Source organism: Triticum aestivum, chromosome 1A (genome assembly GCF_018294505.1).
Source record: "Triticum aestivum cultivar Chinese Spring chromosome 1A, IWGSC CS RefSeq v2.1, whole genome shotgun sequence".
Taxonomy (NCBI): domain Eukaryota; kingdom Viridiplantae; phylum Streptophyta; class Magnoliopsida; order Poales; family Poaceae; genus Triticum; species Triticum aestivum.
Window position 1 is genome coordinate 571838592 of NC_057794.1, and position 72089 is coordinate 571910680.

At 43.2% G+C, this 72089-nt stretch overlaps 4 protein-coding genes and 1 non-coding gene across 5 annotated transcripts; 4 read left to right on the forward strand and 1 right to left on the reverse strand.

Annotated features, from left to right (window-relative positions):
• The first annotated feature begins 10689 nt into the window (after positions 1–10689).
• Positions 10690–11834, forward strand: LOC123181790 (protein RADIALIS-like 3). Its single transcript, XM_044594131.1, has 2 exons — positions 10690–11059; positions 11539–11834. Exons 1-2 carry the CDS (start codon positions 10791–10793, stop codon positions 11621–11623), a joined length of 354 nt encoding a protein of 117 aa, XP_044450066.1. The 5' UTR covers positions 10690–10790; the 3' UTR covers positions 11624–11834.
• A 3924-nt stretch (positions 11835–15758) lies between these two features.
• LOC123181796 (protein RADIALIS-like 3) lies at positions 15759–16333 on the forward strand. Its single transcript, XM_044594146.1, has one exon. The coding sequence runs from the start codon at positions 15946–15948 to the stop codon at positions 16210–16212; it is 267 nt and encodes an 88-aa protein (XP_044450081.1). The 5' UTR covers positions 15759–15945; the 3' UTR covers positions 16213–16333.
• Positions 16334–23616: 7283 nt separating this feature from the next.
• On the reverse strand, positions 23617–28342 carry LOC123068777 (alkylbase DNA glycosidase-like protein mag2). Its single transcript, XM_044491433.1, has 2 exons — positions 25583–28342; positions 23617–24799 (listed from the first exon to the last, which is right to left on the reverse strand). Exon 1 carries the CDS (start codon positions 28278–28280, stop codon positions 27432–27434), a length of 849 nt encoding a protein of 282 aa, XP_044347368.1. The 5' UTR covers positions 28281–28342; the 3' UTR covers positions 23617–24799; positions 25583–27431.
• An 11345-nt stretch (positions 28343–39687) lies between these two features.
• Positions 39688–44039, forward strand: LOC123068784 (sugar transporter ERD6-like 4). The gene is made up of 17 exons (XM_044491445.1): positions 39688–40124; positions 40223–40312; positions 40572–40631; positions 40714–40779; positions 41021–41086; positions 41165–41240; positions 41394–41458; positions 41544–41636; positions 41806–41886; positions 41977–42061; positions 42518–42564; positions 42654–42716; positions 42819–42878; positions 43038–43103; positions 43191–43250; positions 43413–43527; positions 43648–44039. Exons 1-17 carry the CDS (start codon positions 39840–39842, stop codon positions 43758–43760), a joined length of 1491 nt encoding a protein of 496 aa, XP_044347380.1. The 5' UTR covers positions 39688–39839; the 3' UTR covers positions 43761–44039.
• Positions 44040–44251: 212 nt separating this feature from the next.
• On the forward strand, positions 44252–44448 carry LOC123072091 (U2 spliceosomal RNA). Its single transcript, XR_006434834.1, has one exon. It is a non-coding gene; the product is annotated as a U2 spliceosomal RNA (small nuclear RNA).
• The last annotated feature ends 27641 nt before the right edge of the window (positions 44449–72089 follow it).

Genomic DNA, 72089 nt, shown 5'->3' on the forward strand with positions numbered 1-72089 from the left:
ATGCAGGCTTTACATATTTACAACAACAAGAGCAAACAGAGTTTGTAAAAGTTTTTCTTTATCACTTTTAGTTTGTCAACTGAATTGCTTGAGGACAAGCAAAGGTTTAACCTTGGGGGAGTTGATACGTCTCCGTCGTATCTACTTTTCCAAACACTTTTGCCCTTGTTTTGGACTCTAACTTACATGATTTGAATGGAACTAATCCGGACTGACGATGTTTCAGCAGAATTGCCATGATGTTATTTATGTGCAGAAACAAAAGTTCTCGGATTGACCTGAAACTCCATGGAGCGTATTTTGGAAATAATAAAAAGTCCAGGTAAAAGATCAAGACCGGGGGGGCCACACCCTAGTCACGAGGGTGGGGGCGTGCCTGCCCCCCTGGGCGCGCCCCCCTACCTCGTGGGCCCCCTGGAGCTCCACCGACCTCAACCTTGACTCCATATATTTGCGTTCGGGGAGAAAAAAAAAGAAAAAAGGATTCATCGAGTTTTACGATATGGAGTCGCCGCCAAGCCCTAAAACCTCTCGGGAGGGCTGATCTGGAGTTCGTTCGGGGCTCCGGAGAGGGGAATCCATCGCCATCGTCATTATCAACCATCCTCCATCACCAATTTCATGATGCTCACCGTCGTGCGTGAGTAATTCCATCGTAGGCTTGCTAGACGCTGATGGGTTGAATGAGATTTATCATGTAATCGAGTTAGTTTTGTTAGGGTTTGATCCCTAGTATCCACTATGTTCTGAGATTGATGTTGCTATGACTTTGCTATGCTTAATGCTTGTCACTAGGGCCCGAGTGCCATGATTTGAGATTTGAACCTATTATGTTTTCATGAATATATGTGAGTGTTGGAAATATGCCCTAGAGGCAATAATAAATTAGTTATTATTATATTTCCTTGTTCATGATAATCGTTTATTATCCATGCTAGAATTGTATTGATAGGAAACTCAAATACATGTGTGGATACATAGACAACACCATGTCCCTAGTAAGCCTCTAGTTGACTAGCTCATTGATCAATAGATGGTTACGGTTTCCTAACCATGGACATTGGATATCATTGATAACGGGATCACATCATTAGGAGAATGATGTGATGGACAAAGACCCAATCCTAAGCCTAGCCCAAGATCATGTAGTTCGTATGCTAAAGCTTTTCTAATGTCAAGTATCATTTCCTTAGACCATGAGATTGTGCAACTCCCGGATACCAAGCGCTGCGCCCCCCCCCCCTCTCTTGGCCCTATATATAGTGGGGGGAAGGGAGGGCAGCCTAACCCAAGCCCTGGCGCCTCCCTCTCCCTCCCATGACACATCTCCCTCCTCCCGCAGCGCTTGGCGAAGCCCTGTTGGAATCCCGCTACTTCCACCACCACGCCGTCGTGCTGCTGGATCTCCATCAACCTATCCTCCCCCCTTGCTGGATCAAGAAGGAGGAGACGTCGCTGCTCCGTACGTGTGTTGAACGCGGAGGTGCCGTCCGTTCGGCGCTAAGATCATCAGTGATTTGGATCACGACGAGTACGACTCCATCAACCCCATTCCCTTGAACGCTTCCGCGCGCGATCTACAAGGGTATGTAGATCCACTCCTCCCTCATTGCTAGATGACTCCATAGATTGATCTTGGTGACACGTAGGAAAATTTTGAATTATTGCTACGTTCCCATCAGTGAGTTCTTGATCCTATCTTGCAAGTCTATAGTCACCTACTACGTGTTATGATCCAGCAACCCTGAAATGACAATAATCGGGACCACTCCCGGTGATGATCGTAGTTTGAGGAGTTCATGTATTCACTATGTGTTAATGCTTTTGTCCGGTACTCTATTAAAAGGAGGCCTTAATATCCCTTAGTTTCCACTAGGACCCCGCTGCCATGGGAGGGCAGGACAAAAGATGTCATGCAAGTTCTTTTCCATAAGCATGTATGACTATATTCGGAATACATGCCTACATTACATTGATAAATTGGAGCTAGTTCTGTGTCACCCTAGGTTATGATTGTTACATGATGAACCACATCCAGCATAATTCTCCATCACCGATCCATTGCCTACGAGCTTTCCATATATTGTTCTTCGCTTATTTACTTTTTCGTTATTATTGTTACAATCACTACAAAATACCAAAAACATTACTTTTGTTATCATTACCTTTTGCTACCGTTACCACTACTATCATATTACTTTGCTACTAAACACTTTGCTGCAGATATTAAATTTCCAGGTGTGGTTGAATTGAGAACTCAGCTGCTAATACTTGAGAATATTCTTTGGCTCCCCTTGTGTCGAATCAATAAATTTGGGTTGAATACTCTACCCAAGAAAACTGTTGCGATCCCCTATATTTGTGGGTTATCAGTCACACATCCTCTCACTACTCCAGCCTGAGCACGCTTAAATTCTGGATTCTATTCCCCCCTCGTTTTCAAGTCTGCACTCGTTGTTTCCCTGACTATAGTAAGATGTCAATCCTATTAACCCTCAGGAGTTTAGCTTGAGAATGAAGTCATACATTCCATTGTTTGAGTTTGAAACTATTATTCTAAAAAACATTAATTATTTAGTAACACTAATATTTCTTGAGTAAGTAGTTTGACCATAGTTTGACCAGATTTGACCAAAATTCAAAAAAAATTGAAATAATTATTTAGTAACACTAATATTCTTGAATAATTATGTAGTAACACTAATATTCTTGAATAATTATGTAGTAACACTAATACTTCTTGAATAAGTAGTTTGACCATAGTTTGACCAGATTTAACCAAAATTCAAAAAAACTGAAATTTGAGCATATCTTTTTTTTCCTTTTGGAATTTGAGGATTCCAAAAATTTGCAAACAGGCCGTAGGCCGTCAAAATCGGATGCAGATTTTTGTGCTGAACATTTTGATATATTATACGTTTTTTTCCGACATCGTATGCAAAAGTTATAGCTGTTTTACTTTTTCATGACATTTTTTTGCAAAACATGTCCAAATTTAAGTTTTTAAATTTTCCTAACTAGTAGATGTAGCAATATAACTACATCTCGAAGGATTTTATTTTTTGAAGCTTTTACCATTTTATTTTGTTTTTTTAACTGAATGGCGATACAGGGGGTAGAGTTTGAGAAATCCTTTAGTTCCGGTTTGAGACACGAACCGGGACAAAAGGGCATTGCACCCTTTAGTCCCGGTTCGTGTCTCAAACTGGGACTAAAGATTAGACCTTTAGTCCCGGTTTGAGATATGAACCGGGACTAACCCTTTAGTCCCGGTTCATATCTCAAACCGGGACTAAAGGTCTAATCTTTAGTCCCAGTTTGAGACACGAACCGGGACTAAAGGGTGCAATGCCCTTTTGTCCCGGTTCGTGTCTCAAACCGGAACTAAAGGGCCCATTTGAACCGGGACCAATGCCTTTAGCCGCTCGAATGCAACCGGGACTAATGTGTATATTGCGCTGTGACCAAAACCCTGTTTTCTACTAGTGACCATGTAGAAATTGTAGGATGGCTAGAATATTGCGTTGTTGTAGGCTATATTGATCTGACCCTCGTATGAGGTATATATAGAAGTACAACGTAGGAAGATGATTGAAGTACAAGGCAAGTCATTGTTGGTTTAAACCAAATCTATCTCTATCTCTTCTAATTCCTAACTAACATGTTTGTACTTCTAACAGTGGCCAGGTATATGTACTCGAAATCTGAATAGCAAGTAAAAAAGAATGGCGATCGATGAACTAAAATGCGTGAACCTCACAAGGAATTTAACTACGAAACAAACAAAGCTGCCTGCTGCCATCATGCTCATGTCATGGTGCCCAAGATAGAAGTTGGACACTGCAATCGTGGTGAGAGCTAGCCATGTGATCAATGTGACTTTGCTGTCAGTAACTTGCACACAGAAAAAAACATTTCTAAAAAGAAGAGCTTATTTCCTTTTGAGATGAAGCCTAGCCAGTGACTTGCATCAAACCAAATGACTAATTCAGATTCAGATACGACGGTTTCGAGAGTTAATTTGGATTTCAGGTGATGCTTGTATAATGTTGAAAACATCTCTGGACAACGTCATAAGTTGGGGGCACCGATACCCTCAAAAAAAAAGTTGGGGGCACCGGCAAATGGACCCAAAAGGCCTAATTACTCAAACGGGCTGTCATCTAAAATTTTGTCACAAACACCACACGCTTCCCATGTCTGATCCCTAGCTCGAAAAACCTGCGAGAACCTTGTTGTCCTCTCCTCACTCCTCAGCCACCTTTTAACCTACAGACAGAGACATGACACACCCCCATCGCCTATAAATAGCAGCCCCCGCAGCAAGAGAGACACCAACCAAACCCCCAGAGCCTCCCCAAGAGCAGCAAGAGAGACACCCCAGCACACCAGGCACACAAAGGCTAGCATTAGTACGAGTAGAACATCACATCTCACCTGAAGATGTCTTCCGGGTCGTCGTCTCGGAGCACCTCCCCAAGATCCGACTCGGAGTGAACCAAGAAAGAGAACAAGATGTTCGAGGAGGCGCTCGCCTACTATGGTGTGAGCGCCCCCAACCTCTGGGACAAGGTGGCCAGCGCCATGGGGGGCACCAAGTCTGCCCAGCAGGTGCGCCGCCACTTCCAGATCCTCCTCGACGACGTTGAAAGCATCGAGCACGGCCGCATCCCCTTCCCCAAGTACAAGACCCAGGGTTTTTGGACCTAAAAGGTATAACTCTCAACTAAAAACTGTACAGACATAGGATGCTCTGGTGTTAACAAGTTTTCAGTTGAACATAATTAAGCATAACAGTTGCTGCTGTATTTGTCTGCTTGCTGGGAAAAGTAGATGTTCAATGTCAAAGGCACAGCATGCAGGGGAATTTATGTATTTTTCTTTTTCTTTAGAGGTCACTTACCATCATGCATGCATGACGACTGACACCATTAACTCTCTATGAGCCCAATTGCTTAACTGCAGCCACCCTGGCCCAATTTATGGGTGGTTTAATCTTAGCACTACCAGACAATTTCCCTACTTCCAAAACAAAAAGCTAGGATGGAACTTGCAGTGTTACAAGGCTACTTCTTTTATAAATCTTTGGTAGATTTTGTGCAGATAGGCTTACAATCTCATGCCTACATACAACAGAAAGAAAGAAAGAAAGAAAGAACAAGATTCTTGTATTTGAGTATGAGAATTCAGATAGGCTTACAATTCAAGTGTTTTCTCAACTTTTCAGGATGAAGCAATGTAAGCTCCAGTGGACAGTGAGCAAAGTTGTACAAACTAGGTCTCTAAGAATGAGCTGATGTTCTAAGAGGAAGCAAAGCAATCATGAATTGGTTAGAATAACAGGAAAGAAAGTGGTATTGTCGATTGTGTGTACAAAGTATTATTAGGTTATGTCCAAGGTTAAGTCTGTCTCTATGTTGTCGTAGATTCTCGTCTACATTCATGAACTGCATGTAGTTCATTATCCGCTTGAACCAAGTCGTCAAATAAAATGTCATGTAAACTCATGTGTTTGTGTTATTCCTTATTTGTAAGAAGTTGTACCTGTAGCATATTGTCGTCTCCAATATCTGGTTTAGCTGGCCACCATGTTTAATTTGGACTCCACAGGTTCAGAAAGCACACAGAATCCTTGTCACCACTACCTTCCTCCTTCCTAAAAGAGAAGTCACTAAACTTTATTCAAGAACCACAGGAGGAACCTAATGCCAGAATAATCTACAGTGGTATTACGGTAGAATCAAGAACAGTCCTTCAGATTGCCTAAGATATGATCATGACTCCATCAAAAAGAAGTTGCAAGTATTATTTCAAACACTGCAAAGTACAGTATAATCAAGTAGAACAGGCTGTATATATCAAGTCAAAGCTGAACAATTATAGAAGATCATGGAGCACAGGCATGGACATATGACGATTCCATATTGTTTCCAGCCATAAAAATTACACTCTTCTCTACAAGTAACATGACAGGATGAAACTAAACTTCATTGATAACAAGGCAGGACAAGTACATCAAGATAAAACCATATTAGCAACCATAGTGGGCACATAGACAGAGATTTGGATTTCGGCCGGAATTTTCGATTTTCCGGCGAAATTCGGCCATTTCGTTCAGGCCCGGTATAAATACAAGCCGGCCAAAAAAATCGGCCCTTTTTGAATTTCTGGCCCGGCCCATGGTCGAACAGAGCTCACAGATATCCCCCGTTGGTATAAAATGCCCTACCGAAGCCTCCCAACCCTAGTTTTGACCTTGCTAGCAGAGTCGACATAGGGGCCACTTTGGTATAAAAATGCCACTTTCTAGCAGATATCCCCCGTTGGTATAAAAATGCCACTTTCTAGCAGAGTCGACATAGGGGCAAAAAATCAGAAAAGTTCTACTGAACTTGTGATAAAGTCCATAAATTGCCTTCATAAAGTTTTGTACTATTTTCATAACCTTCAAATTCACATGTACATAAAGTTATTCAAGGATTCATACAAACTGCCAGCTAGTTAAACATAAAGTTCTATTAACATCAATATGGCAAGAAAAAGCATTCTCTTTTACATACAACAATAAAGTTCTTCAGCAATTTATACAAAGAGACCGCTTTGTAGAAACAAAGTTCTTTGTAAAAAGATAAAGTCCTTCATCAATTTTCAGCAAAGGACGATCCGGACATCCAAAAAGTTCTTGTACAAATCTGCCCAAAAAAATTCAATCTATGCTGAGAACTTGGAAATAAAGCATGTCTATACAAAGGGATTTCACCTGTCAGTGCAAACAAAATAAACTGCAGCTTATTTTATCAGAGAGCTGAAAGGTAGCCTTAACGCAGACAAAACTTTGTCCAGCTTGTAGTCAAATCCCAACAAACAATCAGAGGGCCTAAATTGTGCTAGCCTTTTTGTGGACACAAATCGATCAAGGTAGCCCATGCAAGTTCATCACAGAGAACACAACACCAAGATTAAACGTGGTGGATCCATGTGCTACTAGATCCATCATGCAACAATCAATATTACACTGCTGCAAATAAATCCTAATCACCTTGAACTACAAATCCATTGGCAAACAAGAAGAGGAAATCCCAGCTCGTGAGCTTGAGGAGGAGGCACAAGACAGCCTGTTCGTCGCCGGATCTGGTGCCAGGAGACGTCGGGAGGCTTGGTGAGTGCGGACTTCCCAGATCCGCAGCGAGCTGGGTGACGGCGAGCGAGCCGGGACACCGCGAGGCACGCCGTGGTATGGAGGAGCTGATCTGGCCGGACGCCTCCAGATCGGGAGGGCCGCCGGCTGTGGGGGAGGGGACGGGAGGAGGACCGGCTGGATTCTCAGAGATAATGGGGGAGAGAGAGAGAGAATGGAGGCGTCGGGCAGTAGCCTAGGTATCTATTTGATTTGTATACCGACCGGTGAAGGAGGAATATACTTTCCAGGCCTGGGTCCAGTGGGCCAGCCAGCTCGGATCCGCATGTAGCTTGTGCGGTCGCGATTGGCGTTGCGCGCGCAAAGGATTAGGAATCACCTTATTCGCGATATAGGGAGGGATCAGTCATTCAAGCAGCTGGCAAACAAGATACCATATACCCACTAATGATGGCTCACACCCCAAAAGCATTCCCACTTTGCTCTACTTACCTTAGCTTAATATACTTTCTAAAAATGATGATGTTTGTAGTAGTAGCCAAGGATCTAGTTATGGAGAGAGGCAAGTTGACCATTTGCATAAATTCAGGCTGGCTATTCCCAAGCCTCAACATCACATGAATGAATTTTCTCCAAGAATAAAAAGCTAATTCTTCTGTGCAAGATAATGTATTCTGCACATCATCAGATGCCCCTCTCTTTTCATCATGAGATGTCGAGGAACACAACACTCTGTGTTCAAACTATACCAGTCCGCCAGGGAGCAACACATACGTTCCATAGAAACATGTTGGCTCCATCTGTATGACTAGCAGATATCCCTAAATTGGTTGCTTGATGATTTGTTAATCAGGTACTACAGCAATACTCGAATTATAACAGCGGTTATATCAGATACTATCATGTTTACAAATATAGGAATATATATGTCGTATATGTATATATGCATATATACTGCGATGCCGTTATTTGGAAATTAACCCGTGCATGAACGTGTCACTATAATGAACTGACAAAAACTGTCCCATACGAGAACAGAAATCTAAAGGAAAAATGAGTCTAGTTTACATGAACCCCAGCATCTTCCTGAAAAGCTTTGCTCCGATTGTTCGAAATATGAGGGGGGAATCATGCATCTTTGCTATGGCTTTTAGGCAGATATGATTCCTGGGGAGAGATCTCCGGTGGATGGATGGACCGGTCCACACGTCCAAAGAATCAATCGCAAGTTGCGCCCGCCGCCCCCCGGTTCAGTGCATCCGATGCAACCACCAGGACTACGTGAGCATGCAGCAAGCAAGGGGCTGCAGGATGGCATTCTGTCAATTCCCTATCCAAGACCATTGGAGATAGAAAGATAGATATATTCCTTAAGTCCCTGGAGCCGGGGGGTGTTCATCGTGTCTTTGGGATCTGTTCGTCAACCGGGTGGTGGAGATTGCGTGGCATTCAAGGAATGGAGGTTCTTAGCCCACATCCCTGCATCTTTTCTCTCCCAAATGGATGGTGTCCCTAAACTAATGCATGGACAAGCAAAATTTGTTTTTGAACGAGGACAACACCCTGGACTTCTATCTCTCTGAATTTTGGGACCCTTTCCCGAACAATGCAAAAATATTTCTTTGCACGATTTCTCCATCATAAATATCCCATACAAAAGAGTCAAAAGGCTGTTTTGAGGAAAAACTTCTTAGGTACTCTAATGTAACAAAATATTCAGAGATACAGTTGGTAGCGCCATACTTAATCCATGGTTTCACAGCATTCCGGACATGGCAGTACCGCTGTTTTTAGATGAAATGGTGATCAGCTCAGATAGGCAATGAGGGTGCATGCATGTTGCATGATATGCTTGGCAGCATTGGATCAGAGGGGTTTCAGAAAACTGATGGAAAATGAGCATCGAGATCAGAGGTTTTTGGGTATGCGCACCTGTGCAGCTCTGTCGTTCTGAACAGGAGTATCACGTACCCTTCCCCCTGTGGGAGCCTTGAAGCCTATTGGCCGACCCATCATCCATGTCAGCATCACACGGCCGAGACATCGCCATGCATGGAGAGATGGATGCTCATGCTTCCGTTTGTGATGTGAGTAGAGCACGCAGCCTGTACGGCTGTATCCATTAACTGCGAAGACAGCTAGAAATGTGTGGTGTCAAAACGTTCAATTTGGAACCATGTGGAAGATGTGGCCAGGTATATGTATTTGAGAACTGAATAGCAAGTAAAAAGAATGGCGATCGATGTACTAAAATGCGTGAACTTCACAAGGAATTTTTTTTTGAGACCAACTTCACAAGGAATTTAACTACGAAGCAAACAAAGCTGCCTGCCATCATGCTCATGCCATGGTGCCCAAGTTAGAAGTTGGACAGTACGGCAATCGTGGTGAGTTCTAGCCATGTGATCAATGTGACTTTGCTTTCTACTTGAGAGGAGACGCACGCATGATGTGCAAAGCGCCGAAAGCTTACCAGGTTTCTACTTGGAGCAAGGCCAGCTAGGTGTAATAGCTTAGCAGGGAGCCTGGGACCAATGGCCTGAGAGGGTGCATGCACTGAGCACCCGCCATCCTTTTACAAGTTTAATTTCGAAGCAGTAGTAGCTGTTGCGTACTGATGAACAGTTGTCAAATGCATGCAAGCTAGCTAGGACACATTGCAGAGATGACACCACCATTGCCATTTGTAAGTGGCCATGCATGCATGGGGTGCCCAGCCCAGCCCAGGTCACCTCCATCTACCTGAGAATATCTCGTGGAAACCGGTGAAAACCATGTGAAAACTATGTTTCTGGAGTTTTGCAAAATTCTCAAAAAACTACTACCTCCGTCCGGGATTACAAGACCGGAGAGCCACCGCAGCTGGACCAAGGCACTTGCCCGATCCTTCGATCTTCTCACAAAAAGCTGCATCGGGAGTCTCCTCTACATGCATGCATCCAATGAATAGTCTGCATGCAGCACAGTACTTTTAATCCCCTGCCTGCATGCAGCGCCTTGGCCAATAACCAGCAGCGCTAATAATGCAAGCCGGCCTTTTAATCCCGTACAACCAACATTGGCTAGCTGGACCTATAATCCCGGACGAAGGTAGTGTACATGCTAATTTTCTATATGTAGGCATGTCAAATTTCAAGTTCAAGCACCGATTCATTTACTTCCCCAAAAAAACACAGCTTCATTTACGAGGAATAAAAATACGAATTCAGTAATGACTAATTCAGTTTCAGATACGACGGATTTGAGAGTTAATTTGGATTTTAGGTGATGCTTGTATAATTTTGAAAACATCTCTGGACTACGTGATGAGTTGGGGGCAACGGCAAATGGACCCAAAAACCTAATTATTCAAACAGGCTGTCACCTAAAATTTTCATCGCAAACACCACACGCTTCGATCCCCATGTCTGATCCCTAGCCTCGAAAAACCTGCGAGAACCTTGCTATCCTCTCCTCAGCCACCTTTTAACCTACAGACAGAGACATGACACACCCCCATGGCCTATAAATAGCAGCCCTCACAGCAAGAGAGACACCAACCAAACCACCAGAGCCTTCCCAAGAGCAAACAACTTCCAGGAGCCCACACCCAGCACACCAGGCACACCAAAGCTAGTGTTAGTTCGAGTAGAACATCACATCTCACCTGAAGATGTCTTCCGGGTTGTTGTCGCGGAGCACCTCCCCGAGCTCGGACTCGGAGTGGAGCAAGAAGGAGAACAAGATGTTCGAGGAGGCGCTCGCCTACTACGGCAAGAGCGCCCCCAACCTCTGGGAGAAGGTGGCCAGCGCCATGGGGGGCACCAAGTCCGCCGAGGAGGTGCGCCGCCACTTCCAGATCCTTGTCGACGACGTCAACAGCATCGAGCACGGCCGCATCCCCTTCCCAAGTACAAGACCCAGGGCTTCTGGACCTAAAAGGTATAACTCTCAAGTAAAAACTGTACAAACATAGGATGGTCTGATGTTAACAAGTTTTCAATGTCAAAGGCACAGCATGCAGGAGCATTTATGTATTTTTTTTATTTTTCTTTAGAGTTTACTTACCACCATGCATGCATGACGACTGGCACCATTAACTCTCTATGAGCCAAACTGCTTAACTGCAGCCACCCTGGCCCAATTTATCAGTGGTTTAATCTTACCACTATCAGACAATTTCCCCGCTTCCAAAACAAAAGCTTAGATGGATCTTGCAGTCTTACTAGGCTACTTTTTTTTTTGTAGATTTATGGTATATTTTGTGCAGACCCACAATCTACACACCCATTCTCCTAACCTCATGCCTACATAGAACAAAAGAAAAGAAAGAAAGAACAAGTTTCTTTTATTTGAGTATCTGTATCTGTGTTCAGAGTTCAGATAAGCTTACAGTGCAAGTGTTTTTCTCAACTTTTCAGGATGAAGCAGTGTAAGCTCCAGTGGACAGTGAACAAAGATGTACAAAGTAGATCCCTAAGAAGCAAGAATGGACTGTTGTTCTAGAAGGAAGTAAGGGAATCCAGCATTGGTAGAATAACAGGAAGGAAAGGAGCATTGTCTATTTGTGTGTACAAAAAGTATTGTTAGGTCATGTCCAAGATTAAGTCTGCCTCAATGTCGTTGTAGATTCTCGTCTACATTCATGAACTGTGTGTTTGTTCATTATCAGTAAACTGTCATGTAAACTCATGTATATGTGTTATTTCTAAGAAGTCGTACCTGTAGCATTTTGTTGCCTCCAATATCTGGTTTAGCTGGCCACCATGTTCAGTTTGGACTCCACAGGTTTAGAAAGCACACAGAATCATCGTCACCACTACCTTCCTACAAGAGAAGTCACTTTGTTCAAGAACCACAGGAAGAACCTAATGCCAGAATAATCTACATCTGAGCCCACCAATATTCTCTGTTAAGCATCATTGAATCGAGGTTGATATTACGGTAGAATCAAGAAAGTCCTGCAGATTGGCTAAGATACGATCATGATTCTGTCAAAAAAGGCTGTGTATATCAGTCAAGGCGGAACAATGATAGAAGATCATGGTGCACAGACATGGACATACAGCGATTCCATATATTTCCATTCAAAGAAATTTCCCTCTTTCTTTACAAGTATTAGGAGTTCAGGACATGATGAAACTAAATTTTATTGATAACAAGGCGGGACAAGTACATCAAGATACAATCATATTAGCAACCCTAATGTGCACATAGACACACACGTCACAACAATAAAAGCTTGAATAAAAGCTTGAATACAACAATACATACTAGCATCACCATCACACATTGATGACATGTACCTAGCTATGAGCTCGTGTTGTCCTTCACTTTCTTTGTCGCAGCGCCCTTGCTCTCCAGGAGGCACCACATGTACTTTGTGAAGAGAATAAAGCCGGGCGGTCACTATTTCCTTTTCAGGGGAAAAGAAAGCTCGCTTTGAATCCCCAGCATTGTGACGCCCGCCAGAGAGATAGATCGCCCTGGACTGGATTCCGATTCCCAATCTTCTTCCGCAACTTGACCGGGGGAGAGAATCCGGATCCCAGAGCTTTTGGGCTCAATGATTTAGAAGCTGGCCAGCCGATGATGCAGCAGCGGCTACAGGGCAGAATCCAATCCAGGCTACTTGGCATCGATATATAGGGATCAGTCATTCAAAAAGCTGGCAAACAAGATACCATATACCGATTAACGATGGCTCAGACAGAGCCCAAAAGCATTCCCACTTTGCTCTGCTTACTTTAGCAATATACTTTGTGAAAGAAATGATGTTTATAGTACTAGCCAAGGTCCAAGGATCTACTTATGGAGAGAGGCAAGCTTCAACATCACATGAATGAATTTTCTCCAAGAATAAAAACATGTACATGTAGATAGAAAGTTTGTTCTTGTGTGCAAGATAATGTATTCTGCACAACATGAGATGCCCCCTCTCCTTTCATCCACCAATATGCCTTTTCAGTCGAGGGAGACAACACGGTGTGGTCAAACTAGCCTAGCCCGGCAGGGAGCAACACGCACGTTCCAAACAAACATGTTGGCTCCATCCGTACGACTAGGCATCCCTACATTTATTGCTTGATGATTTATTAATCAAATAATACAGCAATGCTCAAATTGTAACAGTTAAATATAGGGATATGTTGTCTATGTACACTGGCGGAGCTATGTGTTGTGATGCAGGGGCCATGGCCCCCAGGCCCCAGCCCATGGATATTTTGTGAAGATACACTGTTTAGGATGGACAAATTAAGAGAAATAGAGTATTTGGCCTCTTCAGAAAATTATATTTGGCTATTTGCCCCCTCAGCAATCCCTCGTTAGCTCTGCCACTGTATATATGCATACATACTGTGATCCCGTTATTTGGAAGTTAACCCGGGCATGAACGTGTCACAATACTCAACTGACAAAACCTGTCCCATACGAGAATGGAAATCGAAAGGAAAATGCTCACAGAAATGCATGAAAGGAGTCTAGTTTACATCAGCTAGCATCTTCCTGAAATGCTTTGCTCCAGTTGTTTGAAATATGACGGGGAATCCTGCATCTTTGCTATGGCTTTTTAGACAGATATGATTCTGGGGGAGAGATCTCCGGTGGATGGATGGACCGGTGCACACGCCCCAAGAATCAAACGCAAGTTGCGCCAGCCCCCCCCCCCCCCCCCCCCCTGGCTCAGTGAATCCGATGCAAATCCCAGGACTATGTGAGCATGCAGCAGCAGGATGGCATTCTGTCAATTCCCTTTCCAAGGCCATTAGAGATGGAAAGATAGATATATTCCTTCGGACCCCAGAGCCCGAGGGTGCTCATCGTCTCTTTGGGATCTGTTTGTCGACGGGGTGGCGGAGATCGCGCGACATGTAAAGAATGGAGGTTCTTAGCCCACATCCCTAAACTATTGCATGGACAAGCAAAATTCGTTTTTGAGCCCGGGCAACCCCCCGGACTTGTGTATCATCGATGGAGACGGACTGAAAGATTCAGAGGCATGCATAATTTGTTTTCTGAGACAATTGCACTATGCTTTGTGCTTTGGAAGTCTTTTTTTTTGTGATTGAAAATGACTTTTGCGATTGAACATGAGGAAATTAAATATTACAATCTTCAGAGAGGAGATGCAAAACCGCAGTCGCCTGAGATATGTATAGTACTATTTTTTTAGATGAATTGGTAAGTGGTAACTCGCTCGGATAGGCTACGAGGGTGCATGATTGGTACTTAGAATTGGATTAGAGGGGTTTCAGAAAAATGATGGAAATGAGCACCGAGATCAGAAGTTTTTGGGTGTGCGCACCTGTGCATCTCTGTTTTGGATAGGAATAGCACGTACCCCTTCCTGTCGTGGGCGCCTTGCAGCCTATTGGCTGATACGCACGCCTTATGAAGAGCTCTCTGTCAACCCATGTCAGGATCACACACGGCCGAGACGTCACCATGCATCCAGAGATGAGATGCTTCTGTTGGTGCAGGCGGCATGCATCGATCCACGCTGCTTAGTTGCTACAGCAGCTAGCACTCTGTGTGAAAATGTCAAATTTGGAACCACGTAGCAAGTAAACATGGTCAGGTATTTCAAAACTGAATTCCAAAAAGGAAATACAGCGATCGACGCATGATTTTCACGAGGGATTTAGTTACGGAACGGAAAATTCGACGCTGAAAATTGCTAGCATCAAAGCTGCCATCGTGCAAAGCACCAAAGGCTTCACAGGTTTCTACTTGGAGCATAGACTAGCTAGCTGGTAATTTTTATAAGCTGGAAGCAATGGCCTGAGAAGGCGGATGCATCCAGTTTCTACAGCTATGATATTTAGAAGATGTGTATAATGTTGGATACAACTCCAGACGTCATGCGTTGGGAATGCCCTCATGCGCATCTGGGCCCAAAAAGTAATTACTTAGGGTGGCTGTCAGTGAACTGATGTCAGGTAAACTTTTCATCACACACAGCACAAACACAGGCTTTCTATGTCTCTAGCTCAGAAAACCTGCGAGAACCACCTTGTTATCCTCTCCTCAGCCACCTTTTAACCCACAGAAAGAGACATCTCGGACGTGGAGTTTTAGAGCACCTGCACCCCGGCCTTGCTATCCTAGCCCTCCAATATCGCTTTAAGATCCGTGCGATACAACTAACTTTCTATATGAAATTTTCTCTTTTTTGTTTCTCTCATATACGACATATCTTGAAGTTCAAACATATGCAGCATGGTAAAGCTTTCTAAGTAGAATCTAGGATAAATCTTTCAGATTTTGTTTGTCCGACATAAATACTAAAAATATGATTTTTTTAATCAAACAAACGTATTTTGTATATTTATGTTCGACCAAAAAATCTGAAAGATTTATCCTAGATTTTACTTAGAAAGCTTTGCCACGCTGCATAGGTTTGAACTTCAAGATATTTTCTGTGTGGGAGAAACAAAAAAGAGAAATGTACTTGTACGAATCGCGATGCGGGAAATGGATGGCTAGATAGAGATGGCCTGGTGCAGGTGCTCTATTATATATTTTCGGACACCCCCAGGGTCTATAAATACCAGCCCCAGCAGCAAAGAAAGACACCAAACAAAACCACACCACCAGAGCTTCTATTTGAGTATTTGTGTTCAGTGTTCAGTGTTCAGATTTGAGTATTTGTGTTCAGAGTTCAGAAAGACATCAAACAAAACCACACCACCAGAGCTTCTTAGCTTCTATTTGAGTATTTGTGTTCAGTGTCCAAGAGCAAAGGACTTCCAGGAGCCCCCACCCCAGCACACCAGACACAAGAAAGCCAGCGTTAGTTTGAGTAGAGCATCAGATCTCACCTGAAGATGTCTTCTGGGTCGTCGTCTTGGAGCAACTCGCCGAGCTCGAACTCGGAGTGGAGCAAGAAGGAGAACAAGATGTTCGAGGAGGCGCTGGCCTACTACGGTGTGGGCGCCCCCAACCTTTGCGAGAAGGTGGCCAGCGCCATGGGGGGCACCAAGTCCACCGAGGAGGTGCGCCGCCACTTCCAGTTCCTCGTCGACGACGTCAACAGCATCGAGCACGGTCGCATCCCCTTCCCCAAGTACAAGACCCAAGGATTCTGGACCTAGTAGTAAGAGGTATAATTCTCAACAGACATAGGATGCTTTGCTTCTAACAAGTTTTCAGTTGAGCATAATTAAGCATAGCAGTTACTGCTGTATTTGTCTACTTCCTGGGAAAAGTATTCTACGCATGACTGTCATTAGCATAATAGATGTTTTTTTAACTCAAAAGGCACAGCCTGCAGGGGTATTTATGTACTTTTGTTTTTCTTCAGAGGTAACTTCCCATCATGCATGCATGACGACTGGCACCATCAACTCTCTATGAGCCAAACTACTTAATTGCAGCCACCCTGGCCAAATTTATCGGTGTTTAATCTTAGCACAATTAGACAATTTCCCTACTATCCAAAACAAAAGCTTGGATGCATCTTCCTAACCTCATGCCTACATAGAACAAAACAAAAGAAAGAAAGAACAAGTCTCTTCTATTTAAGTATTTGTGTTTACAGTTCAGATAAGCTTACAGTGAAAATGCTTTATCAACTTTCCAGGACCAAGCAGTGTAAGAGCTCCAGTGGACAGTGAACAAAGTTGTACAAACTAGATCTCTAAGAAGTAAGAATGGACTGTTGTTCTAGGGGGAAGCAAAGCGATCCAGCATTTGGTTAGAATAACAGGAAGGAAAGTGGTATTGCGATTGTGTGTACAAAGTATGATTAGGTTATGTCCAAGTTTAAGTCTGTCTATGTTGTTGTAGATTCTCGTCTACATTCATGAACTGTGTGTCGTTCAATATCCCCTCGAACACTAGTGGTCAAGTAAACTGTCATGTAAATTCATGTATTTATGAAAAAAAATCATGTATTCATGTTTTTTGTAAGAAGTCGTACCTGTAGCATTTTGTCGCCTACAATATCTGGTTTAGCTGGCCACCATGTTCAGTTTGGACTCCACAGGTTCAGAAAGCACACAGAATCCTTGTCACCACTACCTTCCTAAAAGAGAAGCCACTAAACTTTGTTCAAGAACCAGAGGAAGAACCTAATGCCAGAATAATCTACATCTGAGCCCACCAATATTCGCTGTTAAGCATCCTCGACTAGAGGTTGGTATTATGGTAGAATCAAGAACAGTCCTGCAGATTGGTTAAGAGCCTAAGATACAATCATGATTCCATCAAAAACAAGTTGCGAGTACTAAGTAGAGTATAATCAAGCTCAGCAGACTGTATATATGAGTCAAGGCTGAAACAATGATATAAGATCAATGTGCACAGACATGGACATACGGGAGTTCCATATGTTTCCACCAACAGAAATTTCCCTCTTCTCTACAAGTATCAGGACAAGATGAAATTAAATTTTGTTGATAACAAGGCAGGACAAGTACATCAAGATACAAGCATATTAGCAACAATAATGTGCACATAGACACACAAGTCATAAGGTTCCCCAAAATACTTCACTAATCTAAGCAGCATCTGCCACATTCTCATCTAAATTTAATAAAAGCTTGAATACAATAATACATACTAGCATCACCATCACACATTGATGACATGTACCTAGCTATGAGCTCGCATTGCCCTTCACTTTCTTTGCCGCGGCGTCCTTGCTTCCAGGAGGCACCACATGTACCTTGTGAAGAGGAGAAAGCCAAGCGGTCACCATTTCCTTTTCAGGGGAAAAGAAAGCTTCCTTTGAATCCCCAGCATCATGACGCCCGCCAGAGAGATAGATCGCCCTGGACTGGATTCCAATTCCCGATCTCCTCCAGCAACTTGACCAAGGGAGAGAATCCAGATCCCAGAGCTCTTGGGCTTAAAGATTTGGAATCTAGCCAGCCGATGATGTAGTGACGGCCACAGGGCGGAATCCAATCCAGGCTACTTGGCAACGATAGATAGGGAGCAGTCATTCAAAGCTGGCAAACAAGATACCATATACCAACTAACGATGGCTCAGACAGAGCCCAAAAGCATTCCTACTTTGCTCTGCTTACTTTATACTCCCTCTGATCCATATTAATTGTCGCTGATTTAGTACAACTTTGTACTAAATCAGCGGCAATTAATATGGATCGGAGGGAGTAATATACTTTGTGAAAGAGATGATGTTTGTAGTACTAACCAAGGATCTAGTTATGGGGAGAGGCAAGTTGACCGTTCATATAAATTCAGACTGGCTATTCCCAAGCCTCAACATCACATGAATGAATTTTGTCCAAGAATAAAAACACATACATGTAGATAGAAAGTTCTTGTGTGCAAGATAACGTATTCTGCACAGCATGAGATGCCCCCTCACCTTTTATCTACCTATCTGCCTTTTCAGTCGAGGGAGACAACACTGTGTGGTCAAACTAGCCGCCCGCCAGGGAGCAACACATTGCGTTCCAAACAAACGTGGTGGCTCATCTGTACGGCTAGAAATCCCAACATTGCTTGCTTGATGATTTATTAATCAGATACTACAGCAATACTCGAATTGTAACAATGATTATATCAAATACGATCATGTTTAATAATATAGGAATATGTCATATATGTATATACGCATACGTACTGCGATGCCATTATTTGGAAGTTAACCCGTGCATGAACGTGTCACAGACTCACAGTACTGAACTGACAAAACCTGCCCCTTATAAGAACGGAAATCTAAAGGAAAATGCTCGCAGAAATACATGAAATGAGTCTAGTTTGCATGAGCTTAGCGTTTTCCTGAAAAGCTTTGCTCCGATTGTGCGAAATATGACGGGGAATCCTGCATCTTTCCCATGGCTTTGACACAGATATGATTCCAGTGGGAGAGATCTCCGATGGACGGATGGTGGACCAGTCCACACGCCCGCAAGAATCAAAGCAAGTTGTGCCCGCCGCCCTGGTCCAGTGCATCCGATGCAAATCCCAGGACTCCGTGAGCAAGGAGCCAGGAGCAGGATTGCATTCTGCCAATTCCCTTTCCAAGGCCATTGGAGATGGAAAGATACACATATAGAGATAGATATATTCGTTTGGTCCCCGGACCCAGAGGGTGTTCATCGTCTCTTTGGAATCTGTTCGTCGACCGGGTGGCAGAGATGGCGTGGCATGTAAAGAATGGAGGCTCTTAGCCCACATCCCTGCCACCTTTTCTCTCTCAAATGGATGAATCAATCATGGTGCTCCCTAAACTAATGCATGGACAAGCAAAACACTATCTCTGAACAATGCAGAAATATTTCTTTAGACGATTTCTCTATCGTTGTTATGAAAACCTAAGATACTCCACCACTGATAATGTAATAAAGATTCAGAGATGCTCAATCCATGCTTTAATTCACAGTTTTCTGGGGCATGGTAGAACTACCTTTAGGTGAAATGGTGGGTAGCTCAGATAGGCTACTAGGATGCATTCATGACATGCTTGTGTAGCATTCGAGAGGGGTTTCAGAAAACTAATGGAAATGAGCATCAAGATGACAGGTTTTTGGGTTATACACCTTGACAGCTCTGTTCTCCTGTGAGCACCTTGCAGCCTATTGGACGATGTGCACGCCTTAAAAGGAGCTCTCTGCCGATCCATGTCAGCACACACACACAGCTGAGATATCGCCATGCGTCCAGAGATACATGCATGCTTCCGTTGGTGATGTGAGCAGAGCACGCAGCATCCATCCATCCATGCTGCGTAATGGCCACAGCTGGTGCCGTGTGTAAAAGTGTTTCTGGAACCAAGAAGCATATGTGTGGTCAGGTATTTCAAAAGTGAATACCAAAAATAAAATATAGGGATCAACGTGTGATTTTCATGAGGAAATTAGTTACGCGACGTAAAATTCAATAATAAAAAAATAACAAAGATGCATGCCGTCATTAGCAAAACACGGAAGAAATAAGTATCCAATCAACATGTTTTTTCATGAACCGTGAAACTGCATGAAACAAAGCCGAACCACGTATTCAGATTCAGATACGACGAATTCGAGAGTTGATTTCTACAGCTATAAAATATCGAGACTAGATGAATGCCTGCCCTGATGCGCATCTGGACGGACCCAAAAGGCTTAATTACTCAAACAGGCTGTCACTTAAAATTTTCATCACACACACCACAAGCTTCCTTCCCATGTCTGATCCCGAGCTCGAAAGACCTGCGAGAACCTTGTTGTCCTCTCCACAGCCACCTTTTAACCCACAGAGAGAGACATGACACACGCCCAGCGCCTATAAATAGCAGCCCCAGCAGCAAAGAGAGACACCAAACCAAACCACCAGAGCTTCTCCAAGACATCAGATACAAGAAGCTAGCAATTAGCTCAGTAGAATCTCACCGGGGAAGCTTTACCTCCACCAAAGGATGTCTTCTGGGTCATCGTCTCGGAGCACCTCGCCGAGCTCTGACTCGGAGTGGAGCAAGAAGGAGAACAAGATGTTTGAAGAGGCACTGGCCTACTACGGCGAGGGCGCCCCCAACCTCTGGGAGAAGGTAGCCAGCGCCATGGGGGGCACCAAGTCCGCCGAGGAGGTGCGCCGCCACTTCCAGATCCTCATCGATGACGTCAACAACATCGAGTACGGCCGCATCCCCTTCCCCAAGTACAAGACCCAAGGATTCTGGACCTGAAAGGTATAATTCTCAACAGAGATAGGATGCATTGCTTCTAACAAGTTTTCAGTTGGAGCATAAGCATAGCAGTTTTTTTGTGGCATCATAAGCATAGCAGTTACTACTGTATTAAAGTATTTTTTCTTTTTCTTTAGAAGTTACTTACCACCAAGCATGCATGACAACTGGCACCATGAACTAACTGTCCAGCTATGAGCCAAAACTGCTTAATTAAAGCCACCCTGGCCCAATTTATTGGTGGTTTAATCTTAGAACAACTAGATGATGCCCCGCACGTAGTTGCCAGAATATCTGCAAGATTTTGGTTATATGGAACATGAATATTTGAAATAATAGTTTTTAAAATTATATAAGAATTAAATTTAATACCATAATAGAATGAAATTTTACATGCATGCATGTTTGCATGTTGAAGTGGATTTTTAATATGCATAGTTGCATGTTGAGGTGGGCCTTTCCTATGCATGTTGAATGATGAGGTGGCATGCTTGCATGTTGAGAGAAATATGTTAGTGGGGCTAGCTATTTAGATATAGAAGATAGAAGATAAGACAATTTCCTTGCTTCCAAGACAAAAACTTGAATGGATCTTGCAGTCTTTCTCCCCTTGTACTTTCAGCTTGCAAGGCTATTTCTATTATAGATTTTTGCACAAGATCTAGCAGAAATCTATAACAGAAATAGCCTTGCAAGCTGAAAGTACAAGGGGAGAAAGACTGCAAGATCCATTCAAAGTGCAGCTCCACAGTGTCTATACACCCATTCCATTCTGAAAGACCCAACCTCATGCCTAAATAGAATAAACAGGAAAGAACAAGCCTCTTATATTTGAGTATCTGTATTTGTGTTCAGAGCAGATAAGCTTACAGTGCAAGTGTTTTCTCAACTTTTCAGGATGAAGCAGTGTAAGCTCCAGTGGGCAGTGAACAAAGGTGTACAAACTAGATCTCTAAGAAGTGAGAATGGACTATTGTTCTAGGAGGAAGCAAGGGAAACCAGCATTTTGTTAGAATAACAGGAAGGAAATGAGTATTGTCTATTGTGTGTACAAAGTATTGTTAGGTCATGTCCAAGGTCAAGTCTGTCTATATGTTGTTGTAGATTCTCGTCTACATTCATGATCCGTGTGTTGTTCATTATCCCTTCAAATAAAGTCGTCAAGCAAGCTGTCATGTAAACTCATGTATTAGTGTTATTTGTAAAAAGTTGTATCTGTGGCATTTTGTCGCCTCCAAAATCTGGTTTAGCTGGCCACCATGTTCAGTTTGGACTACAAAGGTTCAGAAAGCACACAGAATCCATGTCACCACTACCTTCCCAAAAGAGAAGTCACTAAACTTTGTTCAAGAACCAGAAGAACCTAATGCCAGAATAATCTACATCTGAGCCCACCAATAATTCTCTGTTAAGCATCATTGAATCGAGGGTGGTATCACGGTAGAATCAAGAACAGTCGTGCAGATTGGCTAAGATACGATCATGATTCCATCAGAAAAGAATAAAGAGTATCATTCCAGAAATTGGAAGTAGAGTATAATCAAATTCAATAGGCTGTGTATATCAAGTCAAGGCTGAACAATGATAGAAGATTACAGTGCACGGACATGGACATATGGCGATTCCATGTTTCCAACCACAAAAATTTCCCTTTCTCTAAAAGTATCAGAACAGGATGAAACTAAATTTTATTGATTACAAGACAGGACAAGTACAACAAGACACAACCTTGTTAGCAACCATAATGTGCACATAGACACACAAGTCACAATGTCACAAAATGACACTTCACTAATCCAGGTAGCATCTGCCACATTGACATCTAAATTTAACAGCTTGAGTACAACAAATACATACAAGCATCACCATCACACATAAATGACACGTACCTAGCTATGAGCTCGCATTGCCATTCTTCACCTTCTTCGCCGCGGTGCCCTTGCTCCCTAGGAGGCACCACATGTACCATGTGAAGAGGAGAAAGCCGGGAGGTCACTACTTCCTTTTCAGGGAAAAAGAATGCTCACTTTGAATCCCCAGCATTAAAACGCCAGCCAAAGAGATAGATCGCCCTGGACTGGATTCCGATTCCCAATCTCCTCCAGCAACTTGACCGGGGAAGAGAATCCGGATCCTAGAGCTTTAGGCTCAAAGATTTGGAATCTGGCTAGCCGACGATGCAGTGATGGCCACAGTGTGGAATCCAATCCAGGCTACTTGGCAACGACAGATAGGGATCAGTCATTCAAGCAGCTGGCAAACAAGATACCATATACTCCCTCTGTAAACAAATACAAGACGTTTAAGATCACTAAAGTAGTGACCTAAAACGTCTTATATTTGTTTACAGAGGGAGTACCGACTAATGATGGTTCAAACAGAGCCCAAAAGCATTCCCACTTTACTCTGCTTACCTTAGCTTAATATACTTTGTGAAAAAGATGATGCTTGTAGTACTAGACAAGGATCAAGTTATGGACAGAGGCAAGTTGACCGTTCGTATAAATTCAGGCTGGCTATTCCCAAGCCTCAACATCACATGAATGAATTTTCTCCAAGAATAAAAACACATACATGTAGATAGAAAGTTACTTCTTGTGTGCAAGATAACGTATTTTGCACAAAGTGAGATCGCCCTCTCCTTTTATCTACCTATCTGCCTTTTCATTCGAGAGAGACAACACTGTGGTCAAACTAGCCTAGCCCGCCAGTAAGCAACACTTGCATTCCAAACAAAGGTGTTGGCTCCATTGGTTGCTTGATGATTTATTAATCAGATATTACAGCAATACTTGAAATGTAACACCGGTTATATCAGATACCATCATGTTGAAAATTATAGGAATATGTCGTCTATGTATATATGCATACCTACTGTGATTCCATATTTGGAAGTTAACCCATGCATGAACGTGTTACAATACTGAACTGACAAAATTTGTCCCGATGAGAATAGAAATTTAAAGGAAAATGCTCGCAGAAATACATGCAATGAGTCTAGTTTACATGAGCTAGCATCTTCCTCAAAAGCTTTGCTCCGATTGTTCGAAATATGATGGGGAATCCAGCATCTTTGCTATGGGTTTTACGCAGATATGATTCCGGGGGATAGATCTCCGGTGGATGGATGGACCGGTCCACACGCCCCAAGAATCAAAAGCAAGTTGCGCCCGCCGCCCCCTGTTCAGTGCATCCGATGCAAACCCCAGGACTCCATGAGCATGCAGCAAGCAAGGAGCAGCTGCATGGCATTCTGTCAATTCCCTTTCCAACGCCACTGGAAATGGAAAAGATGATAGATATATTCCTTCGGTCCCCGGAGCCCGCCAGGGGTGTTCATCGTCTCTTTGGGATCTGTTTGTCGACCGGGTGGCGGAGATCACACGACATGTAAAGAATGGAGGTTCTTAGCCCACATCCCTGCATCTCTTTCTCTCCCAAATGGATGAATCAATCATGGTGCTCCCTACACTAATGCATGGACAAGCAAAATTCGTTTTTGAACGAGGGCAACCCCCCGGACTTCTCTATCATCGATGGCGATGGAATGAAAGATGCAGAGGCATGCTTCATGCTTTGAAAGTCTTTTTTTTACAATTGAACATGAGTTTCATCTATTAGAGGAAATATTACAATCTTTAGAGAGGAGACCCAAAACCGCAGTCAGCGGAGATATATATAGTACTACTTTTTTAGATGAATTTGTAATTGACTCGGATAGCATCTGAGGGTGCACACTTGGTATGTAGCATTGGATTAGAGGGGTTTCAGGAAAATGCTGGAAATGAGCATCGAGATCAGAGGTTTTTGGGTATGCGCACCTGTCCATCAATACCACGTATCCCCTGCTCCCGCGGGCGCCTTGCAGCCTATTGGCTGAGACGCATGCCTTACGATGAGCACTCTGCCGATCCATGTTAGCATCACACACGGCCGAGGGAGGCATCGCCATGCATCCAGAGATGGATGCTTCCGTTGGTGAGCAGAGCACGCAGGTGGCATGCATCGATCCACGCTGCCTAATTGCTACAGCAGCTTGCAATCTGTGTCAAAATGTTAAATTTGGAACCAGGTAGCAAGCACACATGGTCAGATATTTCAAAACTGAATACCAAAAAGGAAATATATCAATTGACGCATGATTTCCATGAGGGATTTAGTTACGGAACAAAAAATTCGACGCCAAAAATTGCTGACAACAAAGCTGCAATCATACCCATGCGGCGATGCCATGGTGGAGAAGTTAAAAAGTTTTTTTTCAAACTTGGTGGAGAAGTTAAAAGTTGAACACGGCAAACATAGTGAGAGACATGTGAGCAAGCACCAAAGGCTTCACAGGTCTCTACTTGGAGCAAAGGCCATCTAGCTGGCAGTTTTTACTTAGCTGGAAGCAATGGCCTGAGAGGGCGCACACATCCAGTTTCTATAGCTATAATACCCAGATGATGTGTATAATGTTGGATACAAATCCAGACGTCATGCGTCGGGAATGCCCTCATGTGCATCTGGGCCAAAAAAGCTTAATTACTTAAGGAGGCTGTCAGTGAAGTGATGCCACTTAAATTTTTCATCACGCACAACACGGGCTTTCTATGTCTTTAACTCAAAAAACCTGCGGGAACCTTGTTGACATCTCCCAAGCCACCTTCTAAGTTTAAACCCACAGAGAGAGACATGAAACACCCCCAGGGCCTATAAATAGCAGCCTCGCAGTAGAGACAACAACAAAACCACCAGAGCTTCTCCAAGAGCAAAGGACTTCCAGGAGCCAACATACTAGATACAGAAAGCATTAGCTCAGTAGAATCCCACAAGGGAAGCTTTACCTGCTCCAAGGATGTCCTCACCGAGCTCGAACTCAGAGTGGAGCAAGAAGGAGAACAAGATGTTTGAGGAGGCACTCGCCTACTACGGCGTGGGAGCCCCCAACCTCTGGGAGAAGGTGGCCAGCGCCATGGGGGGCACCAAGTCCGCCGAGGAGGTGCGCCGCCACTTCCAGTTCCTCGTTGACGACGTCAAGAACATCGAGCACGGACGCATCCCCTTCCCCAAGTACAAGACCCAGGGCTTCTGGACCTAAAAGGTATAATTCTCAACCAAAAACTGCACAGACATTAGATGCTCTGCTTCTAGTAGCAAGTTTCAGTTGAGCGTAAGCATACCAATTACTGCTTTATTTGTCTACTTGGTGGGACCGTGTCGTTACCATAGATGTTTTAACTCAAGGCACAGCATGCAGGGGTATTCATGTATTTTCATTTTTCTTTAGAGGTTTACCACCATGCATACATGATGACTGGCACCATGAACTCTATGAGCCAAACTTCTTAATTGCAGCCATCCTTTGGCACTTAGCCAAAGGATTGTGGTCCAATCCATCGGTGGTTTAATCCTAGCTACACTATCAGAAAAATCTCCCTACTTCTAAAACAAAAACTTGGATGGATCTTGCAGTCTTTATCTCCATGTGCTTTCAGTTTGCAGTGAGATCAACATAAGTACGCCTTAGATACAGGACTATCTTACTACAGATTTTTGCTACATTTTGTGCAACTCCACACTATCTACACACACATTCACCTATCCTCATGACTACATAGAACAAAAAAGAAGAAAGAAAGAACAAGCCTCCACACTATTTGAGTATCTGCATTTGTGTTCAGAGTTCAGATAAGCTTACAGCGCAGGTGTCTTCATATTTTCAGGATGAAGCAGTGTAAACTCCAGTGGACAGTGAACAAAGTTGTACAAACTAGATCTCTTAAGAATGGACTGATGTTATAGGGGTGTGCAAGGCAATTCAGCATTGATTAGAATAGCAGGAAGAAAAGGAGTTGTATATTGTGTGTACAAAGTATTATTAGGTTATGTCCAAGGTTAAGTCTCTATGTTGCTGTAGATTATCATCTAGATTCATGAACTGCATGTTGTTCATTATCCCCTCAAACCAAGTCGTCAACTAAACCATCATGTAAACTCATGTATTTGTGGTATTTGTAAGAAGTCGTACCTGTAGCATTTTGTCGCCCCCCAAGATCTGGTTTAGCTGGCCACCATGTTCAATTTGGACTCCACAGGTCCAAAAAGCACACAGAATCCTTGTCACCACTACCTTCCTAAAAGAGAGGTCACTAAACTTTGTTCAAGAACCACAGGAAGAACCTAATGCCAGAATAATCGACATCTGAGCCCACCAATATTCGCTGTTAAGCATCGTAGAATCTAGGGCGGTATTACGGTAGAATCAAGAACAGTCCTGCAGATTGGCTAAGATACGATCATGATTCTGTCAAAAAAGAAGTTTAACGAGTATCATTCCAGAAATTGGAAGTGTCAACAGGCTGTATATATATCAAGTCAAGGCTGAACAATGATACAAGATTACAGTGCACAGACATGGACATACGGCAATTCCATATCATTTCCAGCCATAAAAATTCCCCTCTTCTCTACAAGTATCAGAACAGGATGAAACTAAATTTTATTGATAACAAGGCAGGACAAGTACACCAAGATACAACCATCAAGATAACAAGGCAAGACACACAAGTCACAATGTCACACGATGATGCTTCATTAATCCAGGCACCATCTGCCACATTGCCATCTACTAAAGTTGACAGCTTGAGTACAACAAATACATACTAGCATCACCCACAGATGACACATACCTAGCTAGGAGCTCGCATTGCCCTTCTTCGCCTTCTTCACCGCGGCGCCCTTGCTCTCGAGGAGACGCCACATGTACCAGGCGCCGACCGACCGGTACGGGCGCCAGCGCTCGCACAATGCGGCCATCTCCTCCGGCTTGGGCAGCGCCTTGAGCTTGTACAGCTCCTGCACGCCCTTGCGCACGCCAAGGTCGCCGGACGGCAGCACATCGGGGCGGTGCAGCGAGAAGATCATGAACATGTGGACAGTCCACTCGCCGATGCCCTTCACCCTGGTGAGCTGGGCGAGGAGCGCGTCCTCGCCCATGGCGGCGACGGAGGACTCGGAGAGGTCCCCGGCCTCGAACCTGGCGGCCAGGTCGTGGAGGTAGGCGGCCTTGCGGCCGGAGACGCCGATGGCGCGGAGGTCGGCGGCGGCGAGGGCGAGCACGGCGGCGGGGCTCACCGCGCCGTCGGCGGCGGAGGGGAGGAGCGCGAGGAAGCGGGCGTAGATGGCGGCGGCGGCGGAGGTGGCGAGCTGCTGGTAGAGGATGGAGCGCGCGAGGGAGTGGAAGGCGGGGAGGGAGGGGGAGGATGTGAAGGCGGGCGCGTCGGTGGAGGCGATGACCTCGGAGAGGAGCGGGTCGGCGGCCGCGAGGTGGCGCAGCGCCGCCGCGAGCTCGCCCGGGGCGGACAGCGCGGGCAGCACCGGAGTGGGCGGCGCCGGTGGCGGCACAGTGGCTACGGCGAGGGGTTTGGCTTTGCCTGGTGGCGTCTTGACGATCTTGCGGGAGCGGAAGGAGATCCTGGCGGTAGCGGTGGAGGTGCCGGAGGCGGAGGGGCGGGGCGTCGCCGCCGACCTGGTCTGAGCCATTGCGCTCGGTGGTGGTGGACGGCGGCGTGGACCGTGGAATGGGGACTGGGGAGGGAAGCGGTTGGCTGTGTAGTGTGTGGGCCTTAGTGGCCCATCAAAATGTCGGGCTGTGCGAAGCTTCTTTGGGCTAGCCTGTCTAGCAACTTTAGCCCAATTCTCCTAGTCAAATACAGTAACCCCCGAGTTCAAAAACCATTACTGGTAACGCGTGCGGGTGAGAAAGTGACAACGTCATTTCTCCAGTTCAATTGCAGTCTCTTCATCGAAGTCTTTGAAGTACTTCTTGAAGTAGAGATTGATGCCGCGAAGGAGTTTTCAAGGAAATTCATTGTAAATTCCTAGTTATAGGAGTTACTTTGTTTTTTTTATCTTAGTTTCAAATCAGTCCACATGTAATTGTTATGAGTATGGATAAAGTTATAGGTGTTTCTCAAAGAAAAAAAGTACCCAGAGTTTCCTCATTGACCATTGATGGATTACGAATAAGACATTGGCATGTCTTACCTTCAAAGGGGTGGGAGAGAAGGGCTCGAACCTGATGCCCATTGACCATTCATATGGATTACGAATAAGACATATTCACGGCTTTCTTTAGCATGTTTTCGGGAATCGTCAGCTAGACCCCATGTATTCGTCCACTAGTTATCACTAGTAGAAAATAGGGCTTTGGTCACAGGGCAATATTCACATTAGTCCATGAACCGGGACTAATGTGAGCATTGGTCCCAGTTCGTGCGGCTAAGGCATTAGTCCTGGTTCACCTGAGCCCTTTAGTCCCGGTTTGAGACACGAACCGAGACTAAAGAGTGTGATGCCCTTTAGTATCGGTTTGTGTCTCAAACCGGGACTAAAGATTAGACCTTTAGTCCCGGTTTAAGACACAAATCGGGACTAAAGGGTGCGATGCCCTTTAGTCCCGGTTTATGTCTCAAATCGGGACTAAAGGTCCCGTTTTCAAACTCTACCCCCCCTGGATCGCCTTTTTTGTTTTGAAAAAATCAAAAGAAAATGATAAAAACTTCAAAAAATAAAATCCTTCGAGAGATAGTTATATTACTACATCTACTAGTTAGGAAAATTTAAAAACTTAAATTTGGACATGTTTTGCAAAAAATGTAGGGAAAATGTAAAACGGCTGTAACTTTTGCATACGATGTCGGAAAAAAAGTATAATATATCAAAATGTTCAGAACGAAAATCCGCACTCTATTGGATATGGTGCGATCTATGATGTCACTCATTGATTTACCGCTATCATTTTGGGGATACGCTCTAGAGACAGCTACATTCACTTTAAATAGGGCACCGTCTAAATCCGTTGAGACGACACCGTATGAATTATGGTTTGGGAAGAAACCTAAGCTGTCGTTTCTAAAAATTTGGGGATGCGATGCTTATGTCAAGAAACTTCAACCTGAAAAGCTCGAACCCAAGTCGAAAAAATGCGTCTTCATAGGATACCCTAAGGAAACCATTGGGTATACCTTCTACCTCAGATCCGAAGGCAAGATCTTTGTTGCCAAGAACGGGTCCTTTCTGGAGAAAGAGTTTCTCTCGAGAGAAGTAAGTGGGAGGAAAGTAGAACTCGATGAAGTACTGCCTCTTGAACCGGAAAGTAGCGCAGCTCAGGAAGATGTTCATGTGGTGCCTGCACCGACTAGAGAGGAAGTTAATGATGATGATCAAGGTACTTCGGATCAAGTTGCTACTGAACTTCGAAGGTCCACAAGGACACATTCCACACCAGAATGGTATGGCAACCCTGTCCTGGAAATCATGTTGTTAGACAACGGTGAACCTTCGAGCTATGAAGAAGCAATGGCGGGCTCAGATTCCAACAAATGGCTTGAAGCCATGCAATTCGAGAGAGGATCCATGTATGAAAACAAAGTATGGACTTTGACAGACTTGCCCGATGATCAGCGAGCGATAGAGAATAAATGGATCTTTAAGAAGAAGACGGACGCGGATGGTAATGTTACCATCTATAAGGCTTGACTTGTCGCTAAGGGTTATCGACAAGTTCAAGGGGTTGACTACGATGACATCTTCTCACCCGTAGCGAAGCTGAAGTCCGTTCGAATCATGTTAGCAATTATCGCATACTATGATTATGAGATATGGCAAATGGACGTCAAAACGGCATTCCTTAACGGCTTTCTTAAGGAAGAATTGTATATGATGCAGCCGGAAGGTTTTGTCGATCCTAAGAATGCTAACAAGGTATGCAAGCTCCAGCGCTCCATCTATGGGCTGGTGCAAGCATCTCGGACTTGGAACATTCGCTTTAATGAAATAATCAAAGCGTTTGGGTTTATGCAGACTTATGGAGAAGCATGTGTTTACAAGAAAGTGAGTGGGAGCTTTGTAGCATTTCTTATATTATATGTGGATGACATACTTTTGATGGGAAATAATATAGAACTTTTGGACAGTATTAAGGCCTACTTGAATAAGTGTTTTTCAATGAAGGACCTTGGAGAAGCTGCTTACATATTAGGCATAAAGATCTATAGAGATCGATCGAGACGCCTCATAGGTCTTTCACAAAGCACATACCTTGATAAGATATTGAAGAAGTTCAATATGGATCAGTCCAAGAAGGGGTTCTTGCCTGTGTTGCAAGGTGTGAAATTAAGCTCAGCTCAACGTCCAACCACGGCAGAAGATAGAGAAAAGATGAGTGTCGTCCCCTATGCCTCAGCCATAGGGTCTATCATGTATGCCATGCTATGTACCAGACCTGATGTAAACCTTGTCGTGAGTTTGGTAGGAAGTTACCAAAGTAATCCCGGCATGGAACACTGGACAGCGGTCAAGAACATCCTGAAGTACCTGAAAAGGACTAAGGATATGTTTCTCCTATATGGAGGTGACGAGGAGCTCGTCATAAAGGGTTACGTCGACGCTAGCTTCGACACAGATCTGGATGACTCTAAGTCACAAACCGGATACGTGTATATTTTGAATGGTGGGGCAGTAAGCTGGTGCAGTTGCAAGCAAAGCGTCGTGGCGGGATCTACATGTAAAGCTGAGTACATGGCAGCCTCGGAGGCAGCGCATGAAGCAATCTGGATGAAGGAGTTCATCACCGACCTAGGAGTCATACCCAATGCGTCGAGGCCGATCACTCTCTTCTGTGACAACACTGGAGCTATTGCCCTTGCCAAGGAGCCCAGGTTTCACAAGAAGACCAGGCACATCAAGCGTCGCTTCAACTCCATTAGTAAAAATGTTCAAGATGGAGACATAGATATTTGCAAAGTACATACGGATCTGAATGTCGCAGATCTGTTGACTAAATCTCTTCCGTGAGCAAAACATGATCAACACCAGAACTCTATGGGTGTTCGATTCATCACAATGTAACTATATTATTGACTCTAGTGCAAGTGGGAGACTGTTGGAAATATGCCCTAGAGGCAATAATAAAATGATTATTATTATATTTCCTTGTTCATGATAATTGTCTATTATTCATGTTATAATTGTGTTATCCGGAAATCATAATACATGTGTGAATACATAGACCATAACATGTCCCTAGTGAGCCTCTAGTTAACTAGCTAGTTGGTCAACAGATAGTCATGGTTTCCTGACTATGGACATTGGATGTCATTGATAACGGGATCACATCATTAGGAGAATGATATGATGGACAAGACCCAATCCTAAGCATAGCACAAGATCGTATAGTTCGTTTGCTAGAGCTTTTCCAATGTCAAGTATCATTTCCTTAGACCATGAGATCGTGTAACTCTCGGATGCCGTAGGAGTGCTTTGGGTGTACCAAACGTCACAACGTAACTTGGTGACTATAAAGGTATACTACAGGTATCCCCGAAAGTATCTGTTGGGTTGACACGGATCGAGACTGGAATTTGTCACTCCGTATGACGGAGAGGTATATCTGGGCCCACTCGGTAATGCATCATCATAATGAGCTCAATGTGACCAAGTGTTTGGTCACGAGATCATGCATTACGGTACGAGTAAAGTGACTTGCCGGTAACGAGATTGAACGAGGTATTGGGATTCCGACGATCGAATCTCGGGCAAGTAACGTACCGATTGACAAAGGGAATTGAATACGGGATTGATTGAATCCTCGACATCGTGGTTCATCCGATGAGATCATCGTGAAACATGTGGGAGCCAACATGGGTATTCAGATCCCGCTATTGGTTATTGACCGGAGAGTCGTCTCGGTCATGTCTGCGTGTCTCCCGAACCCGTAGGGTCTACACACTTAAGGTTCGGTGACGCTAGGGTTGTAGAGATATTAGTATGTGGTAATCCGAAAGTTTTTCGGAGTCCCGGATGAGATCCGGACGTCACGAGGAGTTCCGGAATGGTCCGGAGGTGAAGATTTATATATAGGAAGTCCAGTTTCGGCCATCGGGGAAGTTTCGAGAGTAATCGGTATTGTACCGGGACCACCGGAAGGGTCCCGGGGGTCCACCGGGTGGGGCCACCTATCCCGGAGGGCCCCATGGGCTGAAGTGGGAGGGGAACCAGCCCCTAGTGGGCTGGTGCGCCCCCATGGGCCTCCCCCTGCGCCTAGGGTTGGAAACCCTAGGGGTGGGGGGCGCCCCACCTGACTTGGGGGGCAAGTCCCCCCTTGGACGCCGCCCTCCTTGGAGTTGGGATCTCCTAGGGCCGGCGCCCCCCTAGGGGCCCTATATATAGTGGGGGGAGGGAGGGCAACCGCACCCAAGTCCCTGGCACCTCCCTCTCCCCTCGTAACACCTCTCCCTCTCGTTGGAGCTTGGCGAAGCCCTTCCGAGATCACCGCTGCTTCCACCACCACGCCGTCGTGCTGCTGGATCTCCATCAACCTCTTTTTCCCCTTGCTGGATCAAGAAGGAGGAGACGTCTTCCCCAACCGTACGTGTGTTGAACGCGGAGGTGTCGTTCGTTCGGCGCTCGGTCCTCGGTGATTTGGATCACGACGAGTACGACTCCATCAACCCCGTTCTCTTGAACGCTTCCGCTCGCGATCTACAAGGGTATGTAGATGCACTCCCCTCTCCCTCGTTGCTAGATGACTCCATAGATTGATCTTGGTGATGCGTAGAAAATTTTAAAATTCTGCTACGTTCCCCAACAATAATTATTTCATTTTTTTGAATTTTGGTCAAATCTGGTCAAACTGTGGTCAAACTATGGTCAAACTACTTATTCAAGAAATATTAGTGTTACTAAATAATTATTTTTTAAATAATAGTTTCAAACTCAAACAGTGAAACGTGTGACTTCATGCTCAAGTTAAACTTCTGAGGGTTAATACGATTGACATCTTACTATTGTCAGGAAAACAATAAGTGCAGACTTGGAAACGAGGGGGAATAGAACCCGAAAGTTAAGCGTGCTCAGGCTGAAGTAGTAAGAGGATGAGTGACCGTCCGGAAAGTTAGATGATTTGGAATGATGAGGGGTGATTAGAGATTAGAGGTTAAATTAAGCAGTGATGAGGGTGATTAGAGATTAGAGGTTAAAATAATTCAAAAATTTAAAAATCGAAAAAAAAATTCAAAAACAAATTCAAAATTCAAAAAAAACAAAATTTCCTTAAGTCCCGGTTGGTGCTAAAGGTGGACCTCCAGGCAGCGGCCACGTGGAGGGCCTTTAGTCCCGGTTGATGTAAGAACTGGGACTAAAGGGGGGAGGCTTTAATAACGACCCGGGACTAAAGGCCCTTATTCTATTAGTGTATGAAGAAAATGGTTTGCCCTTTCCGTGGCTTTCGACAATGAAGATGTGACAGCACGAAGATGTCACCAAAAAGATATTGGACAGATTACCATGTAAACATGAGAGCCGAGTAAAAAGTTACAATGTTGTTTGTACACATGCAACATAATCTTTCTACTACGAGAGCATCTATTTTGAGAGGTCAATAGTCAAAAGTTACGAAAAAAGGTTCCCCTACTTTATATTATAAAGCAACAGCCCAAGTATCCAACAAGCCGGTTCAAAGTACAATCAAGTCTTAAATCATCGATGGGGGCATAACAAGACAAGCCCCAAACAAAAAAAAGAAGCTAATCTGGCTCGGGAGTTTAAAATGTCAACTAGCCGTCTTCAGGCAACTGAGTTTTTTTGTGTGTTTCGGACGATTTCCGTGAAGACGAATGTTGATGGATGCGGGAGTAGATTGTCGCGGCCGGAAAAATTAAGGGGATTAGAAAGATGGCAGAGGCGGCTTGGTGGCATGCGTCGAGAACACCTGCGTGGGTGCAGGGAAGCGGATGGTCAGGCCGATGACGGTGGACAGGTCGGCAGGATGGCGGGCAACCGAAGAGAGAAAAATGCAGGATGGTGGGCAACCGAAGAGAGAAAAAAGAAAGAAAGCCACGGAGAAATCAATAGACCCAGGTTTCTTTTTTCAGAACGAATTTCTTTATAAGTTTTCAGAATGATTAAACGATCCCAAACTACACATGTAGTACAGTCCTACCGTGCGTGCCCGCGCTTCCTTGGTGAGTACAGTGCACTGTGGTGGACAAGCAAGCAAGCCAGTGGACATGACTGTGATGTCGATAGTACCACTACTCTGAACAGCTGGCTGGATACCGTAGCCAGAAACAGCAAGAGAGACAAATCTATAGCTCATTTATTTTTGTCGGCTGAGGACAAAACTGGACAAGGCGACCATGTTCTCCAGCTCACACAAGAATTGTCTATTCTTTCCACTGTCCTGTTGCTCCTCTTGTCTTATCCAATCTTGTCACTCGGGGCAAAAGGCACAAATTTCACGAACTAAATTATTTTTAAAAATATTTCACTCAGCTGACCCCTAATGTGCAGCGCCTAACACTCAGACGCCGCACACACAGCTAGGCGTTGCACTACACAGTGCCGCCGCGCCTAGGTGTAAGGAGCTGCAGAAAAGGATCAGCGGTGTGAAATATTTTTTAAAACATTTTTGTTTGTGAAATACTTTCGCTCTAATGTTAAATTTGTCAATTTTGCCTTCACTCGCCACTCCCTCGCGGTGGCTGGTGGGACAGGAGACATTGTGACTCTTCTAACTGCCCAGGACACCATGAACCCATGATCCGCGACCTTGGCCTCGCCATCTCCCAGACCTAAAGTGTCCAGCTAGCTTCGTGTGTGCGACTGTGAGCATGATGTGCGGTTCTCGCCAATCGACTCGTTGTCCAAAGTGGGGGCCATCGCCAGCGGGGAGATGTCCGAGCATATTGGCCGGAAAAGTGGTGAGAAATTTGGACAATTTTCTCCTTCTAGCTAGTACGGTATTTACTTGCAAAAATTTAGAGTTAACCTTAATTAGTCAGCTCACGAGTTAGCTAAAAAAAGTCAGCTCGTGAGTTTTTCTTTTTTGCAAGAGAAATTTTCAATCTATTCGTCAATCATGGCGGTACAGAGAACACAAGAGATAATAAAAATACAACTAGATCTATGGACCACCTAGCGACGACTATAAGCACTGGAGCGAGCCGAAGGCGCGCCGCCGTCATCGCCCCTCCATCACCAGAGCCGGGCAAACCTTGTTGTAGTAGACAGTCGGGAAGTCGTTGTGCTAAGGTCCCAAAGGATCAGCGCACCAGAGCAGCAACCATCGCCGATGAAGAGAGTTGTAGATCGGAAAAATCAAACCTGGAACCACACGAATGAAGACGAACAAAAACTAGATCCAAATAAATCCACCGAAGACCAGCACTGACCGAATCCCATGAGATCCGACAGAGACACACCTGCACACATGCTCCGACAACGCTATTCGCACCATCGGGACGGGGATAGAACGTGGAAGACATTATTGCTACCGAGGGACATTGCCACCGCCATACAGCCCCAACTGAGATGTTCAACCTAGCAAAAACAAGAATGGGGTCCCTCCCGCCGGCGGGGGGCTGAGATCCTCCGCACCTCCACAGCCCAAAGGCCATCGGAGCCGGGGTGGATCGGCGGCGATGCCGACGAGAGGAGGAAGGAGACTTTTCTTGGGGTGTAATTAATCAGGCCAGCTCGTGAGTTGCTTAGTTAGTATTGTGTGGCATTTGATATGACAGAGGAGAGGAGTTTTTTTTCCTTTTTTTGAGAAAAGATGAGAGGAGTTGGTAATGAAGAAAATGTGTTGGTGAAGTGTTTCCGTGTTTTTTCCAAGAAAAAAGAAAAAAACAGTGGAACGGTCCTTGGCCATTGCATTGAGTGATGCACATGACATTATTAATTAAGTATTACTAAGTTGGTCATCTGAGCTATGTTCAGTAGAGTTCAAAAATTATCTATACCTACTATTAAAGGGAGGTGGTATTTTTGGTTTCGTCCCGTTTCGTTTGGTCACGCTTCAATTAATTTCACATACGCTATTTAGTTTCTACTTGCCACCCGTTTTGGCCCAACGGAGAAAGCCCATCTGGCAGTGCACATGGCGCAGGTCCGGAGAGCACACAAAAAAATTGTCAATGGGAGGGTTTGATTCATAACCTGCCAATCGGCCATACACAGTTTGTCCAACTAACCTAACTAGAGATATGAGAGGTTTTTTTTCTCCCGTTGTAACGCACGAGCCTTTTGCTAGTATATTGCAATATATGGCTACCCGAAGGGCAAAGAGAAAGAGAAAAAATGAGCCTCCTGCATCACAATTCCCACTACTAAGCCATCAACCAAATCGGTTGAATAAATTTTGAGTGAACATCTCCCATCGTTTTCATCCAATGACCGTGGGCGCCCGCTCCTCCTCCCTCGGAAGTAACGGTAACATATGGGTCTAGCTTATCACCATGAAGGAAACCTTCAAAAAAATTGGAGCTTTCGTTCTGTCAAAAATACAATCATTGCGAGTGTTCTTCATGAAGAAAATCCAACCATTTTGATCATGTCACTTGCTTTGCGACCAATCAATAATTAACTAAGCTAAAGTTCCACTCTTTTACTAAGCGATGGTTTTTTTCGAGAAAATACCAAGCGATGGTTAATTGTGCTGCCATGCGTGTCACAATTGTCTTTCCTTGGTGTTTAATGTGAAAATAGATGAGATGATGGTTTGGTTTTCTGGTACTAGTACATCAAACCGACGAGGACCGACCAGAGGACATATGTGAGCATTAATGCCCCTTGTGAATTGGAATGTACTTAAGGAAGACACGTCTTTTGGACCAAGACAACTCAAGACGTTGTCAAAGATGATAGACGACAGATGGCCCAGGCGATGGTGCCATCGTGAGTGAGTTGGCTTGACAAATGCGAACAAGGCTGACCTATGATGACGTGAGCTTCTTCCATAGATGGGATAGAGACTACCCTCACTGCCCCCTCAAGAACCTTCCTTGAAGGTAGATCCTTAACCAAAAAAATCCACTAGGAAAAAGTACAGTTGAGATATTGTTACCACTAGTGAGACAATGTGCACACAGAAGGCTCTTTTGAGCTTGAGGGACATGGAGAACATTATGTAAAGCAAGAGGTTGACCGTGCGGGCATATGAGTATGATATGTACCAATGTGGGAAATTGTCATGCCAGATCTGTTGGTCGCATGGACTTGAACCTTGCCGTTGTAGACCTCCGGGGCGTTGAGCTTTTTTCTATCTCCTTGGTGATGTGATCGGTGGCTCCATGATCTACGTAGCATGCCAGATCATAAGTTTGATGGTCGATGTTGATGTTGTTGGTGAAGTGAGGATCTTCCCCTTGATAGGTCTCATTGTGCCGGTCGTAGCACTAGTACGCGCGGGAGGGGGGGGGGGGGGAGGGATTCTTGCCATTGATTTGGCATTCCATCGACCGATTTGTTGGAGTTGCCGCTGAAGTAGTGGTCATTGTGCTTGGGAGGTGCATTCCTTCTGCCGGCAAGACCTCACGCATTGTTGTCGCCCTAGTTAGGAGTACCCCTGCGCCCCTTGATTCTCATGGCCACCTCCTTGGTTCTTGTAGCCATCGCGACCACCACCATTGTTGTGTCTGCGGCCATAATTGTTTCCGTCGTTCCCGCATCCAGTGGAGATTTAGTAGCTGGTGTCGTACGCCTCTTGTAGAGTCTCATAGTTCAGCATATGAGAGTAAAGATTGGCTAGTGTGATCTCATCAGGTTCCTTCAGGTTGATGGAGATGGTGAGGGCCTCGTACAACTGATCGAGACATGCCAAAAGATGGATCATCAGCTCATCATCGGTGATGGAGATTCCAGTGGTTGTCAGCTAGTCTCCAGAGGACTTGACATGGTCATAGTAGTCGGCCATGTTGAGATCATTCATTTGGATCAACACCAATTGCTTCTGGATCCAAGCGACTCATGTATGAGATTGGGAGGAAAGCACCCTCTTTACCGCGATGCACACCGCAACGGAGGAGCCAAGACCGAACGTCCATGATGACACATTTGAGGCTACAATGTTGAGAGGAGCACAAAGAGGATTAGTTGGTCCTGTGTGTACTACACCATGTAGGCAGAGTTGGCCCCCATTGGAGCTCCAGTTGCATCTATTCATGTGCGACCTTTGCCAGTGCAGAGAACAATCCATCAACATAGCCAAGGAGCTGGTGGCCGTGAATGATGGGGACAACCTATGCTTTCCATGGAAGATGGTTGCCACGACTTAGCTTGACAATGACCATCCACACCATCGCCGGTGTCATGATGTAGCCAGATGCAGAGGAGCCGTGCAAACACTGAGATGGCAGTGTTGTGTGTCGTGCCGGAGTTTTGCTTCCCGAGGGCGAGCATGGCGTTGGAGGCGGGAGATGGTGAGATCCTACTGAAGGTGGCATCGTAAGTCGTTGTCCAGATCGTGCGAGGCTCCGATGCCATGTGAAAATACTCCCTCCATCCTTTAAAGGATGTACTTTCAACTTTGTTGGAGGGCCAAACTATCTCAAAGTTTGATCGAGTTTGTGCAAAAATATATCGATTTTTGTGAAACCAAATAGATATATGATGAGAATATATTTTTATCATGAATCTAATGCTACTAATTTGATGACATAAATGTTGGTGTATTATGATATAAATATGACTAAACATAAAAAAGTTTGACTTTTCAACAAAGGTTTTTTTGCATGACTTTTCAACAAAGTTGAAAGTACACTATTTCAGAAATGAAGGGAGTAGACGACGCGATAGTTCCATGCATCAAACCAAATGCAAACTCTCTCTATGTGTATAGTGGAGGGCTAGGGTCGCGTGCAGAGATCGGATCGCTAACCACATGCAATTTAAATTGCTAACCACATGCAAATTACAAATTTACGATACAATACAGGTATAAGATTTACACAAGTTGATACTCAACACATGTGGCACAGTTGGAGAAGCAAGCGCGTGATGTGGACACGTAGTATTATAACGTCGACGCGCCTATGAACCGGCTGGATACCCAGAAACAGCAGGAGAGACAAATCTGGCCCATTTATTTCCGTTGGCCGAGTACAAAACTGGATTATTCTCCAGCTCAGACACGGCTTGTCCCAAATCCGCCACCAACTTCCGGCTGACCTCTTCTTCCCACTGTCGCTCTTGCTCCTCCCGTCGTCTCCCTCCGATCTTGTCGCCACTATCCCCTCGCGCCTAGCTTCGTTTGGCTTGGCGATGAACGGCGGCGGGGGAGACGAGAGCGGCAGCGACCATGAGGGCAGCGGCACGCGGAAGCCGCTGCTGCTCAAGAACACGGGCAGCTGGTACAGGATGGTGGGGTCGTCGTCGCGGCAGATAGTCGGCGCCTCGTCCATGGCCGTGCTGCGCGAGTCCCACGTCTCGGCGCTCCTCTGCACGCTCATCGTCGCGCTCGGCCCCATCCAGTTCGGCTTCACCTGCGGCTTCTCCTCCCCCACCCAGGACGCCATGATCCGCGACCTCGGCCTCTCCATCTCCCAGGTCCTTCTTTGGAGCCTCCATGCTTGCTCTGTTTTGACTTCTACTTCTTGGAGTAAAAATGTTGATTAGCTTCGTGTGTGCGCGAGCGTGCTCTGCAGTTCTCGGCGTTCGGCTCGCTGTCCAACGTCGGCGCCATGGTGGGGGCCATCGCCAGCGGGCAGATGGCCGAGCACATTGGCCGGAAAGGGGTGAGAAGTTTCGACCATTTTTCTCCCTTTGACTACTACTTAAGCCAGAGTTAGGACTTGACCTTCTACAATTTGTCTCGAATCTCGTGAGCTACTTAATTAGTTGCGTGCGACCCTCTAAATTTGGAGCTGGTGTTGCAATATTTTTGCAGATGAAGTATATAGTGAGAAAAGTTCAGGCTTCTGTTTTACTCCACTGAACTGAAGTTACATTCTTTTATATACTCTAATAATGTGCTTGCATCTGACTGAATTTCAGTCGTTGATGATCGCAGCGATTCCGAATATCATCGGTTGGCTCGCCATCTCCTTTGCCAATGTATGACATGACACGATGCGCCCACATGTTTTCCAAGCTTACTTCCACAACCTTTTCCTTCATGCTTATGTTTCATCTACAGGACTCGTCGTTTCTCTATATGGGACGGTTGCTCGAAGGATTTGGTGTTGGCGTCATATCATATACGGTTCGTATAGAGCATCTTCGGTGCATGCTTATTTTGTGCCTAGGACATGCTTTCAGATTTTGAGTACTCACCTGGTTAAAAAAATGTTCAGGAAAGATAGATCAACTGATATGTCGATATATTGGATGCAGAATGGTCAATAGTTCATACAAAATTTATATTACTGTCGATGCATTATTGGACTAGTTAATAGTTACAACACTAACTGTTATGTATGAATTGTGTGATGCCATCATACCAGGTGCCTGTATACATAGCAGAGATATCTCCTCAGAGCACAAGAGGAGCCCTTGGCTCTGTGAACCAGGTACGCCGCCTATTCTCACTAGTCACAAGTACATGGATTGTTCATGTCAAACTCACCGTGCAGTTGTTCATTATGTAGTTGTCTATCACCCTTGGTATCTTCTTGGCCTATGTGCTAGGCATGTTTGTTCCTTGGAGGTTGCTGGCAGTACTAGGTAATGCAACTAATAAACACCTATCATATTACTGCAGTTTGGTATTGCTGTTACCATTTTGCAGTTAATTTCTGATACCCTGTTTTTGTAAGAATTTTCATTAATTTCTGACACCCGGCTTCTGATGCAAATCTCTGTCATCCATTCTTGTAGGGACCTTGCCTTGTACATTGTTGATTCCTGGTCTATTCTTCATCCCGGAGTCTCCAAGATGGCTGGTGTGTACATGCTCAAGTTCGATATATGAAGCAGAGCATCACTCTGAAATCTGTAATGACATTCTTTTTATGCATCTGTCTTCAGGCAAAGATGAACTTGACGGATGATTTCGAGACTTCTCTGCAAGTTTTGAGGGGTTTCGAGACCGACATAACAGCGGAAGTGAATGATATAAAGGCAACCACTTGGACTCTTTTTCTCTCTCTTATTGAGTTGGAAATCCTTCTGAAGTATTTTCAGCCTAGTATAATTTCCTTAAAATTGGAAATGTGTCTATATGTGTGTCACTCTTCTAGAAGTAACATCATTGATTTTAGATTTGAACTTTTTGATTGCTATTGTGCAGAGAGCTGTAGCATCTGCAAACAAAAAGGCTACGGTCCGTTTTCAGGAGCTGAATCAAAAGAAGTACCGAACTCCCTTACTAGTAATTTCCTTACCCTTTTTCATATTTTTGGTCCATCACATACAAAAGTTACTGCATTTTTTAAATGATAATTATGCTACATTTGGGCAGATAGGAACTGGCCTGCTAGTACTTCAAAATTTATGTGGGATAAATGGCATACTGTTTTACGCAAGTAGAATCTTCAGAGCTGCAGGTGAGTTATGCAGCATTTTCCTTTCTAGGTGTTTTTTTTATCGTTTAGGCATAGTAAGTTGTAGGCATGACTTTTCGGATGGAATTAGGTTACCTTTGCTAATTTAGACTGGAATAATAGGAGAGGTGTTTGGTTGTTTGCTACATAACCAACCTGACAGTGACAGGGGATCCCAACAGATTTATACCCAACAATTCCTTGTAATTATGAGTTCAGCACTATGCTAGCTTCAATAAATATACTAATACAATAACTAACTCATGGCATGGTTTTTCATTCTGCTTTCTCAATCGAAGTAGGAAGATGCAATTTCATTGTCTACTGTAAAATCATTCGTCTTGACCAAATAGCTTCAAAGTACCAGCAGTTTCATCTGTTTCTGAAGTACAAAAATGATTTTCCTTAAGTACAATTGTGATACTTTGGCTTGTAAATTTGACATGTAAAGTTCATCAGGGTTCACAAACAGTGACCTGGCCACATGTGCACTTGGAGCTATTCAGGTATGTGATGTAACATGTTTTGAGGCCATTTAAGTTATCTTTTTTAGCAAGGTTCGATCTCGTCTCGCTGACAGCACTACCTCTATTAGGTTCTCGCCACCGGAGTTACAACCTCGCTACTAGATAAAGCTGGCCGACGGATGCTCCTTATTGTAAGTTCCTCACAACCTCGCTACTAGTTTGTAAGCTGTATGTTTTTTAAATGAAGTGTAAGCTGTATGTAACTGTAATATATTTCCCACTTCAAATTTCAGATCTCTACTGCTGGGACAACTCTAAGCCTTCTTGCAGTTTCTGTTGCATTTTTCCTCAAGGTATATTCAGGTGTCTTAGCCTTTGATTCTGGTAAAAATATAAGTTCAGAGTTGCATTTTAAGATGCTGAGCGTCAAACACTGTTTATCACTGGGTCTCTTCCTCTTCTGCCAAGCCACTCTGAACTTATCATATGGTTGTGATGGTTATTTGTTACAGGACAATCTACCACATGATTCTCACTCGGACTACACCTTAAGCATGGTGTCCTTGGTGGCTCTTGTGGTATGTCTGCAGTTAGATCATTTCACAGCGTGACGTGTGTGTCGAACCCTATGCAAAAAGTCATCTTAACTTGAACGATTTCTTCAGGCTTATATCATCACCTTCTCCTTTGGCATGGGTGCCATTCCATGGCTCATAATGTCCGAGGTAAGAGCTGCTGGCCTCTCATAGTCCTCAAGAGCATTCAGATAACCACAATTCAGAGAGATGCCACGAATAACAATTCAGATCAAGCATCTGAACTTCACAACCGATGCATAAGCGAAATATTCTGAAGTCCTCAGTCCAACTTTGAATGAACATTTTCAGATCCTCCCAGTGGGCATCAAGAGCTTCGCAGGGAGCTTCGCGACGCTGGCCAACATGCTCACTTCCTTCGGTGTGACAATGACGGCGAACCTGCTACTGAGCTGGAGCGCTGGCGGTACGTGACTGATCGGCGCCTCTGCTGTCCCCTCTTGCCTGACCAAGGATTAATTCTGTCTGAACCATAAAACTTGATGCACTTTACATGCTCATTCATCATCTGTATAAACAATTGCAGGGACTTTCGCGTCGTACATGGTCGTGAGCGCGTTCGCCCTCGTGTTCGTTATACTTTGGGTGCCGGAGACCAAGGGGAGGACCCTGGAAGAGATACAGTGGTCGTTCCGGTGAGCAATCTCATCCGCAGCGCCACCCGGTGGTCGTCGCATATGGTGTGTAGCTCTTCAAGTTAGGGTAAAAAACGTATGTCAGGCTGGCAAGAATTGGTTTGCACGGTCAGCGATCTTGGCTCAGTGGCTCTTCGAACCTTGCAGCCAGTTCCCACCAAGTGGAATCAGTAGTACCAGTCACATTATTTTCTTCTTCTGTTATGTATCTTTTGTGTAAGACAAAGGCAGAAAATCCTATTTTCAGCGGGAACGAACAACCCCAGAAAGGCCGTGTCTTTCCTGCCGAGGCTGTACGATTGGGCTGGGCTTTGAGGCCCAGTCTTCTTTCTTGGTTTCAACGCCCAAACTAATCAAGCTAATCAAATAGATTGTCTCAAAAAAAAGCTAATCAAATAGAAAACCTGCCGGTTAGATTAGTCCCACACCGCTTGCGCAGATCAGCATAGCTCTTCGGACGGGTATAAGAGCAGGGGCAAGACTACGTTTCAACTCATACCTTTCTCGGCCTTTTGGCTAAGATCAAGTGTAGTATCTGTTCTTATCAGTTTAATATATGATATATGGACTACATGTCCATAATGATATTAAATTTATTTTTTATGAGGGAGGAACCATCATAGTGGCTTGCCACTAGGGTCCTTGTGTGTACCCTAGGCGTTGCACTACAGCCCGGGTGTGGTGCACCCCAACCAAAATCAAATTAAAGATTTAACTCAACTTGCAATTTGATTTGATTAAATCTTTTAATTCAAAATAAATTGAACTGTGAAACAGCAATGGCCTAGCTCAGTCAAATTGAGCTCTTGCAAGAGCTGAACCTGATCAAATAGCTAATTAATACTGCGCCTATGTTCACTGCGTAAGAAACTCTTAAACATTTTTTGTAGACAAGTATTATGAAGTCTGGTGCATACTGGCTCCGTTTAAAGTTTGTGAGCCCAATGAGGTCAACTCATTTTTTGGTTTGGTTCAAAAATAAATGAGTTGGTACAAGCTTCGTTTTTGTATCTCGGTTGCAATATGAGCCGAGGGAGGGTGATCCAAGTCTAGCTCGCTCAATTTTGACTAGAAATAGGTTAAGCTAGCATCGTGGGTATGCTATCTTCAGTACACATAATGAGCTACTGACGAATAAAGGGGGATTCGACAAAATCATAACAATGTCTTACCTTCATACTTAGGAAAAAATTGGTTGTCTTTTGATAGATGCGAGAATTTTTGTGTTCCACACCCCTCCCCCATCACACAGACAGACACAAATTTATCTTATTTGTCTCAAAAATGGCTCATGATGGGCTCGAGGTCGTTACAAACTAAGTATGATCCAACTCTGGAGTTCAAACTCTTGAAACAGGCTTTCGCCCGCTTTATATATAAACAAACAACCAATCAAAGTACACGAGCGAACAATATAAGGTGGAGAGGTAGCCCTCTCACAAAGTAGATTCGGGATATCTGGTGCATGCAGAACGCACACAACTACGCTACCGAAGAAGAACACATGAAGGATTGTGTACAACACCATGCTACGCCCTAGCACACCTAAGATCCATGATAAAGCCCTCAGGAGGGAAGACGGCGTGAAGCGTCGCTGTTGCCGAGTCCCTTACGAGGGGAATAAAGTTAGCAGTAGCGCTCCCTTACGAGTAGCGCGGCCTGCTAAAAAGCGCCGCAGATATTAGCAGCAGTGCTATGCTGTAAAGATCGCTACTACTATCCATGTATAGCAGTAGCGTGGGATGACAGGCGCTACTGCTATACGTTAGCTGTAGTGCCTTATCAGTAGCGCGGCATCACGCGCTATTGATAGGCAAAATACCCGCGCTACTGATAGGGTTTTCCCTAGTAGTGATGTGCTGCGCAATAGTCAAGCAAGCCGCTCTTTCTCGAGATAGATCTGCAGACATATATAGAGGATTTGGAGGAAGTAGTATCAGAAATTGTAAAGAAACGTTATGGTTCGCCAGTGGCAACTAAATTACTTGGCAGCCTGCTCAGATTCAAACCATATAGAGAATGGCCAGAGCTAGAACAGGCGCATGAAGACCTCCTATCACAACTCGGCTGTGTTGGCAGATCCTTGGAGTTACCTGCAATGCAAGAGGAGTACAAGGCATTGATGGTGAACAAGACACGGACGGTCATGCCACTGCCAGCTCATGCCAACATTGTCTCTGGAAAATGGTTGTTCCGGCACAAGCTCGAGGGCGAAAGCACGCTGGAGCGCTACAAGGCCAGGTGGGTGGTCCGCGGGTTCTCACAACGGCCCGGCGATGACTTCCACAAGACCTTTAGTCCGGTCGTCAAGTCTGCCACCATCCACGCCGTCCTCACCATCGCCGCTGCGCGTGACTGGTCCGTCCACCAGATGGATGTCAACAATGCCTTGAAGGCAGTAGGCCAAATAAAGAAGGCTCTCTTGTGTTACATGATTGACTGGGTTGAATTAAATATGAGACGATTCATAATAAAATTGCCCCCTTTGAATCTCTACTGAGTAATGAGTGATTGAAGAAATACAACTCTCTTGTTAAAGTTGCCCAAATTAAACTTAGTTTACTGCTGCCTACTAAGTAAAGCTTTCAAAAGTAACGTCTATCTAATTTATAGAGCTAATGGTACTCTACAGTATGCCACGCATGCTACAACATAGACCGACACTGTCAAACATGATGATATTGTGTGCGTGATCATGGCGTGTACAGGAAGGAAGATCATCACCGTTGGAGGTGTAGTTAGTTAGACAAGTATTTTGTAATCTTTATCTCCATATCTCTAGTTTTCTTCCTTTCCAAGATGTATCTCTCTCAACCAACTTGTACGCGTATCTAGGCTCGCAACCCATCTATATAACACACAACACGTCTACCAGGATAGGCAAGACGTTTACCGCAAGTCGCACATGGTATACAGAGCAATCTTCTTCCACTAAACCCTAGCCAATCCATCTCCGTGCGCAGCCATGTCTTCCTCCACCTCCTTCCAGCCAACACTTAGCGGTGGAGTCCTGGAGAAACTCTCCCGCACCAACTACATCCTGTGGCGGACACAGATCACGCCGCAGCTGCGGGGCGCCAGTGTTTTCCACTACGCCGACGACACGGCCACCGCACCGGCCAAAACCCTCGTCACCAAGGATGTTGCCGGGAAGGAACCCGAGGGGCCGAATCCTCTCCATCCGCTTTGGGTGAAGGAGGATCAACAGGTCCTTGGATACCTGCTCCAAAACCTTGATACGTCCATTTTGCATCATGCTTTTATATCGATATTTATTGCATTATGGGTTGTTATTACACATTATGTCACAATACTTATGCCTATTCTCTTTTATTTTACAAGGTTTACATAAAGAGGGAGAATACCGGCAGCTGGGATTTTGGGCTGAAAAAGGAGCAAATATTAGAGACCTATTCTGCACAGCTCCAAAAGTCCTGAAACTTCATGGAAGACATTTTCAGAATATATAAAAAATACTGAGAGCAAGAAGTTCACCAGGGGGACCACACCCTGCCCACGAGGGTGGGGGGCGCGTCCTACCCCCCTGGGCACCCCCCTACCTCGTGGGCCCCCTGGTGGCCCTCCGATGGCCATCTTTTGCTATATGGTGTCTTTCGATGAGGAAAAAATAATAAGCCATCTTCTCGGACGAAACTCTGCCGCCACGAGGCGGAATCTTGGCGGATCCAATCTAGGGCTCCGGCAGAGCTGTTCTGCCGGGGAAACTTCCCTCCGGGAGGGGGAAATCATCGCCATCGTCATCACCAACGATCCTCTCATCGGGAGAGGGCAATCTCCATCAACATCTTCATCAGCACCATCTCCTCTCAAAACCCTAGTTCATCTCTTGTATCCAATTCTTGTATCCAAGTCCGGGATTGGTACTAGTAGGTTGCTAGTAGTGTTAATTACTCCTTGTAGTTGATGCTAGTTGGTTTATTTGGTGGAAGATCATATGTTCAGATCCTATATGCATATTAATACCCCTCTGATTATGAACATGAATATGCTTTGTGAGTAGTTACATTTATTCCCGAGGACATGGGAGAAGTCTTGCTATTAGTAGTCATGTGAATCTGGTATTCGTTCGATGTTTTGATGAGATGTATGTTGTCTAGCCTCTAGTGGTGTTATGTGAACGTCGACTACACAACACTTCACCATTATTTGGGCCTAGAGGAAGGCATTGGGAAGTAATAAGTAGATGATGGGTTGCTAGAGTGACAGAAGATTAAACCCTAGTTTATGCGTTGCTTCGTAAGGGGCTGATTTGGATCCATATGTTTCATGCTATGGCTAGGTTTACCTTAATACTTTTGTTGTAGTTGAGTATGCTTGCAATAGAGGTTAATCATAAGTGGGATGCTTGTCCAAGTAAGGACAGTACCCAAGCACCGGTCCACCCACATACCAAATTATCAAAGTACCGAACGCGAATCATATGAACGTGATGAAAACTAGCTTGACGATATTCCCATGTGTCCTCGGGAGCGCTTTTCTCTATATAAGAGTTTGTCCAGGCTTGTCCTTTGCTACAAAAATGGTCGGGCCACCTTGCTGCACTTTAATTACTTTTGTTACTTGATGCTCGTTACAAATTATCCTATCACAAAACTATCTGTTACCACTTATTTCAGTACTTGCAGAGAATACCTTGCTGGAAACCGCTTATCATTTCCTTCTGCTCCTCGTTGGGTTCGACACTCTTACTTATCGAAAGGACTACGATAGATACCCTATACTTGTGGGTCATCAAGACTCTTTTCTGGCGCCGTTGCCGAGGAGTGAAGCGCCTTTGGTAGGTGGAATTTGGTAAGGAAAAATTTTATATAGTGTGCTGAAATTTACTGTCACTTGTTACTATGGAAAGTAATCCTCTGAGGGGCTTGTTCGGGGTATCTTCACCCCGACCAATAGAGCAAAGAGTTTCTCCTCAACCTACTGAACCTACTGAAAATGAAAATGTCCCCTTTGAAATTCCTTCGGGTATGATAAAAAAACTGCTAGCTAATCCTTTTGCAGCAAACGGAACAATGCATCCTGATGAGCACCTAATATATGTGGATGAAGTTTGTGGATTATTTAAGCTTGCAGGTGTACCCGGAGATGTTGTTAAGAAGAAGGTCTTCCCTTTATCTTTGAAGGAAGATGCATTGACATGGTATAGGCTATGTGATGATATGGTATCATGGAACTACAAACGATTGAAATTGGAATTTCATCAGAAGTTTTATCCTATGCATCTTGTTCATCGTGATCGCAATTATATATATAATTTTTGGCCTCGCGAAGGAGAAAGCATCGCTCAAGCTTGGGGAGGCTTAAATCAATGTTATATTCATGCCCCAATCATGAGCTCTCAAGAGAAATGATTATTCAAAATTTATATGCTCGGCTTTCTGATAACAATTGCACCATGCTCGATACTTCTTGTGCTGGCTCTTTTATGACGAAGACTATTGAATTCAAATGGGATTTATTGGAAATAATTAAACGCAACTCTGAAGATTGGGACCTCGACCAAGGTAAGGAGTTAGGTATGACACCTAAGTTTGATTGTGTTAAATCTTTTATGGATACCAATGTTTTTCGTAAATTTAGCACTAAATATGGACTTGACTCTGAGATAGTAGCTTCCTTCTGTGAATCTTTTGCTACTTATGTTGATCTCCCCAAGGAGAAGTGGTTTAAATATCATCCTCCCATAGAAGTAAAAGTAGCTGCACCTATTAAAGTTGAAGAAAAGACTGTCACTTATAATGATCCTATTGTTCCTACTGCTTATGTTGAGAAACCACCTTTTCCTGTTAGGATAAAAGATCATGCTAAAGCTTCAACTGTGGTTCGTAAAAGCAATATTAGAACTTATACACCTCCTGAGCAAGTTAAAGTTGAACCTAATATTGCTATTGTTAAAGATCTCTTGGTTGATAATATTGATGGGCATGTTATTTATTTCTGTGATGAAACAGCTAGAATTGCTAAACCTTGTGCTAAAGATAAACCTAGACCTGTGGTAGGCATGCCTGTTATTTCTGTTAAAATAGGAGATCATTGTTATCATGGCTTATGTGATATGGGTGCTAGTGCTAGTGCAATACCTATTGGCCTATACAGAGAAATTATGCATGATATTGCACCTGTTGAGTTAGAAGAAATTGATGTCACAATTAAACTTGCCAATAGAGATACTATTTCACCAATGGGAATTGTTAGAGATGTTGAAGTCTTGTGTGGAAAAACTAAATATCCTGTTGATTTTCTTGTTCTTGGTTCCCCACAACATAGCTTTTGTCCCATTATATTTGGTAGACCCTTCTTAAACACTATTAATGCTACCATAGATTGCAAAAGCAATTTTGTTACTATCGGTTTAGATGATATGTCTCATGAATTTAATTTCTTTAAATTTAGTAGACAACACCGTGAAGAAGAATTGCCTAGTAAGGATGAAATTATTGGTCTTGCTTCTATTGTCGTACCTCATAGTGATCCTTTAGAAAAATATTTGCTAGACCATGAAAATGATATGTTTATGAATGAAAGAAGGGAAATAGATGAAGTATTCTTTAAACAGGAACCCATCCTGAAACACAATTTGCCTATTGAAATCCTAGGGGATCCTCCTCCATCCAAGGGTGATCCCGTGTCTGAGCTTAAACCGTTACCTGATACTCTTAAATATGCTTATCTTGATGAGAAAAAGATATATCCTATTATTATTAGTGCTAACCTTTCAGAGCATGAAGAAGAAAGATTATTGAAAACTCTGAAGAAGCACCGTGCTGCTATTGGGTATACTCTTGATGATCTTAAGGGCATTAGCCCCACTCTATGTCAACATAAAATAAATTTGGAAGAAGATGCTAAACCACTTCGTGATCATCAACAACGGCTAGATCCTAAAATGAAAGAAGTGGTAAGAAAGGAAATACTAAAGCTCCTTGAGGCAGGTATAATTTATCCCGTTGCTGATAGTCAGTGGGTAAGTCATGTCCATTGTGTCCCTAAGAAGGGAGGTAGTACTGTCGTTCCCAATGATAAAGATGAATTGATTCACTACACCACAACACTACATTCCCAACAACCAAGTTGGTTGGGAAAACAGCTTCCGTCAACAGACAGTCGGTCGGGAAAGACTATTGCCGACCAATCATGTCTGTTGGGGAAAGTCCATACAGGAAAACCCTTTCCCGACCGACATATATTTCCCGACTGACTACTTGATGGCTATGGTATATCTTTCCCGACCAACAATCTGTTGGGCCTACCATGGGCCTTTCCCGACCAACAGTCAGTTGAGGTAGCCATGGGCCTTTCCCGACCAACTATCGGATGGGAATTCTTTCCCGACCAGCATTCTGTTGGGCCTAGTGGTAGCCTTTCCCAACCGATTGTCGGGCAAGGTTTGTTTTGCCGACCAACAATCAGACGGTGTTTTCATTTGTAGCCAACAATTTATTAACATTCTTTTTATCCAACACAACTTTAATTAACATATGGTACGTACTATTTGCCACATACATATAGTTCATGTGTTCTAAGCAAAATAACTAAGACAACATACATCAGGTTCACATCAGGTGCACCAATTTTTTATTCCATTAACTAATTGTCACATACATGCACTTCAGTCTGTTCTAAACATAACCACCAAGACACCATACATCAGGTTCAACAAAGGACACTTAAAATATGCAAGTATGAGATATCAGTTGTACAAAATGAAAACTAAAACATCCAGTTGACGCGGATCACTGGCTTCATGGTTTATTGCGAGTCCACTCCTTATGTTTGCTTCCTACAAAAAGTTAAACAAGTCCCAATTATTAGAATGAAATTGAATGCAGGCAGAATTCACATATGCACTGTGCACACACAACAGCAGAAAATGAAGAATACACTTGCCTAATCTACAAAACTAGCATTTCTGGATGTGAAAACCGATAATCAACTTCTAGTAGTAGCCATGGATGTGGCTAGGAGCCATCCGTCCACCTTTTGTCTCTCCATTTGAAAGGAAATGCATCATTTACTTTGTATGATTGCTGATCATATAGTGTCCTAGGGATTAATCATATAGTGTCCTAGGGATATACGTAAGTTAATGTACATAGGTACCAACATCCAACATACAACTTTATAAATAGTGGATACAGTGAGCTGAAAGCTAGATATATATAACCGTGACTCTTTCAGTAGATGTACAGATGTTTCTAGTAGTTCACAGTGGATATAGCGAGCTGAAAGCTAATTATATATGTGATTCTTTCCAAATGAGTATTGTCTTGGCTCACCTTACATTGTTTTGGGCAGGAAGGGAGAGAACACTTAAAAGGTAGATGTGTCCAAACAATTCCCAACATTTTCATCCTGAATGGAAATAGGAATTAAAACAAATGAAACACAAAAAATGAGTAAGAAGAGAAGAAGCTACAACACCAAAGTATATTACAGCAAGTAGGATGGAACCAATATACCATGCATAAAATAGTTCTTATTGAGATGGAATTACATCAATCATACATGCCATAGCTTCAGCTTGCACTATAGTAGTTGTCGAGAGAACAATGCAGAAGAATAATTAGAATGCTCAATGCTGCATATAGTTCACGATTAGTGGCAGCAAAAGTACATAATAGGAGGGGTCTAATAAAGGAGAACTTATTTGCCTAAATTATTGATGCAGTAATCTGGAAAATTTAAACTCATATGATTTTTCTCCATTTCATGAACCTAAGGAATAACATTTTGCCACTCGACAACCCTGGCAGTGCCTGCAAAGGGTTGCATAAAAACCGTATATTTAAAGAAAGAAACCCTTTTACTCAAGGAGTAAGGGGAACATGCTGCAAGAAATGCAACCTCAGCACTTGGACAATAGTAACTAGAAGACAATAGGGAAGTATAGTAGAGTTTCCTGTTTGCATGTAACCCAATCTTCTCTTTGTTTATTTCTTGGATGAACTTTCAAACATACCAACCATGCTAATTATTGTGGTAGTTTCAAATTAACACCTGAGATTAGTATGCCATGATAGTAACAGCAAATGGCCAGGAATGACATATATGGCACAATTTATATATATTGCCCGTGGTCTACACAGGAGGAGGAGCAGTAGGAATAGCCAGCAAAAGTCCAGGAACTTTAGTGAAGGATAACCAAATTGCCTGCTAAATTTCACTGAAAGAGACAAGAAATAGGCTGAAGACACAAATTTTCCTTTTATGAATATACATATATAATATCAGTATAATCTCATGTTTTTGTTTGCCTTAGAATGTATTATTGCTACACAAGAAATAGGCAGGGATAACTATACCATGTGTATATATTTGATCCTGCAGGTACGACTTAATATCAAAACAAAGCATAATAACCCACCTTTCGGGATTCCAAACGTCATTCGCATCTACCACATCACTGAATAGTGGCATTCCTGGTTAGTACTATTTCCACCCTTAATTTGCTAAGCAGTGTTTTAAATGTTCACCTACGAGGTTTTACAGGTGGTGTCACATTTTCCATACAAGATGAACTATAAGAAATCAAAATCAGAAATAAACAAGTTAAACCCAAGTTGTTATTTGTCAAGGAAGACCAAGCGTATGATAGCCAATTCAAAAAACAAAAATTCCTGTGAATCAAATGACATCTCTTTCTTTATTAGAAGTGAGAGGTTTTCAGACTTAGCATCTCTTTCTTTATAAGAAGTGGTCACGAACAACATAATTAATTGGACTATGATTGCCATGAGAAATATCTAGGAGTTAAATCGTAGGGTGGACAAACTTTGATGGCTGCAATGGAAAATTTTCAAAGTTTTAAAAGAGAGACTGTACTAGACAAAACTGCTAGTTCAGATGTCATATGTACGTGAAAACACTTGCAATACCGTCAAAGTAATCTACTTAAGCAATCAACATGCATGATCGGTGTTAAGGAAAATCGAAAGTGTGGAAAGGCCTTGTATACAGCCATGACATCCACAGATAAGGAGGGCCTTAGTACATGTGGTGGAGAAACTCACAGGAGTGATTGCAACAAGCACATTAATTGGATGATCACTTGAAGATGAACAATGCCCACTGTGTAGTTTTCTGAAGAAAAAATCACACAAGAATCAGAGCCTAAACAAAACATTTAGTACTTGTTCACACACTGCATTGGCTAGGAGCTGCTAGGAATAAACTAGGATAACATATTAGAAAAGCTTAGAGAAGCTCTGTTAAGAGTAAAAGTGCATACTCTTCCTTAGCTCTAATATATAACCGTCAAACTACGGTCTAACAGCTTCAATAAATCCAGCAGCCAAATTAGTTATAAACAAAGCATTACCTGGATATTCAGCTCACCAATTTTATAAATATATGTTTGCTAGCCACTATTTCCTACTTTTTTATTTATCATTTTAGGTATTCACCTCAGTTTTGAATTAAAGTGCCAGCCTCCACGCTACTAAATCACAACATCATATACTAAAAGAAAAAATTGGACACACAACATTTTATAAACAAAGCTTAGAGAAGTTCCAATGAATTTTTTTGTACTTCATTTTGCTTTATCTTTGCAGAAATCTTCTACCTGCGGATTCTAAAGGTAGCCCTGCAAAAACCATTATCCAATTCAGTGGCTAACAATCGCACAATATAAATAGACAATAATAGTAATCGATGGCTAGGGTTTGAACTTTACTGCTTCAAAAGCTTCTTTATTTCCATGAATCAAAGTAGTACTGATTTTTTTAAAAGAGAACAATCTGCAGAGAGATGGGCGTACCAACCACCAGAGCTATGGAAGGTTCATTGCTGGGAGTTAAAATCTGCAGAGAGAGGGGGCTTACGGATGTCGTTGCCACCATGGATGGCTGGGGGCACCAGCCGCCACGCTCCTAGTCGCCAGAAGATAAGGGAGCAGAGGCCACCCGCCCCGTTCCGAACCACCAGAACCGAAGGGGCCTTGTCCCGCTCAGATCTGCTACCATGCGAGGGGGAGAGGGAGCTGGCTATCGGTTGGGGCGGTGGTGCCATGGGACGGAGGGGAGAGGTGGCCTCACTGGGCGCTTGGGCTTCGCCAGATGCGAGCGTCGCCGCCGCCCCTCAGATCAGGAGAGAAAGAGATAAGGGAGAGAGAGAGCAGAGAGATATCAGTGTGGTGTTTTTTTCAAGTGGACGGCGTATTAGGAGGTTGGGATGTGGGGGCGCGCGGCATGAAAATTCGGATGGGCTTCGCACTAAGTTTTTGCAGGCGCGCGAACTGATATTTTCGGCGGCCCAGCTGCCGACCCACCGTCGGTCGGGAACATTTGCCGACCGACTGTGTGTCAAGAGTGCAATTATTACCGACCAATGGTTCGATGCTATAGATTTCAGTATTACCGACCGATAGTTGGTCGTTACATGCAAGTAATACCGACCAACTGTCTGATAACAGTTTTACCAGCAAACAGTCGGTCGGCAAAAGTGACTTTTCCCAACACACGTCTGTAGGGAATGCAGTGTCGTGGTGTAGTGATTCCTCAAAGAATTATTACAGGTTATAGGATGGTAATTGATTTCCGCAAATTAAATAAGGCTACTAAAAAGGATCATTACCCCTTACCTTTTATTGATCAAATGCTAGAAAGATTATCCAAACATACACACTTTTGCTTTCTAGATGGTTATTCTGGTTTCTCTCAAATACCTGTGTCAGCTAAGGATCAATCAAAAACTAATTTTACTTGCCCTTTTGGTACTTTTGCTTATAGACGTATGCCTTTTGGTTTATGCAATGCACCTGCTACCTTTCAAAGATGCATGATGGTTATATTCTCTGACTTTTGTGAAAAGATTTGTGAGGTTTTCATGGACGATTTCTCCGTCTATGGATCTTCTTTTGATGATTGCTTGAGCAACCTTGATCGAGTTTTGCAGAGATGTGAAGAAACTAATCTTGTCTTCAATTGGGAAAAGTGCCACTTTATGGTTAATGAAGGTATTGTCTTGGGGCATAAAGTTTCTGAAAGAGGTATTGAAGTTGATAGAGCCAAGGTTGATGCTATTGGAAAGATGCCATGTCCCAAGGACATCAAAGGTATAAGAAGTTTCCTTGGTCACGCCGGATTTTATAGGAGGTTCATTAAAGACTTCTCAAAAATTTCTCGGCCTCTGACTAATTTATTACAAAAAGATATACCATTTGTCTTTGATGATGATTGTGTAGAAGCATTTGAAATACTTAAGAAAGCATTGATCTCTGCACCTATTGTTCAGCCACCTGATTGGAATTTACCCTTTGAAATTATGTGTGATGCTAGTGATTATGCTGTAGGTGTTGTTCTAGGGTAAAGAGTTGATAAGAAATTAAATGTTATTCAATATGCTAGTAAAACTCTAGACAATGCTCAAAGAAATTATGCTACCACTGAAAAAGAATTCTTAGCAGTTGTATTTGCTTGTGATAAGTTCAGACCTTATATTGTTGATTCTAAAGTGACTATTCACATAGATCATGCTGCTATTAAATATCTTATGGAAAAGAAAGATGCTAAACCTAGACTTATTAGATGGGTTCTCTTGCTACAAGAATTTGATCTGCATATTGTTGATAGAAAGGGAGCTGAGAACCCCGTTGCAGGCAACTTGTCTAGGTTAGAAAATGTGCTTGATGACCCACTACCTATTGATGATAGCTTTCCTGATGAGCAATTAAATGTCATAAATGCTTCTCATACTGCTCCATGGTATGCTGATTATGCTAATTACATTGTTTCCAAATTCATACCACCTAGTCTCACATACCAACAAAAGAAAAAGTTCTTCTATGATTTGAGGCATTACTTTTGGGATGGCCCACATCTTTATAAAGGAGTAGATGGTGTTATTAGATGTTGTCTACCTGAGCATGAACAGGAACATATCCTATGCAAGTGTCACTCTGAAGCTTATGGAGGACACCATGCTGGAGATAGAACTGCACATAAGGTATTGCAATCTGGTTTTTATTGGCCTACTCTCTTGAAAGATGCCCGTAAGTTTGTTTTATCTTGTGATGAATGTCAAAGAATTGGTAATATTAGTAGACGTCAAGAAATGCCTATGAACTATTCACTCGTTATTGAACCATTTGATGTTTGGGGCTTTGACTATATGGGACCTTTTCCTGCCTCTAATGGTTATACACATATTTTAGTTGCTGTTGATTACGTTACTAAGTGGATAGAGGCTATTCCAACTAGTAGTGCTGATCATAACACTTCTATTAAGATGCTTAAAGAAGTTATTTTTCCAAGGTTTGGAGTCCCTAGATACCTAATGACTGATGATGGTTCACATTTTATTCATGGTGCTTTTCGTAAAATGCTTGCTAAGTATGATGTTAACCATAGAATTGCATCTCCTTATCACCCACAGCCTAGTGGTCAAGTAGAATTGAGCAATAGAGAGCTCAAATTAATTTTGCAAAAGACTGTCAATAGGTCTAGGAAGAATTGGTCCAAGAAACTTGATGATGCATTATGGGCATATAGAACTGCATATAAAAATCCTATGGGTATGTCTCTGTATAAAATGGTTTATGGAAAAGCATGTCACTTACCTCTCGAACTAGAACACAAGGCATATTGGGCTATTAAAGAGATCAACTACGATTTTAAACTTGCCGGTGAGAAGAGGCTATTTGACATTAGCTCACTTGATGAATGGAGAACCCAAGCCTACGAAAATGCCAAGTTGTTTAAAGAAAAAGTTAAAAGATGGCATGATAAAAGGATACAAAAGCGTGAGTTTAATGTAGGTGATTATGTATTGCTATACAACTCTCGTTTAAGATTTTTTGCAGGAAAACTTCTCTCTAAATGGGAAGGCCCTTACGTTATCGAGGAGGTCTATCATTCCGGTGCCATAAAAATCAACAACTTCGAAGGCACAAATCCGAAGGTGGTGAACAGTCAAAGAATCAAACATTATATCTCAGGTAATCCTATAAATGTTGAATCCAATGTTATTGAAACCATAACCCCAGAGGAGTACATAAGGACACTTTCCGGAACGTTTCAGACTCCGAAAAAGAATAGGTATGTGGTACGGTAAGTAAACCGACTCCAAAACAATTTTTAAGGCAATATTTATCCACTTTGGAATATTTAGAAAAATAAAAAAATAAGAAGCAGTCCGGGAAGGACATGAGGCCTCCACGAGAGTGGAGGGCGCGCCCTACCCCCTAGGCACGCCCCCTACCTCGTGGGCATCTCGTGCGCTCTTCGGACTCCGTTTCTTGCACAATATGTATTTTGGTCGGTAAAAATTCATTATATAATCTCCCGAAGGTTTTGATTCCTGTATCATGCAAATATCCTCTGTTCTTGTTTCGAGCTATTTTTCTGACAGATCTAGATTATCATGACGTCTCCAAGTGCCCCCAAGGACAAGTTCTTCGAGAAGGTCATCAACCCTTACCTCGCGAAGGTGCAGCGACACCCTCAAACCATTGAGATGCGTGATGGGTTGCTGCACATCCGCGATGCTGAGGGACCGAAGGGGGCCGGAAGCATGGAGACAAGGCTCGAAGCAATGGAGCAACAAGTTTTCAAGTGCCAGGGGATGGTGGAACATGGACTCAACTCCAACCACATAATGATCGCGGAGTTTACCAACAAACACAAGATGGATGCCGACAACATCGGGGAGACCATCTTCAAGCTTCACAAGAAAATCGAGCACCTTCAAGCCCAAATCTATGACCTACAAAACCAAAATTATGAGTATGAATATAGATTCAAAAGGATGAGTTTGGCTGCAGATTTGAGGATCCCGGAGACTCGATCATCCTTCTTTGATGGTGAGCCTATGCCTTGGAAGATGGACGATAAGCCCGCATCATCAACAACACCTCCATCTTCTTCATCAGCAAAGGAGACATAATCACATGGGTATGGGCACTCCCCCTAGAAACTGCCACGCTTGGGGGAGTGCCCCGCTATCGTATCATCATCACTTTTATCTGTACCGTTTTCTCTTAGTTCGATCCTTTTGGTAATATCTTGATCTAGTAGAATAAAGTTTATGGCATGATCTAGTTTTAAGTTTCGCTTTATGATCCCTCTATGTAATCGAGTCCATGAGCTATATATATATAATAAAGATTAGTGTTGAGTCAAGGGCTTGATTATTTTGCCATGATCTTGAGTGAATAAAAGAAAAGAGAAAAGAACAAAAAGAAATAAAGAGTTCATATTGATCTTATTGAGAGTAATGAGCTCACATAGAAAAGGTATGATGAATAAAAGTTGTTGAGAGTTGACAAACATAGTTTTGGTCATAGTTGCAATTAATAGGAAGTAATAAAGAAAGAGAGGTATTCACATATAAATATACTATCTTGGACATCTTTCATGATTGTGAGCACTCATTAAAATATGACTTGCTAAAGAGTTGACGTTGGACAAGGAAGACAACGTTGTGGGTTATGTTTTCTTACATCTAAGATAAATTATATTGTCATGGATCCTCCAACATGTTGAGCTTGCCTTTCCCCCTCATGCTAGCCAAATTCATCGCACCAAGTAGAGATACTACTTGTGCTTCCAAACACCCTTAAGCCAGTTTTGCCATGAGAGTCCACCATACCTACCTATGGATTGAGTAAGATCCTCCAAGTAAGTTGTCATCGGTGCAAGCAATAAAAATTGCTCTCTAAATATGTATGACTTATTAGTGTGGGAGAAAATAAGCTTTATACAATCGTGTGATATGGAAGAAATAAAAGCGACAGACTGCATAATAAAGGTCCATATCACAAGTGGCAATATAAAGTGACGTTCTTTTGCATTAAGATTTTGTGCATCCAACCATAAAAGCGCATGACAACCTCTGCTTCCCTCTGCGAAGGGCCTATCTTTTACTTTTATTTCCTACCCTGCATAAGAGTCATGGTGATCTTCACCCTTCCTTTTTACATTTTATCCTTTGGCAAGCACAATATGTTGGAAAGATCCTGGTATATATGGCCAATTGGATGTGAGTTTTCATGAGCCATTATTGTTGACATTACCCTTGAGGTAAAACGTTGGGAGGCAAAATTATAAGCCCCTATCTTTCTCTGTGTCCGATTAAAACTCCATATCCATAAGTATTGTGTGAGTGTCAGCAATTGTAAAAGACTATATGATAGTTGAGTATGTGGACTTGCTGAAAAGCTCTTATATTGACTCTTTCCTATGTTATGATAAATTGCAATTGCTCCAATGACTGAGATTATAGTTTGTTAGTTTTCAATGAAGTTTATGATTTATACTTGAAATTCTGATTGAATTATTACTCTAGCATAAGAAATCATATGACAATATCATATATGTTGCTGTTCTAAGAATGATCATGATGCCCTCATGTCTATATTTTATTTTATCGACACCTCTACCTCTAAACATGTGGACATATTTATCGTTATCGGCTTTCACTTGAGGACAAGCGAGGTCTAAGCTTGGGGAGTTGATACGTCCATTTTGCATCATGCTTTTATATCGATATTTATTGCATTATGGGTTGTTATTACTCATTATGTCACAATACTTATGCCTATTCTCTCTTATTTTACAAGGTTTACATAAAGAGGGAGAATGCTGGCAGCTGGGATTCTGGGTTGGAAAAGGAGCAAATATTAGAGACCTATTCTGCATAGCTCCAAAAGTCCTGAAACTTCACAGAAGACGTTTTCAGAATATATAAAAAATACTGAGCGCAAGAACTTCACCAGGGGGGCCACACCCTGCCCACGAGGGTGGGGGCACGCCCTACCCCCTGGGCGTGCCCCCTACCTTGTGGGCCCCCTGGTGGCCCTTCGATGGCCATCTTCTGCTATATGGTGTCTTTCGATGAGGAAAAAATAATAAGCCATCTTCTTGGACGAAACTCCGCCGCCACGAGGCAGAACCTTGGCGGATCCAATCTAGGGCTCCGGCAGAGATGTTCTGCCGGGGAAACTTCCATCCGGGAGGGGGAAATCATCACCATCGTCATCACCAACGCTCCTCTCATTGGGAGAGGGAAATCTCTATCAACATCTTCATCAGCACCATCTCCTCTCAAAATCCTAGTTCATTTCTTGTATCCAATTCTTGTCTCCAAGTCCGGGATTGGTACTAGTAGGTTGCTAGTAGTGTTAATTACTCCTTGTAGTTGATGCTAGTTGGTTTATTTGGTGGAAGATCATATGTTCAGATCCTATATGCATATTAATACCCCTCTGATTATGAACATGAATATGCTTTGTGAGTAGTTACGTTTGTTCCTGAGGACATGGGAGAAGTCTTGCTATTAGTAGTCATGTGAATTTGGTATTCGTTCGATATTTTGATGAGATGTATGTTTTCTAGCCTCTAGTGGTGTTATGTGAACATCGACTGCACAACACTTCACCATTATTTGGGCCTAGAGGAAGGCATTGGGAAGTAATAAGTAGATGATGGGTTGCTAGAGTGACAGAAGCTTAAACCCTAGTTTATGCGTTGCTTCGTAAGGGGGTGATTTGGATCCATATGTTTCATGCTATGGTTAGGTTTACCTTAATACTTTTGTTGTAGTTGCGGATGCTTGCAATAGAGGTTAATCATAAGTGGGATGCTTGTCCAAGTAAGGATAGTACCCAAGCACCGGTCCACCCACATACCCAATTATCAAAGTACCAAACGCGAATCATATGAACGTGATGAAAACTAGCTTGACGATATTCCCATGTGTCCTCAGGAGCACTTTTCTCTATATAAGAGTTTGTCCAGGCTTGTCCTTTGCTACAAAAATGATTGGGCCACCTTGCTACATTTTATTTACTTTTGTTACTTGTTGCTCGTTACAAATTATCCTATCACAAAACTATCTGTTACCACTTATTTCAATACTTGCAGAGAATACCTTGCTGGAAACCGCTTATCATTTCCTTCTGCTCCTCGTTGGGTTCGACACTCTTACTTATCGAAAGGACTATGATAGACCCCCTATACTTGTGGGTCATCAATCCTCTCCAAGGAGGTGCTCATCACGGTGACCACGATCACCATGGCGAGGGAACTCTGGGTGGCGCTGGCGAGCATGTTCTCGTCGCAGTCACTCAGCCGCGTCAACAACATCCGCACGACACTGATTAACGCACAGAAGGGCAATCAATCGGTGGCTGCCTACTTCACCGCCATGAGGGGCCTCGCCGATGAGCTCGCCGCAGCGGGAAAACCCATCCAGGAAGACTAGCTCATGTCCTACATCATCCATGGGTGGACCAAGACTACCAGCCCCTTGGCTCTGCCCTACACGCCCGCGTCACTCCGGTAACTCTTGACGAGCTCTTTTCCATGCTTAGCAATTTTGATCAGCGCATGGCGCAGTACCACGGCTCTGGCGGCGGCTTCAAGTCGTCAGCAAACTCCGTCTCCAGAGGCCGCGGTGGCGACTGTCGCTCTCGTGGCTCCTCTCGTGGCAAGGGGAGGTTCGGATCTGGTGGTGGTGGGTACTCCAACAACAGCGCTCGCGGCGGCGGACGCTCCGGCAGCTCAAAAGGGCATCATGGTGGCAGCTCCAACAGATCTCGGCCGGACTTGCCTTACTGCCAAATTCGTGGCAAGCCTGGTCATACAGCGAATGACTGTTGGTACCGCTACGAGGAAGATGATGGTGACTCCTCGCAAGATGAAGAAAAGGTTGTTGCGGCGGCCGATGGCTCCTATGGGATCGACACAAACTGGTACGTCGATAGCGGCGCCACTAACCACATCACCAATGAGCTCGAGAAGGTCACAATGAAGGAGAAGTATTGTGGCAAGGATCAAATCCACACGGCCAGCGGTGAAGGTATGGGTATACGTCACATTGGTCATTCAAATTTTAATACCCCTAGTCGAAAAATACATCTCAAAAGAATTTTGCATGTTCCTAGTGCCCACAAAAATGTTCTATCTGTTCATAGAATTGCCATTGACAATCACGTTTTCCTCGAGTTTCATCCTTATTTCTTTTTGATCAAGGATCAGGTAACGAAGAAAATTCTCTATCGAGGTAGATGTGTTCGAGGGCTCTACCAGTTGATTCCGGAGTTTAGAAGATTCAATAAACAAGTTTGTGGTGCTATGAAGCTTTCGTCCACCCAATGGCACGATCGTTTAGGACATGCCTCTTTTTCTTTCGTTAAAAAGTTACTTAGGAAAAATAAGCTCCCGTTTGTTGGTGAGCGCAATATTGAAACTATTTGTGTTTCATGGCAGTGTGATAAAAGTCATCAATTACCATATCCCATATCTACTAGTGTCTCCACTAAGCCTTTGCAATTGATCTTTTCTGATGTGTGGGGCCCTGCTCCCTCCTCTATTGGCAGACACACATACTATGTGAGTTTTATCGATAACTATAGCAAATTTTCATGGATCTATCTTCTTAAAAAAAGGTCCGATGTGTTTCAAGTTTTTAAAAACTTCCAAGCACTTGTTGAAAGGAAGTTTGACAGCAAGATTATAGTTGTCCAATCCGATTGGGGGGATACGAGAAACTCAATTCCTTCTTCCAAAACATAGGCATATCTCACCATGTATCATGCCCACACGCTCACCGACAAAACGGGTTGGCCGAACGCAAGCATAGGCACATTGTTGAGGTCGGTTTGGCCCTTCTAGTAGGGGCTTCTATGCCTCTCAAGTTTTGGGATGAGGCGTTTCTCACGGTTGTCCACATCATCAACATGTTACCTAGCCATGTCATCAATAACGAAACACCTATGGAACGTCTTCTCCATGTCAAACTAGACTATACCTCTCTCCGTGTCTTTGGTTGTGCTTGTTGGCCAAATCCCCGTCCATACAATAATCGCAAACTCATGGTTAAATCAAATCAATGTGCTTTTCTTGGCTATAGTGCTCAACACAAAGGTGTCAAATGCCTTGACATCTCCACTGGTCGGGTCTACATCTCACGCGATGTCGTTTTTGATGAGACCAAGTTTCCCTTCGCGGATCTACATCCTAACACCGGTGCTCTCCTACGCAAGGAAATCTTGCTTTTACCATCTCATCTCTCTGGCTATGATTAAGGGGGCATTACTAATTGTGATGATCATATGTTGACTAACCCTATTAATAGCCTTCATGAGCATTGTGATGATGCAGGAAACACCAGTGAAAAAATCATAGCAAATGGTGAAGAAAACAGTGCAGCAGATTCATATTTCATGTGTCCTGGCCTGGGGAGCAAATCCCCCTCAGGATCTGGTCAGGAGCTGCTGCTACGCAGCGAATTCGCTTCGGGATCGGTGCTCTGCAGCGAATCTGCTATGACAGCCACGACAGGCGCAGGCGCGCGTGCAACTGCGACAGCTGCAGGTGGGCGCGCTGAGACACCCGCGCGAGCCACACGGCAGATCCTGGCGGGCCATGGGGCCTCCCCTCGTGCACGCCAATCGCCGCCCAACAGATGGCAGGCCGGCGCTGGCCCGGGCCGCGCGCGGCTTGAGGCCCAACCACTCGTCTACAAGCGGCGGACAACGACTCGTCTGACGGGAGCGGGACAGACCCTGTCGATGCGGTGCCCAGGCAATCATGAGGCAATGATGACACTGCTTGGCCTAGATCCTCTGTGGCCGATTCGCCGCGTGCATCACAGCTGGTGACTGATAACCCACAAGTATAGGGGATCGCAACAGCTTTCGAGGGTGGAGTATTCAACCCAAATTTATTGATTTGACACAAGGGGAGCCAAAGAATATTCTCAAGTATTAGCAGCTGAGTTGTCAATTCAACCACACCTGGAAACTTAGTATCTGCAGCGAAGTATTTAGTAGCAAAGTAATATGATAGTAGTGGTAACGGCAACAAAAGTAAAGACAACAAAAGTAATGTTTTTGGTATTTTGTAGTGATTGTAACAATAGCAGCGGAAAAGTAAATAAGCGTAAACCAGTATATGGAAAACTCGTAGGCACCGGATCAGTGATGGATAATTATGTTGGATGCGGTTCATCATGTAACAGTCATAACATAGGGTGACACAGAACTAGCTCCAATTCGTCAATGTAATGTAGGCATGTATTCCGTATATAGTCATACGTGCTTATGGAAAAGAACTTGCATGACATCTTTTGTCCTACCCTCCCGTGGCAGCGGGGTCATATTGGAAACTTAGGGATATTAAGGCCTCCTTGTAACAGAGAACCGGAACAAAGCATTAGCACATAGTGAATACATGAACTCCTCAAACTATGGTCATCACCGGGAGTGGTCCCGATTATTGTCACTTCGGGGTTGCCGGATCATAACACATAGTAGGTGACTATAGACTTGCAAGATAGGATCAATAACGCACATATATTCATGAAAACATAATAGGTTCAGATCTGAAATCATGGCACTCAGGCCCTAGTGACAAGCATTAAGCATAGCAAAGTCATAGCAACATCAATCTCAGAACATAGTGGATACTAGGGATCAAACCCTAACAAAACTAACTCGATTACATGATAAATCTCATCCAACCCATCACCGTCCAGCAAGCCTACGATGGAATTACTCATGCACGGTGATGAGCATCATGAAATTGGTGATGGAGGATGGTTGATGATGACGACGACGACGAATCCCCCTCTCCGGAGCCCCGAACGGACTCCAGATCAGCCCTCCCAAGAGGTTTTAGGGCTTGGCGGCGGCTCCGTATTGTAAAACGCGATGATTTCTTCTCTCTGGCTTTTTCTCTCATCAAAACTCAATATATGGAGGAGGAGTTGGAGTCGGAGACGCAACAGGGGGCCCACGAGGTAGGGGGACGCGCCCTAGGGGGCGCGCGCCCTAGGGGGGCGCCCCCCACCCTCGTGAGAAGGGTGTGGGCCCCCTGGTCTTCATATTTGGCGAGGATTTTTTATTATTTTTTTCTAAGACCTCCCGTGGAGTTTTAGGTCATTCCGAGAATATTTGTTTTCTGCACATAGAACAACATCATGGCAATTCTGCTGAAAACAGCGTCAGTCCGGGTTAGTTCCATTCAAATCATACAAGTTAGAGTCCAAAACAAGGGCAAAAGTGTTTGGAAAAGTAGATACGACGGAGACGTATCAACTCCCCCAAGCTTAAACCCTTGCTTGTCCTCAAGCAATTCAGTTGACAAACTGAAAGAAAGGAAAACTTTTACAAACTCTGTTTGCTCTTGTTGTTGTAACTATGTCAAGCCAGCATTCAAGTTTTCAGCATAAATCATAACTAACCACATTTGCAATAATTCTCAGGTCTCATAATTACTCATATCAATAGCATAATCAACTAGCAAGTCATAATAATAAATCTCGGATGACAACACTTTCTCAAAACAATCATAATATGATATAACAAGATGGTATCTTGCTAGCCCTTTCTGAGACCGCAAAACATAAATGCAGAGCACCTTTAAAGATCAAGGACTGACTAGACATTGTAATTCATGGTAAAAGAGATCCAATCATAGTCATACCCAACATAAATTAGTAGTGATGAATGCAAATTACAGCTGTGCTCTCCAGCTAGTGCTTTTAATAAGAGGGTGATGACTCAACATAAAAGTAAATGGATAGTCCCTTCGCAGAGGGAAGCAAGGATTTGTAGAGGTGCCAGAGCTCGGTTTTGCAATAGGGATAAATTGAATTTTGAGACTGGGCATCCCGGTGACCAGCCATTTTCTCGTGAGTGAGGAGCGGAGTCCACTCCTCTTGAGAATAACCCGCCTAACACGGAAGATAAGGACATCCTTTGTTGATACATGAGCTATTCGAGCATACAAAACGGAATGTTTATTTGAAGGTTTAGAGTTTGGCACATACAAATTTACTTGGAACGGCAGGTAGATACCGCATATAGGAAGGTATAGTGGACTCATCTGGAATAACTTTGGGGTTTAAGGGATTGGATGCACAAGCAGTATTTCCGCTTAGTACAAGTGAAGGCTAGCAAAAGACTAGGAAGCGACCAACTAGAGAGCGACAACAGCCATGTACATGCATTAAAATTAATAAACATTGGATGCAAGCATGAGTAGGATATAATCCACCATGAACATAAATATCGTGAAGGCTATGTTGATTTGTTTCAACTACATGAACATGTGCCAAGTCAAGTCACTTAAATCATTCAAAGGAGGATACCACCCCATCATACCCCATCATAACCATCTTAATAGCATGTTGGCACACAAGGTAAATCATTATAACTCATAGCTAATCAAGCATGGCACAAGCAACTATGATCTCTAATTGTCATTGCAAACATGTTTATTCATAATAAGCTGAATCAAGAACGCGAGACTCATCATATTTACAAAAACAAAAGAGGTCGAGTTCATACCAGCTTTTCTCATCTCAGTCAGTCCATCATACATCATCATAATTGCCTTTCACTTGCACGACCGAACGGTGTGAATAATAATAAGAGTGTACGTGCATTGGACTAAGCTGGAATCTGCGAGCATTCAATAAACAGGAGAAGACAAGGCAATATGGGCTCTTTGGTTAATTCAACAATAATTCATATAAGAGCCACTTCAATAATTTAATTATGGTCTTCTCCTACTGACCCCCAAAGAAAAGAAAAGAAATAAAAACTATTTACACGGGAAAGCTCCCAACAAGCAAAAGGAGAACGGGAACTATTTTTGGGTTTTCTTTTTAATTACTACTACTACAGCAAAATAATAAACTACTACTAATTTTTTGGTTTTTCTTAAGGTTTAGCAAACACACAAGAAGAAAGCAGGAAAAAGAAAATAAACTAGCATGGATAATACAATGAAAAAGTATGAGCACCGACATCTAGCAATGAGTGTGTGTGAACATAAATGTAATGCCGGTGATAAATACGCACTCCCCCAAGCTTAGGCTTTTGGCCTAAGTTGGTCTATGGCCACGGCTGGCCTAGCGGATATCCATAATAATAGTTGTTGGGGTCGTACTGTGATGAGGAAGAAGAAGGCTCTGATTGCCACTGGCTGGCAATCATCTCCAGATCCCACTGATAGTTAGACTGTCGTGAAGGATCAAATTGTGGTTCCGGTTCTGGCTCCTCAACTGGTGCAGGGTTCCGGTAGGCATGAATAGCTGTCAACGGGACAAGGTACGTGCCTGCAGTCAAATCAAACAAAGAAGGAGCAGGCAAGGTAATAGTCTCAGGATGATGTTTATTAAAGAACAATTGATATTTAAGCTCCCCTGCCCTATTCTTAACAATAAAATCATGCACCACCATACTTTTATGATCTAGATAAACACGGGGTAGCACCTTTTCTTCCTTCTCAGCATGCCTAATAGGTATGTTAAAATGTGCGGCTAGGCATGTAGCATAAATGCCTCCAAAGATGGGGCCCTTAGTACGGTTCATATTTAACCGTCTGGCAATAATACCACCCAAACTAAAAGTGTTATCACTGTATAAACCTTGGAGTAGAATAATTAAATCAGGGATACTAAGGTTTCCACTGTTTCCGCGTCCAATTAAACAACGACTAGCAATTAATGCAAAGCAACATAAAACAGGAAAATGTATGCTAGTGATTCGTGCATCGGAAACCTTCCTGGTTTCTCCTACAGTGATATTATTAATAAATCCCTCCACATCATCATGGTGTGGTTCTTGTCTTGCCCTCAAAAGGGACTAAACAAATACAACAGAAATCATAAAGTGACATCTCCTTAGGCTCATCATATAGATGAAATTCAACCATAGGTGGTGAGTTCCTACGATGAAAATAAAAGTTTTGCACAAAGGTATTTGTGAGTAAGAGATACCGATCGCACTGGTCGTGGAGGAAAGCGGTGAGGCCTGCATTGTGAGCCAATTCATGAAAATCTTCATAGATACCGGCTGCTCTCAAGAAATCATTAGAAGGCCATTCACACGCCCGAATCTCCATGGTGCGCGGCAAATTATACTTAGGCTTCGGTGCCTTTTCCTTCGAGCTTTGGCTCGATGAGCCCCTCAATAATCTCCTCATCATTTTCTGAAAAATTCTGAATTTTTTAGTAACTTCAAATAAAAGTAACCAAACTCAATAAAACTGATAGCAACTACTTCTACAAGTGCCTAGAGCCTATATCAAGCATTAGAACTACTTGGAACCATATAAATTTGACATGCAAGCTCAAGAACATGGTCACCTATGCAGCACAAATTTGCAATGAATAAAGCACTAGAACAAAAACTAATTGGACCAATGCAGGAGTCACATACCAAGGAACAATCTCCCCAAGCAGTTTTGCAAGAGGTGCTTTGAGCAAGGAGATCGAAAATCACAGCAAAAGTGGCTGGAACTCGTGCTTGAGTTGGTTTTTCGGGTTTGTGTGAGATAGAGGAAGAAGATGGGTGCTGGGATAAGTGGAGGAGGGCCACCGTGGGCCCACGAGGCAGGGGGCGCGCCCTATAGGGGGGCGCCCACCACCCTCGTGGCCAGGTGGCGGCTCCTCCCGCGGTAATTTTTGCACAGTAAATCCTCAAATATTCTCGAAAAAATCATATTAAATTGGCATGTCATTCTGAGGACTTTTATTTTCGGGTTATTTTTATATTGCACGGATAATCAGATAACAGACAGAAAATACTATTTTTACTTTATTTAATATAAATAACAGAAAATATAGAGTGGGTACAGAAGTTTGTGTTTCTAGTTTCATCCATCTCATGCTCATAAAAAAGAATCCACTAACAAGGTTGATCAAGTCTTGTTAACAAACTCATTTCGATAATCATGAAACCGGAGAAATTTCGAATAACACTAAGTTACCTCAATGGGGATATGCACATCCCCTATAATAAGTATGTTATATTTCTTCTTGACAGTAGGAAGAGGAAATTCAAAACCTCCGATTATAATCGATGGAATTTTTCCAATGGAGTTGATACTATGAACTTGAGGTTGTTTCCTCGGAAACTGTACCATATGCTCATTACCATTAACATGAAAAGTGACATTGCCTTTGTTGCAATCAATAACAGCCCCTGCAGTATTAAGAAAAGGTCTTCCAAGAATAATAGACATACTATCATCCTCGGGAATATCAAGAATAACAAAGTCCGTTAAAATAGTAACGTTTGCAACCACAACAGGCACATCCTCACAAATACTGACAGGTATAGCAGTTGATTTATCAGCCATTTGCAAAGATATTTCGGTAGGTGTCAGCTTATTCAAGTCAAGTCTACAATATAAAGAGAGAGGCATAACACTAACACCGGCTCCAAGATCACATAAAGTAGTTTTAATATAATTTCTTTAATGGAGCAAGGTATAGTAGGTACTCCGGGATCAACAAATTTCTTTGGTATTCCACCCTTAAAAGTATAATTAGCAAGCATGGTGGAAATTTCAGCTTTTGGTATCTTTCTTTTATTAGTAATGATATCCTTCATATATTTAGCATAAGGATTTGTTTTGAGCACATCAGTTAATCGCATACGCAAAAAGATATGCCTAATCATTTCAGCAAAGCGCTCAAAATCCTCATCATCCTTTTTGTTGGATGGTTTTGGAGGAAAAGGCATGGGTTTCTGAACCCAAGGTTCCCTTTCTTTACCATGTTTCCTAGCAACAAAGTCTCCTTTATCATAACATTGATTCTTTGATTGTGGGTTATCAAGATCAACAGCAGGTTCAATTTCTACATCATTGCCATTACTAGGTTGAGCATTATCATGAACATCATCATTAATATTTTCATTAGGTTCATGTTCATTACCAGACTGTGTTTCAGCATCAGACATAGATATATCATTTGGATTATCAGGTGGTTCAGCAATAGGTTCACTAGAAGTTTGCACAGTTCTATAATTTTTCTTTTTCTTCTTTTTAGAAGAACTAGGAACATCAATATTATTTCTCTGAGAATCTTGCTCCATTCTCTTAGGGTGGCCTTAAGGATACAAAGGTTCCTGAGTCATTCTACCAGTTCTAGTAGCCACTCTAACAGCATAATCATTTTTCTTACTATTCATTTCATCAAGCACTTCTTTTTGAGCTTTAAGCACTTGTTCTACTTGAGTGGTAACCATAGAGGCATGTTTGCTAACAAGTTTAAGTTCATCTTTAATATCGGCCATGTAATCACCCAAGCGTCTAATCATATAAGCATTTTCTTTTAATTGTCTACCAAAATAAGCATTGAAGTCGTCTTGCTTATACATAAAGTTATCAAACTCATCCAAGCACTGACTAGCAATTTTAGTAGGAGGAACTTCAACTTTATCATATCTATAGAGAGAATTTACCTTTACTACCCATGTCGGGATATCGGGATTAGGAGGTTCTTCAGTAAATAAAGAATTGAGATCATAAGTTTCTTCAACAGGCGGTATATTAAGACCATGTATTTCTTCAATAGGAGATAAATTCTTAACGTCTTCAGCTTTAATACCTTTCTCTTTCATAGATTTCTTTGCCTCTTGCATATCTTCGGGACTGAGAAATAGAACACCTCTCTTCTTCAGAGTTGGTTTAGGAATAGGCTCAGTAATTGGAGCAGGAGCTAGCTCAGGAGGTGGCTCAGGAGGTGCCCAATTATTTTTATTTGTCAACATATTATTCAATAGAATTTCAGCTTCATCCGGTGTTCTTTCCCTGAAAAGAGAACCAGCACAACTATCAAGGTAATCTCTGGAAGCATCGGTTTGTCCATTATAAAAGGTATCAATTATTTCGGGTTTCTTAAGAGGATGATCAGGCAAAGCATTAAGTAACTTGAGAAGCCTCCCCCAAGCTTGTGGGAGACTCTCTTCTTTAATTTGCACAAAGTTGTATATTTCCCTCAAAGCAGCTTGTTTCTTATGAGCAGGGAAATATTTAGCAGAGAAGTAATAAATCATATCCTGGGGACTACTCACACAACCAGGATCAAGAGAATTAAACCATATCTTAGCATCACCCTTTAATGAGAACGGAAATATTTTGAGTATATAAAAGTAACACAATCTCTCATCATTAGTAAACAGGGCAGCTATATCATTTAACTTACTAAGATGTGCCACAACAGTTTCAGATTCATAGCCATAAAACGGATCAGATTCAACCAAAGTAATTATATCAGGATCAACAGAGAATTCATAATCCATATCAGGAACACATATAGGTGAAGTAGCAAAAGCAGGGTCGGGTTTCATTCTATCTCTAAGTGATTCTTTGTTCCATTTAATTAATAACCTCTTAAGCTCATATCTATCCTTGCAAGCGAAAATAGCGGCAGAAGATTCCTTATCAAAAAGATAACCTTCAGGGATAACAGGCATATTTTCATCATCACTATCATCATCGTATTCAGATTCAATAATTTCTTTTTCTCGAGCCCTAGCAATGTGTTCATCGAGAAATTCACCAAGTGGCAC

Bases quoted from the DNA above. Each gene is read 5' to 3' on its own strand.
- LOC123068784 (XM_044491445.1), top strand. From the start codon at position 39,840: ATGAACGGCGGCGGGGGAGACGAGAGCGGCAGCGACCATGAGGGCAGC. The intron at 43,104-43,190 runs GTATGTCTGCAG...CGATTTCTTCAG, and splicing joins TGTCCTTGGTGGCTCTTGTG to GCTTATATCATCACCTTCTC. The intron at 43,251-43,412 runs GTAAGAGCTGCT...GAACATTTTCAG, and splicing joins CATGGCTCATAATGTCCGAG to ATCCTCCCAGTGGGCATCAA.
- LOC123181790 (XM_044594131.1), top strand. From the start codon at position 10,791: ATGTCTTCCGGGTTGTTGTCGCGGAGCACCTCCCCGAGCTCGGACTCG. The intron at 11,060-11,538 runs GTATAACTCTCA...TCAACTTTTCAG, and splicing joins AGGGCTTCTGGACCTAAAAG to GATGAAGCAGTGTAAGCTCC.
- LOC123068777 (XM_044491433.1), bottom strand. From the start codon at position 28,280: ATGGCTCAGACCAGGTCGGCGGCGACGCCCCGCCCCTCCGCCTCCGGC.
- LOC123181796 (XM_044594146.1), top strand. From the start codon at position 15,946: ATGTCTTCTGGGTCGTCGTCTTGGAGCAACTCGCCGAGCTCGAACTCG.